The sequence below is a fragment of the Medicago sativa genome, chromosome 5, assembly GCF_051527215.1.
Source record: "Medicago sativa cultivar Bolivia chromosome 5, Bolivia_mono, whole genome shotgun sequence".
Classification (NCBI taxonomy): domain Eukaryota; kingdom Viridiplantae; phylum Streptophyta; class Magnoliopsida; order Fabales; family Fabaceae; genus Medicago; species Medicago sativa.
In genome coordinates, this window is record NC_140753.1 from 42336606 (window position 1) to 42397553 (window position 60948).

At 36.5% G+C, this 60948-nt stretch overlaps 4 protein-coding genes, 2 long non-coding RNA genes and 1 pseudogene across 7 annotated transcripts; 4 read left to right on the plus strand and 3 right to left on the minus strand.

Annotated features, from left to right (window-relative positions):
* The first annotated feature begins 1929 nt into the window (after positions 1-1929).
* On the plus strand, positions 1930-4941 carry LOC146922212 (protein FAR1-RELATED SEQUENCE 6-like). The gene is made up of 5 exons (XM_085711492.1): positions 1930-2161; positions 2272-4442; positions 4523-4672; positions 4765-4797; positions 4906-4941. Coding segments are annotated over exons 1-5 (2391 nt in total). The 5' UTR covers positions 1930-2160.
* Positions 4942-5685: 744 nt separating this feature from the next.
* LOC146922213 (uncharacterized) lies at positions 5686-6670 on the minus strand. Its single transcript, XR_015012401.1, has 2 exons — positions 6360-6670; positions 5686-6122 (listed from the first exon to the last, which is right to left on the minus strand). It is a non-coding gene; the product is annotated as an uncharacterized LOC146922213 (long non-coding RNA).
* A 381-nt stretch (positions 6671-7051) lies between these two features.
* On the plus strand, positions 7052-8459 carry LOC146922214 (uncharacterized). The gene is made up of 2 exons (XR_015010836.1): positions 7052-7136; positions 8279-8459. It is a non-coding gene; the product is annotated as an uncharacterized LOC146922214 (long non-coding RNA).
* A 218-nt stretch (positions 8460-8677) lies between these two features.
* Positions 8678-12178, plus strand: LOC146922215 (uncharacterized). The gene is made up of 6 exons (XM_085711493.1): positions 8678-9227; positions 9372-10309; positions 10499-10793; positions 11058-11329; positions 11399-11573; positions 11670-12178. Exons 1-6 carry the CDS (start codon positions 8678-8680, stop codon positions 12176-12178), a joined length of 2739 nt encoding a protein of 912 aa, XP_085567619.1.
* A 13455-nt stretch (positions 12179-25633) lies between these two features.
* LOC146922216 (uncharacterized) lies at positions 25634-36248 on the plus strand (annotated as a pseudogene). Its single transcript, XR_015012402.1, has 2 exons — positions 25634-26308; positions 35988-36248. The product of XR_015012402.1 is annotated as an uncharacterized LOC146922216 (transcript).
* Positions 36249-39901: 3653 nt separating this feature from the next.
* On the minus strand, positions 39902-42084 carry LOC146922217 (uncharacterized). Its single transcript, XM_085715256.1, has 2 exons — positions 41672-42084; positions 39902-41035 (listed from the first exon to the last, which is right to left on the minus strand). The coding sequence occupies exons 1-2, from the start codon at positions 41989-41991 to the stop codon at positions 40156-40158; spliced, it is 1200 nt and encodes a 399-aa protein (XP_085571382.1). The 5' UTR covers positions 41992-42084; the 3' UTR covers positions 39902-40155.
* Positions 42085-43687: 1603 nt separating this feature from the next.
* Positions 43688-45852, minus strand: LOC146922218 (micronuclear linker histone polyprotein-like protein). The gene has a single exon (XM_085715257.1). The coding sequence runs from the start codon at positions 44961-44963 to the stop codon at positions 43860-43862; it is 1104 nt and encodes a 367-aa protein (XP_085571383.1). The 5' UTR covers positions 44964-45852; the 3' UTR covers positions 43688-43859.
* Positions 45853-60948: the final 15096 nt, after the last annotated feature.

Below are 60948 nucleotides of genomic sequence, written 5' to 3' on the forward strand. Positions count from 1 at the left end.
AAGCTAGAGAGTTATCTAAATAGATTTTATGTAGGACATCTGACACAGAAGCTGACTGGCCTACTTGGATCTCAGGGGCACAGAATCCACGTAAGTTTTTGTCTTATTCTGTGAGTTGTCTCTATCATAATATCTGATATAGCAATTCATTTTTCTTCTTCTATCTACGTGTGCAACTAGATAAACGACCTCAAGAATAAAGAGAATGCAACTTATAATTCTTCTTTCATCAAAGGAAATTCAAAGGACTTTCCAACGAAATTATCCATATCAGGCAAAGAGCCATTGTTATTGATTGAAGCTTCTCAATGAATCTATTTGTGTTGGGACTCTTCTCCATCGTCTCTCAAATTACTGCCTATATAAGGAGTTGAAGACTTGAAGAAGTAACAAAACACTGCTATTTTTCTGTGCCAATACTCTGTCAAATCAAATAACGCAAAACACTTTGGATTTTAGCTTTAAAGTTTATATCTTAGAAATCCTAAAGAGTATGTTCATTTGTTCAGTTTACATTACCGTTGTTAAATCCAGTGTGAGAACAAATTAATTTGTTTACAGTTGTGTAAACATTTTAGAAAGTCTCTTGCATGCGTGCTTGAGCAGATAAGTCTCTTGGTGAAACCTTTTGCACATAGGAAATCTCATTCAGTTGTGATTGAGAAAGGGAAAGTCTTAAGCAGTTGTGCTTAAGCAAAGGGAAGTCTTTTGGAGTTGTCCTTGAACAAGAAGTCTTTAGGCAGTGTCCTAAAGCAGAAGTCTTAAGCATGTGTGCTTAAGCATAGAAATCTCTTGCAGTTGTGCTTGACCAAAGAGAAGTCTCTTGGTAGTGTCCTTGAGCCATCTGTAATCCAGAGTTATTATAGTGAAATTCCTTGAAAGTGCAAGGGGATTGGACTACTCCTATGTGGTGGTAGGAACCAGTATAAAATTGCTTTGTGTTTGCTCTCTCTCTCTCTCTCTCTCTCTCTCTCTCTCTCTCTCTCTGACTCTTTATGTCTGTGTTTTGTATTCCTCTGCATTCAGACTCTGAGTCAGAATCTGTAAAATCAGATTTTGACTAGGTTTTTATAAACACTTAGAAAAAGAAATCGTCAAAAAGGCCAACACAATTCAGCCTCCCTTCTTGTCTGTTTTTTATCACCTTCAAATTACTTCACATAAACCTTCCTTTTACTCATACACATCTATTCCCTTAATTCCTCGTGATCTTTTATTTTCTAATAACTTCACAAAAATATCATTCACTCCTAAATTGTCAAAAATACCTTTTACTCCTCAATTCTAATAAAAATCAACTAACCAATCAAATCAATCACATTAAATAAAAGCAGAAAATAAATAATTTATAAATAAAAATAATAATAAGAACGGGATGTTACAAAGATGATGGTGAAAAATATAGAACGAAAAATATCAATAAGTGTCGGTTTTTGTTGCGTGTTTGTTTTAAGAATTGTAAGGAAAAAGTAGCTCCTTTTATTCAAACATTTCTTTTTGATAAATTTAATCATTGTTTATTCCTCACCCTAGAGCATAGGATACTTAACATTTTTTTTTATCATAGGATGTTTTTTTTTCGTTGAAATAAAGTTTAGATGAGTAAGAATTTTGAATTTAAGATTTTTTGGATGAGTCAACTTTTTGTTAACTGATCCGACCTTTATCGCCAGTATACTTAACTATTTGTAGCATAGAAAAGTTATCTTTGATATTATGTCTGGTGATAAAAGTTTATAAATAGAATTCAGATCTTGGAAATGTTGAAACAGTTGTGCTATATGGTGCGACAAGCACCCCACGAATTGCACGAAAGAATAACTGTCCCCACCATCCAATTTCCTTTTTATATAATTTTTTAATATTAACATTAAAATAAATAAATAAATATATGGAAGAGACAATCACGGCACACATTTTGATTTTGGACAATCACGGTACAATCTTCCTTCTCCATAACCTTATATGTTCTGATTTTGTTCAACAACACAAACTCACAGTTACCAACATTCACCGTCGATTCCAAAACTGAATTTCGTCGCTTCCAGAGTTGTTAGTTTGATTGTCGTTGTTGCCTCTGTTTATCAGCATTGCTACTCTAACCTCAACCATCAATTGAAATTTGATTTCCCTATTTTAGCATCCAGTTCAAGAGACAATAGTAAGTCTAATTTATCTCTTTATTTATTGTTTTAGAATTAATCTTGTTGCCTTTACTTTTAATTCAGTTGATTAATTTAAGTTTCTTTTTTAAAAAATTTGTTGCATTAGTGGAGAAAACTTTTAGATCTTTTGAAGAAGAAGAAGAAGAAGAGAGTGATCACATAAACGAAAATTGTGAGGATAATTTAACAGAAAATGAAGATGATGAACCTAAGGTTGGCATGAAATTTAATTCTGCAGAGGAAGTTGACAAATATTACAAGAATTATGCAAGATGTATAGGTTTTGGAGTTAGCATAATCAGTACAAAAAAGGGAGATGATGGAAAAAAGTATTTTACTCTAGGGTGTAACCGTGCAAGAAGCTATGTGAGTAAGTCCAAAAATCTTTTAAAGCCAAATCTTAGCATGAAAACACACTGTAAGGCTAGAATAAATGTATGTGTGTCTTCAGATGGAACAACTACTATTTCTAAGGTTGCTCTTGAACATAATCATGACTTAATAAGTCCAAGCAAATCAAGATATTTTAGATGTAACAAGATTATTGACCCTAGTATAAAAAGGAGATTGGAGGTTAATGACCAAGCTGGGATTAATGTAAGTAGAAATTTTCGGTCTATGGTTGTTGAAGCAAGTGGATATGATAACCTTACATTCGGGGAAAAAGATGTTCGAAACTACATTGACAAAGTGAGGCGGCTTCGACTTGGGACAGGAGACGCTGAAGCCATTCAAAATTATTTTGTTAGAATGCAAAGACAAAATAATGAATTTTATTATGTAATGGATGTGGATGAAAAAAGTCGTTTACGAAATGTTTTTTGGGCAGATGCGAGATGTAGGGCTGCTTATGAGTATTTTGGCGAAGTAATAACCTTTGATACCACTTACTTAACAAATAAATATGACATGCCTTTTGCTCCTTTTGTTGAAGTAAATCATCATGGTCAATCAGTTCTGTTAGGTTGCGCCCTATTGTCGAAGGAGGATACTAAAACTTTTTCTTGGTTGTTCACTACTTGGTTAGAATGTATGCGTGGACGTGCTCCACAAGCCATAATTACTGACCAGGATGGAGCAATGAAGAATGCAGTTGAGGCCGTCTACCCGAAAGCTCGCCATCGGTGGTGCTTGTGGCATATAATGAAAAAGGTTCCAGAAAAATTGAGTAGACTCTCTAACTATGAGTCTATCAAAATACTTTTGCATGATGCGGTGTATGATTCTTTGAGCATAAGTGATTTCATGGAGAAGTGGGAAAAAATTATTGAATGTTATGAACTTCATGATAATGAATGGTTGAAAGGGTTGTTTGATGAGCGTCATCGTTGGGTTCCTGTGTATGTGAGAGACACATTTTGGGCTGGAATGTCAACTACACAACGAAGTGAAAGTATGAACGCATTTTTTGATGGATATGTGCACTCAAAGACATCATTGAAGCAATTTGTTGAACAATATGATAATGCATTGAAAGATAAAATTGAAAAGGAAAATATGGCTGATTTTAGTTCATCCAATAGAATTATTGCTTGTATAAGTCATTTTGGATTTGAATCTCAATTTCAAAAGGCATATACCAATGCAAAATTCAAAGAGTTTCAAGTAGAAGTGGCTTCTATGATGTACTGTCATGCTTTCTTTGAGAGAATGGAGGCTTTGAACTTAACATATTGTGTGACAGAAAGTAAAAAGGTATTTGATACAGTTAAAGACATAATGTTCAAGGTATTCTTCAATGAGAAAGACTTTGAAATACGATGTACATGTTGTTTATTTGAGTTTAAGGGTATTTTATGTAGACATATCCTTTGTGTTCTTAAGCTCACAGCTAAAACAGAGTCAGTGCCCTCTTGTTATATATTGCCAAGATGGGGGAAGGATATTAAGCGAAGATATACACTTATTAAAAGTGGTTTTGATCAATTAGCCGGAAATGAAGAGTTGCAGCGTGTAGCTAAAGCTTGTGATGCCTTTTACGAAGTTGCTTCTTCATGTATCCATACTGAAAATGATTTATCGAAAGTAATGGATAGAATAGAGAACTTAAAACTGGAGATGACATGTCATGAAAGTTTTTCAGAGATCACTGAAGGAGATAACTTAGTTCAAAATCAGATGACTAAAATTCTTGATCCTGTAGCGACTCGAAGTAAAGGGCGTCCTCCTTCAAAAAGGAAGGCTTCTAAAGTTGATCAAATTGTGAAAAGGAAGCTTGCTGGAAAGAAAGGACAAAAAGGCAACAAAAAAAGTAACACTTATCAAAGTCAAGAAGAGGTAATCTTGAAATTTTCAAGTTTATTTTATCTCCCTTACACGTAATAAAATGTATGTCTAATTTATTTATTTTTATGTAGGGGCCTAGTATATCTAAAGTTCAAGAAAATCAAGAGTTCTCTATATCTCAGACCATTGATCTTGATGTGATTGACACACAAGAGAGCATTCAAGTAAAACAAATGTTAGCTCCCTTCAATCCAAATCAAAAATATCTTGATGTTAATCAGGTGAATATAGTAGATTTCAACACTCTTCAATTTTATTTACACATATAAATATATATTATGAAAATAACTCATTCAAAATCTATTGGTTTTAGGTTCCATATTCTTCTCAAAGCATAGACCACAATGTTTCATATTTATAACTTTTACAGGTATTGATTTATGATTTGTTTTTGCAATATAGTCAAATTTCAACATAAGTCACTAATTATTTCATTCGTGTGTACTTTTTGCAGGCACAGCACCATATAAATGATCATTCATCATCATGATGGGGTGAAAATGGTTATTAAACTATTGGAGTAAAATTTGAGTTTATATTGTAAGGTGGAGTCTTATTGTTTCGACTGTGTAGTTTTCCTGCATATTTGCAGTAGTTTCTCTGTTGTGGGGTGTATGTAAGTTGCAGGGCAGTGCCATTTCTCAGTTTGGTCTAGTTTGGTTTCATTTTGGCTTTAACGTTACTTAGCCATCATTTATCATTTTAAACTTTTTGTAATTTTTCCATCATTGCACTCTTTCTGATTGGTTGAATGTTTTAATATATTTCAATTTCGGTCCTTTTTATGTAATTGATTTTGAAACAGAGATTATCAATCAAGTTGAAACTTGATTTGGGAAAGTATCAATCTTCAATATATTAAATATTCAAATATTACAACAATGTTATTCTAAAAAAAATATATTACATTTACGTAATTACATTAACAATATAAAGTGCGCCATATATTGGAGAAAAATTGAGTTTCTGTTAGCAGACATATGGAGTTTATGTTAGCAGGCATATGCAGAAAAATTGAGTTTCTGTTAGCAGCCATATGGAGTTTTTGTTAGCAGGCATATGGAGAAAAATTGAGTTTCTGTTAGCAGGAATATGGTAGCCTCATTTTTCTGCTATATCAGAGCCCTTTGTATTTTTCTTATTTGTGGCCACGAGTTTTTGTTGTGTTTCTTGCACACACTCAACGTGAATAAATTTAGCCGTTTCTAAAAAAAATAATCATGTTGAATATTGATTTGGGAAAGTATCATTCTTCAATATATTAAATATTCAAATATTACAACAAAGTTATTCTAAAGGGCGCCATATATAGGTGGATCACCCTGAAAATCACAAAGACAGACAAATGTTTCTGCTCCATAGGAATAATGCATCGATCAATCTCAAATAAAGCTGCCGAAGCTGACAAAAATACGAGCAGCAAAATGCCTACGCAGCAGCTGCTCAACAAGAAAAGCTGTGCAAAGCACAAACTTAATAAACCAAGCAAGCCGTCGGAAACCTCAAACAAAACAGCACCTGCAAACGCACCACAAGTACAAGATACCATTCCATATTAGGCCAGCAACACTATCTATTTTATCATTTCTCTTTAGCATCATTGTTTCTCTTGTGCTATTCAGCTCCTGCAAACAGCTTTGGCATAATTGATTCTCTTGTGCTATTCAGCTTCTGCAAATAGAAGAAATAAAGATAGTATCAATTGAATTTTTAGCAAAGCGTAGGTTTTAATAGTTCTATAATTATCAAGACAATATAGTTTGAGGAGTATCATAAAATAGAGAAACAAAAATACCAAACAGATGCACAATATAATGACAATTTATTCAAAAACTTTCAATGTACACAATATGTGCAACAAGCTCTTTCTCTATGTTATTCTTAACAAAATCTAAGTTGTCTCTCTACCTCTACAGCAGCTGCAAAACATGCTTAAAATGTAACCAAGGGATAACAATCCAACATGGACACGTCGACACGGGCACGTCCTTCCTTTCCATTCTTCTCCAGGTTTCAAAGTGACAGCCTTTTCAATATTAGCAGCCTCTACACAAAGCATATGCTTATACTCATCATCCCCAAAATCAGCCATAACCTTTGCTTTCTTATCCCAAGGATTCCACACCACTGGTGGAAAAAAAAAAAGACCAACATCCACTCAAATTTGATAACTTAGAAGTTACAACCTAATTGTAATAAAAGGTTTATGTAATAATAATCTATCGATTTTGTTGAAAGTGACTCAAAATTGAAGTCTGGAAGCTGTCAAAATCGGAGCCCGGTTTTTGGGACCAGTATTGACACTTTCCTCTCGTAAAAAATCGGAGCCCGATCTGAAAAAATCGGAGTCCGATTTTGTAGCACCCCAAAAATAATAGTATATTCTTATTAATTATTATTTACTAAATCACCTTAATTTAAAATAATAGTTTATGAGTGTGTTAGTGGGATAGAAGCGAATAAGGTTATTATGGAGAAGAAAATAAAGAGTAATGGCAAAGCTGTCATTTTACAATCATATGTCTCTATATTTAAGACCAAGTCAACAATTAGGGAAAAACTTCTAAAAACCTCCCCACTTTCTACTTCACGTTAAACAGAACCAAAAACCCTCTCCCTTGACTCCCAATAACAACAAGAACGGTTCCAACAATTCTTGGCATCATCACTGACCCTCTTAATCAGGTGAGTTCTGATTAAGTATCAATTTATGAGAATTAGAATTTGGAATCATACATATTTAATTGAATTAGTTAGTTATATGGCCTATGGGTAGAACTAGTTACCATCGAAAATTGTAACGGTGATTTTTAACTGATATCTGTACAGGGCTGATTTAAGTAATTCATATGTGAGATCAATTTGGTGATTTTCAAACCATAGACATATTCACACTTAATTAGGATGTGTGTGCTTTGATTGGGAATAACACTAGGATATGAATCTCTGCTTATACTTAGGTGTATCACGGCTTTGCATAACGGTTAGTGGTTAAGTTTCTAGTTCAATAATACTAATTCTGATGAAGTTTCAGGAACGGTGCTTCTTCCTATCACCAATATGTTTTGGTTCTTAGTTTTAATTTAACTTTTTAATATTATACAATCTATTAATTAATTCTGGAAATATAGTTATGGTTTTTTGTAGATTTACAACTAGTGAAGGATACGTGTTACGGCTATGCATATGGGTAGATCTATGTATATAATTTATGTTTCAGTTTGAATTATCACAATCTAGGGACATATATTTTTGGTGGCTATATATATATGAACTGTGTTGGATTCCAACCAATATAACTTACTGCCATATATACATATATTATTACTTGTAAACTATTAAAGGATACTAGCTGCTAGTTTAGGTAACTAAGCAAATTAAGGGTAATAATTAAAAGATACAAATTGTGAGGCAGAAGGGTACTCTCAAAACACATGGGATATCCTAAGTATGTTCGGTAAGGGCAGGTAAATGGGGCGCCATTTACGACTTATTAGTCTACCTTACCGGTTGGCAACCACCTAGGTACACTCACGCTCGGGTGGACTTTTGCAATACGCACAGATATGTAAATGATGAGAATACCTTACTGTAAAGGGTTGTGTTGATGATTCAAGTTCTCTAGCAGAGATAAACATTGTTATTCATACTCTTATGAATACATATGTATGATGATGAGATTGTAGTATCTAGATATAATGAAATAGTTAGTGAGAATCTTATATGCAAGAGCTTAATAATTATTGCCGATGAGGCGAGGTACATGTATGATTTATTTATGAACTCACTGAGATGTATTCTCATTCCAATTAGTTTGCATGTTACAGATAAGTGAACTGATAAAGCCAAGGCGAAGGAGACTTGAGGAGTTGTTCGACGTGGCAACCTTTCTTAGTTTCGTTTACTTTTATGCGTTAATAATTTGAAGTACGTGACTTGGTACTCCTTTGGATACTTCATGTAATAAGTACTATGTTTATTTGAGTTTTAAACCTTGAGTTTCAACCAGTTGCTAGTACCTTAGCAAACATTTCTATATTATTTTCTAGTTAATAATATGGAGTGTCGCATTTTGGTATCAGAGCAGGTCGATCTTGAAAGTACCTTGGGTAGTTATGAGTCAATAGGTTAACGTCACCTTAGTTTCATATATATTTTTCCAATTATCATTTCATCAAGTATTAAGTCTGATCAGCTTGATATTTGTGTGTGATATGCAGAACAATATGTCTGGAAGGGGGCGTGGTAGACGAGCTGCAAATGACGGAGATGATAACCGTTGGGCCCAGATGATGCAAATGATGCAACAACAACAGACCCTCTCGACGAACATTCTGAATCATCTCACCAACATAGCTGGGAATGCTCAACAAGCTCCATCTCCCCCGCCACCTCCACCACATGGAGGGCATGGAGCTTTCCAAGAGTTTTTCAAGATGAAACCTCCAAGTTTTGAGGGAAGTACTGTACCGCTAGAGGCTCATGGCTGGCTAAAGGAGATGGAAAAGATTTTTAGAGTAGTACCATGCACCGAAGGAGAAAAAGTAACATTCGTTGTGCATATGCTGAAAGGAGCTGCTGAAGCCTGGTGGGAGGGAGCTAGTGCCTACATGGTGGCCAACAACTTGTCGTTAGATTGGGAACACTTTCAGCCTATATTCCTTGACAAGTATTTTCCTAACAACGTCAGAATTCAAAAAGAACAGGAATTTCACCATCTGAAACAGGGGAGTATGTCTGTGAATGAGTATGTTGCAAAATTTGAAGAGTTGGCCCGTTTTTCCTCACAAGCCCTCTATGCACCAGATGACCAATGGAAGATGAATCAGTTCAAGTGGGGATAGAGGGCTGATATTCGTCATAGTGTGTCTGTCCAAGATGTCACTAATTATGCCACCTTGGTGCATAAATGTTATATAGCTGAAGAAAGCTTGAAGGGGGTCCAAGCTGAAAAAGAACAACAATGGCAACAAAGGAAGAAGGACTCCAACAAGTTTGCGCAGCAACTTAAGGTGCGGAATCCACAGAACAATGACAAGAAAGCTCAACCCTCCAGGTCTACAAAACCACCAGAGTGTGATAATTGTGGAAAGCAACATTCAGGTGAATGTATGGCAGGGAAGGGACTATGTTACTCATGCAAGCAGTCGGGACACATTATGAGAGATTGTCCTTCTTGGAAGAAGAAGAAGGGAGTAGTGGAGAGCAGTGCACCTGCAACTGGGAGAGTGTATGCATTTGACGCAAGGAAGACACAAGGAGACAATAACTTAATCGCGGGTACGTGTTACTTACGACAAGAACCTATTATGGTACTTTTTGATTGTGGAGCAACACACTCATTTATTTCTGATAAATGTGTTCAGAGACTTAATTTAGATTTGTCACCATTATCAAATACAATGGTGGTTACCACCGCGACTGAGGGTAGTGTGGAAACGACGCATGTTTGTGCAAATTGTCCTATCATAGTTTCTGAACGGACGTTCTTAGTAGACTTGATTTGTTTGCCGTTGAAAGCTATGGATGTGGTCTTAGGTATGGATTGGCTATCTGCTAATCAAGTGTATATTGGGTGTAAAGAGAAGGTAATTTTTGTTCCTCCTAAAACTATGACAGAAGGAGAAGTCTTCTCCACACTATTAGACAGTACACACCAATTGATTCAATGTTTGTTTGGTGGTGAGCAAAATTACATTCTTATGCTCTCAACAGATTTTAAGCCCCAATTAGATGTCAGTTCTATCCCAATAGTGAAAGAATTTGTTGATGTTTTCCTAGAGGACATTACATCCTTACCTCCAAACAGGGAAGTGGAATTCTCCATAGACTTAATTCAGGGTGCAGGACCAGTGTCAGTGTCCCCCTACCGGATGTCTCCATTGGAATTGAAGGAATTGAAGGCTCAGTTGGAAGACCTTATCAAGAAACATTTCATAAGGCCTAGTGTCTCTCCATGGGGTGCGCCAGTGTTATTGGTCAAAAAGAAGGATGGAGGAATGAGATTATGCATTGATTATCGACAACTGAATAAAGTGACCATAAAGAATAAATATCCTTTGCTGAGAATTGATGATTTGTTGGATCAACTCAAAGGAGCCATAATTTTCTCGAAGATTGACCTACGATCTGGTTACCACCAAATCCGCATTAAGACTTCAGATATACCGAAGACTGCATTCAGAACACGATATGGTCATTATGAATTATTAGTAATGCCTTTTGGGGTCACCAATGCTCCAGCTATATTCATGGATTATATGAACCGTATCTTTCATTCTTATCTTGACAAATTCGTGGTAATATTCATTGATGATATACTAATCTACTCTCGAAGTTTAGAAGAACATGAAGAACACTTGAGGATTGTGTTACAGATACTATGAGAGAAGAAATTATTCACTAAGTATAGTAAGTGTGAATTTTGGATGTCAGAGTTGAAATTTCTCGGTCATGTAATTTCAAAAGAAGGTGTGAGGGTTGACCCCTCTAAGGTAGAAGCCGTGCTCAATTGGAGTCATCCAAAGAACGTCACTGAGGTCAGGAGTTTCTTGGGACTAGCAGGTTATTATCGAAAGTTTATCAAGAATTTTTCCCAGATTGCATCACCTTTGACGCACCTTACTAGGAAGGGCAGTCCATTCACATGGAATCATGAATGTGAGCAGAGCTTCGAGGAAATGAAGACTAGATTAACTACCGCACCAGTCTTAACTATTCCAGATTCAACCCGAGAATATCAAGTGTTTTGTGATGCTTCCTTGAAAGGCCTGGGTTGCGTGCTAATGCAAGAAGGGAAAGTCGTAGCCTATGCCTCCTGCCAACTCAAACCACACGAAGAGAACTATCCTACCCACGATTTAGAGTTAGCTGCCATAGTTTTTGCTTTGAAGACATGGAGACACCACTTGTATGGAGTCCGTTTTGAGACGTTCAGTGATCATAAGAGCCTAGAATACTTGTTTGATCAAAAGGAGTTGAACATGAGACAAAGAAGATGGATAGACTACCTCAAGGATTATGATTTTGAGCTAAAATATCATCCAGGAAAAGCAAACGTGGTTGCAGATGCCTTAAGTAGGAGATCATTATATGCGGCCCAATCAATGATGCATAAGTTATGTTTGTATGAAGATTTTAGAAACCTCAATTTGAATGTCACCTGGCTAAACAGATGAGTTTTACTAAACCAACTTGAAATCTCTTGCGACTTACGAGCACAAATTGGTCAGGCTCAAACATGCGACGAAGAATTACAATCCAAATTGAGTAGGCCAGAATTTTCAATGGCAGTCGATGGTGTCATTCTTTTTGAAGGAAGGTTATGTGTGCCAAATGAAACAAATCTTAAAAAGCGGATCTTGGAGGAAGCCTACAAAAGCAGTTTTAGTATACATCCGGGTTCTACAAAAATGTATCATGATTTAAAGAGGGATTACTGGTGGCCAGGAATGAAGACCGACATCGCAGAATTCGTGGCGCAATGCCTAGTATGTCAACAGGTCAAAGCTGAACACCAGAGACCGGCTGGCATGCTTCAACCATTAGAGATACCAGTTTGGAAATGGGAGAGAATTTCCATGGATTTTGTAGTTGGACTACCTCGCACGCAGGCAGGATATGATTCAATCTGGGTAGTGGTCGATAGGTTGACTAAGTCAGCATATTTTCTACCGGTCAAGACTACTTACATGTCAGCTAAACTGGCTGAGGAGTTAATTGTATGACTACATGGAGTACCAGTCAGCATCATATCAGATAGGGATCCGAAGTTCACTTCGAGACTTTGGAAAGTTTTCCATGAGGCTTTGGGGACCCGTTTGAATCTCAGTACAGCTTATCATCCTCAAACAGACAGTCAAACAGAGAGGACCATCCAGACCCTTGAGGATATGCTTAGAGCTTGTGTGTTAGAGGATAGAGGCAGTTGGGATAAACACTTGCCCTTGATTGAATTTGCCTATAACAACAGTTATCACTCTAGTATAGGCATGGCCCCGTACGAAGCTTTGTATGGACGAAAGTGCAGGACCCCCTTATGTTGGACAGAAGTGGGGGATAAAGGAATCCTTGGACCAGAAATCATCCAAGAGACCACAGAAAAGATTAGATTGATCAAAGAGAAATTAAAGATTTCTCAAAGCCGACAAAAGAGTTATGCTGATAATCGTAGGAGGCCTCTAGAATTTGAAGAGGGTAATCATGTTTTCTTGAGAGTAACCCCTAAACAAGGGATAGGACGAGCGTTCCAGGCAAAGAAGCTTAATCCACGTTACATTGGACCATTTCAAATTATCAAACGCGTGGGTCCTGTTGCATACCAATTAGCCTTACCTCCTTCAATGTCAGGTTTACATGATGTCTTTCATGTATCTCAGCTTAAGAAGTATATTGCAGACCCATTTAAACCTCTAGCATTTGAAACGGTGGAATTGAGATCGGATCTAACCTTCCAACCACAGCCAATTCAAGTAGTTGACCGCAGCATCAAAACTTTGAGGAACAAGGAAATCCCTCTTGTGAAGGTCATATGGGAAGGATCACCTCCTGGAGAGGCAACTTGGGAATTAGAATCAAAGATGATGGAGACCTATCCTCATTTGTTTCAAGGTAAGCTTTAATTTCGAGGACGAAATTTCCTTAGGGGGGTAGAAATGTAGCACCCCAAAAATAATAGTATATTCTTATTAATTATTATTTACTAAATCACCTTAATTTAAAATAATAGTTTATGAGTGTGTTAGTGGGATAGAAGCGAATAAGGTTATTATGGAGAAGAAAATAAAGAGTAATGGCAAAGCTGTCATTTTACAATCATATGTCTCTATATTTAAGACCAAGTCAACAATTAGGGAAAAACTTCTCAAAACCTCCCCACTTTCTACTTCACGTTAAACAGAACCAAAAATCCTCACCCTTGACTCCCAATAACAACAAGAACGGTTCCAACAATTCTTGGCATCATCACTGACCCTCTTAATCAGGTGAGTTCTGATTAAGTATCAATTTATGAGAATTAGAATTTGGAATCATACATATTTAATTGAATTAGTTAGTTATATGGCCTATGGGTAGAACTAGTTACCATCGAAAATTGTAACGGTGATTTTTAACTGATATCTGTACAGGGCTGATTTAAGTAATTCATATGTGAGATCAATTTGGTGATTTTCAAACCATAGACATATTCACACTTAATTAGGATGTGTGTGCTTTGATTGGGAATAACACTAGGATATGAATCTCTGCTTATACTTAGGTGTATCACGGCTTTGCATAACGGTTAGTGGTTAAGTTTCTAGTTCAATAATACTAATTCTGATGAAGTTTCAGGAACGGTGCTTCTTCCTATCACCAATATGTTTTGGTTCTTAGTTTTAATTTAACTTCTTAATATTATACAATCTATTAATTAATTCTGGAAATATAGTTATGGTTTTTTGTAGATTTACAACTAGTGAAGGATACGTGTTACGGCTATGCATATGGGTAGATCTATGTATATAATTTATGTTTCAGTTTGAATTATCACAATCTAGGGACATATATTTTTGGTGGCTATATATATGAACTGTGTTGGATTCCAACCAATATAACTTACTGCCATATATACATATATTATTACTTGTAAACTATTAAAGGATACTAGCTGCTAGTTTAGGTAACTAAGCAAATTAAGGGTAATAATTAAAAGATACAAATTGTGAGGTAGAAGGGTACTCTCAAAACACATGGGATATCCTAAGTATGTTCGGTAAGGGCAGGTAAATGGGGTGCCATTTACGACTTATTAGTCTACCTTACCGGTTGGCAACCACCTAGGTACACTCACGCTCGTGTGGACTTTTGCAATACGCACAGATATGTAAATGATGAGAATACCTTACTGTAAAGGGTTGTGTTGATGATTCAAGTTCTCTAGCAGAGATAAACTTTGTTATTCATACTCTTATGAATACATATGTATGATGATGAGATTGTAGTATCTAGATATAATGAAATAGTTAGTGAGAATCTTATATGCAAGAGCTTAATAATTATTGCCGATGAGGCGAGGTACATGTATGATTTATTTATGAACTCACTGAGATGTATTCTCATTCCAATTAGTTTGCATGTTACATATAAGTGAACTGATAAAGCCAAGGCGAAGGAGACTTGAGGAGTTGTTGGACGTGGCAACCTTTCTTAGTTTTGTTTACTTTTATGCGTTAATAATTTGAAGTACGTGACTTGGTACTCCTTTGGATACTTCATGTAATAAGTACTATGTTTATTTGAGTTTTAAACCTTGAGTTTCAACCAGTTGCTAGTACCTTAGCAAACATTTCTATATTATTTTCTAGTTAATAATATGGAGTGTCACAGATTTTGCGCTGATGCAGAAAAACAGATCGTATTTTTGGGCCTGATTTTGTTCCAATTTATGAGGAATGCACTCCACTATAAATATAAACCTCGTATCAGATGATTACGTGTGTAGAAAACAGGGTTTAGAAGCCAACATACAAACTAGGGTTTATAGAGAATTTCTCTTGGCAACAACACTAGGGTTGGGATTGTTTTGATTCACCTTGAACAAAGCACTATTAGGATTAAGTCTCTTGGTCACGGGAAGAGGCTGGGACTGAGGGTAGAGTTAGGTTTGAAGACTAATTCTTGTAACCTTCAATATCTCTTTGTAAAGAAACTCATATCATTACAGTGGAACGGAGAGCTGCTCTCTCCCTCAGAGTAGGTCATCATTTGACCGAACTGGGTAAACAGATTCCTGTGTTCTCTTTCTCTCTTCTCTTGCTGTTTATTTTTTGTTTGAATTATTTTGTCATCCGCTTCATTTGATTGCTTGGTGTTAATTTGCTCCACACATCAAGTTTTTATTGGTGTGGTTTTCACAACGAATCCGCAACAATTGGCGCCCACCGTGGGGCAAAGGTCAAATCAATAACCAGGTATCATGGGTTCGAAGTGGGACATTGAAAAGTTTACCGGTAGTAACGACTTCGGGTTGTGGAAGGTAAAGATGAGGGCAATTCTAATTCAACAAAAGTGTGTTTAAGCACTGAAGGGAGAAGCACAGATGCCTGCGCATCTGACACCTGTTGAGAAGACGGAGATGAATGATAAAGCAGTCAGTGCTATCATTCTGTGTCTTGGGGATAAGGTGTTTAGAGAGGTAGCAAGGGAGACTACTGCTGTGTCTATGTGGAATAAACTTGATTCATTGTACATGACCAAGTCCTTGGCACATAGATAATGTCTGAAACAACAACTCTACTTTTACCGAATGGTGGAGTCAAAACCTATAATGGAGCAACTGACGGAGTTCAATAAGATTATTGATGATTTGGCGAACATAGATGTAAACCTGGATGATGAGGATAAAGCCTTACACCTACTGTGTGCTTTACCTAAGTCTTTTGAGAATTTCAAGGATACTATGCTTTATGGCAAAGAGGGCACTATCACTTTGGAGGAAGTTCAAGCAGCTTTGAGAACCAAAGAGTTAACCAAGTTCAAAGAGTTGAAGGTTGATGATAGTGGAGAAGGCTTGAATGTCTCAAGGGGGAGAAGTGAAAACAGAGGAAAGGGGAAAGGCAAGAATTCCAGGTCAAAGTCTAGGTCAAAGGGTGGTGATAATAAAACAAAGTACAAATGTTTTCTTTGTCACAACTATGGTCACTTCAAGAAGGATTGTCCGGAGAGAAAGGGCAATGGAAGTGGTAATCCATCCGTTCAGATTGCAAGTGAAGAGGAAGGTTATGAGAGTGCTGGAGCACTAACTGTGACAAGTTGGGAACCTGAAAAGGGCTGGGTCTTGGACTCTGGATGCTCTTATCACATCTGTCCGAGAAAGGAGTACTTTGAAACTTTGGAGCTGAAAGAAGGTGGAGTTGTTCGCCTTGGTAATAATAAGGCTTGCAAAATTCAAGGTATGGGTACTATCCGTCTCAAAATGTTTGATGACCGTGATTTCCTTTTGAAGGATGTGAGGTATATTCCTGAACTTAAGAGAAATTTAATATCTATAAGCATGTTTGATGGTCTAGGTTATTGTACTAGAATTGAACGTGGTATGATGAGAATTTCTCATGGTGCATTAGTTATAGCTAAAGGGTCTAAAATACATGGTTTATCTATTTTAGATGGTTCCACTGTTATAGGTCATGCATCGGTTGCTAGTGTAGACACTCTGGACATAACTAAACTGTGGCATTTGAGGTTAGGTCATGTCAGTGAGAGGGGTATAGTTGAGCTAGCTAAACAAGGTTTGCTAGGGAATGAAAAATTGAACAAACTAGATTTCTGTGATAATTACACATTAGGCAAACAACACAAGGTGAAGTTTGGGGTGGGTGTGCATAAATCTAGTAGGCCTTTTGAGCATGTTCATTCGGATCTTTGGGGTCCAACATCAGTTAAAACTCATGGGGGAGGTTCATATTTCATGTCTATTATTGATGATTATTCTAGAAAGGTATGGGTTTACATTCTGAAGAATAAAAGTGACGCTTTTGAAAAATTTAAAGAAAGGCATACACTTGTAGAAAATCAGATTGGAACTAAACTGAAAGTGTTGAGAACTGACAATGGCCTGGAGTTTGTTTCAGAGCAGTTTAATGAGTTTTGCAGGAAACGAGGTATAAAGAGGCATAGAACCGTGGCATACACACCTCAACAGAATGGTCTTGCTGAAAGAATGAACAGGACCTTGTTGGAGCGTGTGAGGTGTATGTTGTTGGGAGCTGGATTGTCCAAGAGTTTCTGGGGAGAAGCTGTTAGTACTGCAACATATTTGATTAACAGATGTCCATCAACAGGGATAGATCTCAAGACACCTATGGAGGTTTGGAGTGGGAGACCGGCAGACTACTCTAATTTGAAAGTTTTCGGAGCTTTAGCAATTGCTCATGTCAGACAGGACAAACTTGATGCTAGAGATGTGAAGTGTATTTTCATGGGTTATCATGAAGGTGTGAAAGGTTACAAACTGTGGAAGATGGAACCTGGAGGATCAAAATTTATTATAAGCAGGGATGTTACTTTTGATGAGACCCGCATGGGGATGAAGTGCAAAGACCTGGATACAAGTTCAGAAACGGGGGTAGAGAAAATTCAGTTTGAGGTGGAGCCTACCACTAATGAAAGGGAAGGGGAGGATCAGACTCCAGTACCTGATGAGAGTGAAGGCCAAGAAACAGTTGATCCTGACCATCAGCTAGCAAGAGATAGGCAAAGGAGACAAATTAATCCACCTGAAAGATACGGTTATGCTGACCTCATATCTTATGCTTTGAATGCAGCTGAAGAATTGGAAGACTCGGAACCAAAGAACTTCAGGGAAGCACTAGAAAGCAATGAAAGCAAGGACTGGCTGAAGGCAATGAATGAGGAAATACTTTCATTGGAAAAGAACCAGACTTGGAAACTTGTTTCATTACCTAAGAATCAAAGGGTAGTGGGAAGCAAGTGGGTGTTTAAGAAGAAAGAAGGTATACCAGGGGTCGAAGCACCAAGGTATAAGGCAAGACTTGTAGCAAAGGGTTTTACTCAGGTGGAAGGGGTTGACTACAATGAAATCTTTTCACCGGTGGTAAAACATTGTTCTATAAGGGTACTTATGGCGATTGTTAACATGTATGATCTTGAGTTAGAACAAATGGATGTGAAGACCGCATTTCTACATGGAGAGTTGGAAGAAACTATCTATATGCAACAACCAGAAGGTTTCGTAGAAGATGATTCAAAAGTATGTCTGTTGAAGAAATCTTTGTATGGGTTGAAGCAAAGTCCAAGGCAGTGGTATCGTCGGTTTGATGAGTTCCTAGTAAAGGCTGGTTTTGTGAGAAGCAACTATGATAGTTGTGTTTACATGATGAGGAGGAATGAGAAAGTCATTCTCTACCTTATCCTTTATGTAGATGATATTCTTATGGCAAGTTCTGACATGCAAGAGATTCAGAAGCTCAAGGAAAGATTGAATGATGAATTTGAGATGAAGGATCTTGGTAATGCAAAGAGGATACTTGGTATGGATATCATAAGGGACCGAAACAAAGGTGAGCTGTTCTTATCTCAGCAAGGTTACTTGAGGAAAGTGGTGGAGCAGTTCAGAATGAAAGATTCTAAGGTCGTTAGCACTCGTCTTGGTCATCACACAAAGTTGTCAATAAAGCAGTGTCCTCAATCCGATGAAGAGAAAAGCAAGATGGAGGGTACTCCCTATGCCAGTGGGGTTGGAAGCATCATGTATGGTATGGTTTGTAGTAGACCGGACTTATCCTATGCAATAAATGTGATAAGTCGGTTTATGGCAAATCCGGGTCAAGTGCACTGGCAAGCTTTGAAGTGGGTTCTGAGATATTTGAATGGGACTTTGAAAGGTGGTCTGAAGTATACAAGGTCACAACCAGGAAGGGATGCTTTGGAGGGATATGTGGATGCGAACTATGCAGGTAATGTAGACACTAGAAAATCTCTATCAGGTTTTGTGTTTACTTTGTTCGGTACATCTGTAACTTGGAAGGCAAATCAACAATCAGTTGTAGCTCTTTCAACAACTCAAGCAGAGTACATAGCCCTTGTTGAAGGGGTCAAGGAAGCCATATGGTTGAAAGGTATGATTGGAGAAATGGGGATTAGTCAAGGGTGTGTGAAGATATATTGTGATAGCCAAAGTGCCATTCATTTGGCAAATCATCACGTGTATCATGAAAGAACAAAGCACATTGACATTCGTTTGCACTTTGTTAGAGACATGATTGAGACAAAGGAGATCATGGTTGAGAAAGTGGCATCAGAAGAAAATCCAGCAGACATGTTCACCAAATCATTACCAAGATCAAGGTTCAAGCATTGCTTGGACTTGATTAACTTCATTGAAGAATAGATGAAGGTTGGAGAGAGCAGCAAGGTGATGATGGTTAAACTGACATCATCACAAATTTAGAGTCAAGGTGGAGAAATGTTGAAAGTGACTCAAAATTGAAGTCTGGAAGCTGTCAAAATCGGAGACCGATTTTTGGGACCACCGATTTTGCGCTGATGCAGAAAAACAGATCGTATTTTTGGGCCTGATTTTGTTCCAATTTATGAGGGATGCTTTCCACTATAAATATAAACCTTGTATCAGATGATTACGTGTGTAGAAAACAGGGTTTAGAAGCCAACATACAAACTAGGGTTTATAGAGAATTTCTCTTGGCAACAACACTAGGGTTGGGATTGTTTTGATTCACCTTGAACAACGCACTATTAGGATTGAGTCTCTTGGTCACGGGAAGAGGCTGGGACTGAGGGTAGAGTTAGGTTTGAAGACTAATTCTTGTAACCTTCAATATCTCTTTGTAAAGAAACTCATATCATTATAGTGGAACGGAGAGCTGCTTTCTCCCCCAGAGTAGGTCATCATTAGACCGAACTGGGTAAACAGATTCTTGTGTTCTCTTTCTCTCTTCTCTTGCTGTTTATTTTTTGTTTGAATTATTTTGTCATCCGCTTCATTTGATTGCTTGGTGTTAATTTGCTCCACACATCAAGTTTTTATTGGTGTGGTTTTCACAACGAATCCGCAACAGATTTCATACTTCTGAGTGTAAGTTTATGTAATAACAATCTATCAATTTCATATTTCTTATCTGAGTGTCCCGTAGGGACTACACTATATTACAACCCAAGCTTGAACATCCAAAGGTATTCAAGTGAGACTTGGAAAATGTCATTACTAGCTAAAAACAGAGTTACTGCAATAAAATTAAATAAAATAAAAATGGAATTGAGAATTGAAAAGCTAACAAATGGAAGAGATGAGGCATAAGGCTTGGGAACATCTCAACTTAGATTGAGAATTAGACAAAATCTAATCTTTAATGAAACTGAAGTGTAGAGATGTCATCGAGAGAGAATTCGAAATTGGGGATCGGAGATTGGGGATCCGCGTTCTGATTGGTTTCCGGTGATCAGAATGATTGGGGATCGGAGGTTGATTGGTTTCCGGTGATCATAGTTTCATTCTCGTTGAACGCCTTCATATTTCTGCGACCAGAAGCTGCAGTAGTTGGACAAAACAACTAAGGTTAATTTCGGTATTTTGCATGAAAAAGAGTGGGGACCTCAGTTGCCAGCGCATTCGCGGGATACGCACGATAGTTTCTGTCGCACAATTGAGCATTTTCCATGTTGAAAATACAAAAGTTACTCTATCAAAATTTCAGTAAATATTATTTTGAACTTTTGAAAATTGGTTATTTGTTGTTTGTCATGTTTGATCACTAGGCTTGATGAATTAAGAGGTATTAGTTCAAGTGCCGGTCACGACTAGAATTTCGGGTCTTGACAGAAATTAAAAAAATTACAATTGTTTTTTTTTTTTTGGTTTAAATGCACTTTTGATCCCCTTAATTTAACTTAGTCAGATTTTAATCCCCATATTTTCAATACCACTATTTTAGTCGCCTTATTTTACATTTTATTGGGGTTTTTATTCCCCGCCAATTTTAGTGATTTGTCATTGTTATTAATGACGTGGTTGTGCATGTTGGCTAATTAAGTTTCCATGTCATTAACAAAATAATTAATTACATATGAAATTAATGTAAAAACTAACTGATTAATAATTAAAAAAACAAATTGAACTAAATTATAATAAGAAAATGAATCAAGTTTGATAACTTGAACCCTAATTTCTAAAATCATTTTGATCGTTGAATGTGTGATGCACTATCACTAAAATATCTCAATGTATTGAAATTACAAGTACATCAACAATTATCTCTTTTATTAATCATTTTGGTTATCGACTACGTTTTTAGATAGTTAATTTAGTCATCAAATGTATTTTTCTTTTGTCAATTTAGACCATAAAATTTTAACAAGATTGACATTAAGAATATGTTTGCAATATCAATAGATTTTGAGATTATACTGTATTTTTCTTTTGTCAATTTAGACCATAAAATTTTAACAAGATTGATGTGTTTGCAATTTCAATAGATTTGGAGATTATACTCATACCTTCAAATATTAGGATGTTCAAATTTTTTTATTAAGAGGAGGGCCAATTGACCCAAATGTATTTCTTTTTGAAACGATAGATAATAGAATGCTACTTTTAACCAACCTATGGTTTTTAAAAGTGTTTAAGAAATTTTTATAATATTCTAAATATATTTAGAAAAAACATATTAAAAAATATATGTTGACTTAATATATAGTATGTACTAAAAAAATTTGAATAATAATTCTATAAGGAGTACAAATATATTTAACACTTTAAGTAGAACTAGTTACAAACCCGTGCTTCGCACGGGTTTAATAACGTATTTTGTAAAAAAAAAAAAAAAATTGTTTCAAAGGAAAAATTAGTAAATTAATGAATATGCACAAACATTATAAATCTTTATCAAAATATTTATGAAAAGCCTTACCAAGTCTTGAATAGAGATTAACATTTGTGAAATTGTCATGATTGATAAAAGAATTAAAAAGGGTAAAGGGTATAGAAATAAATTTATTAAAGAATTAAAAATTTGTTTAAACTTATTTTTGTTACAATTTAGGCCTGAAAAAAATATTGGACTTCATTGAGTTTCTCTCTAATTTTTTTATCAGGCTTGAAGCTATGACTCTGAGTTTGAAAACTGCAAAATTCACGAAAATTATTGAAAAAAAACACTATAAACAAATAAACGGCGTCGTCAAAAATGAAATCATATTTGGCTATAGTGATCAAGCAAACAAAAAAAGGAAGCATATTAAATACCTATAATCAATGGATTCTAATTGCATAGAGGCGACACTTATACTTTCTCTGTGTCTGGTCATCAACGAGAGTGATTGTTTTGCGCTTTCCTTTCAGAATTGTTCTTGACACCTCGTTTGGGAAATACTAAACAGTGAAATAACTGCAATATTAGTCTAATGCATATTAACATGGATAAGATGTATGCGAATATGGTTACATATAATTTATAAAATTATAAAATGAAGGTAGCATAATTGATTTTAAGCTAAAGAAAATGTACTATGACTTCTAATTTATCTTCCTATTATCTTCCTATAAAGTCTAGATAAATGCATGCATGTGCATTATATGTACCCTGTTGACCAATTAACATTGTTGAAACACATGGAAATTAAGCATCACTCCCGCATGTGCATCTATAGCTAGCACCATTTGACATTGATGTCTTCGAACATTTGGTGCAACTCTCATAATACCATCCAAACTGGTTAGGATTAAATTTAGTTGTTTTCCAAATAGTGATGCAGTATGTATCCTAACACAAATTATGCATATGAAATAAAGAATAATGCAATATGTATTTTTAACTTGTGCGTAGAAAAACTCAAAGCATGTTTGTGCATAAAAAAAACAGACCTTGACTAAGTTTATAAATTCAGCAATTGACCTAACTTGAGATAGATTGGAAAAATCGTTGTATGAAGTACGTTGAGAAGAAGCCGAACTCTAACTTAAGTTCTGACTGAAGTTTTGACTCTGAGCTTGAGAAGTATTAAGATCACGACAACAATTCAAGAAACATGGTCAAAAAACAATGAAATCAGATTGTAAAATAATAAGTTACTCTAACACTGTATTGTGAAATAATAATGCAAACTTACTAAGTCTTAAACGTCTCAACAACCGGATGATGTAGGTTGTTGAGCAGTTTCAAACCTGACCAATTGTTACATCTAATTGGGTTGCCATTGACTACAAAATGGAAGCAAAGAACTCAAGGTAAATAGATAGTAAATGATAAAGCTACGAAGTATTTTTCCCATAGTGTTACATCAACTATATTCCCACTGCATAAGGAAAGACATCTTTCAGGACATTATCAAACTTATACAAAATCCTATCATCTGATGCTGACAAATTAGAAAATAATACCTTTTATCTTTTAACACAATGTTCGTACACGGTTTCTTTCCAGTCCCAATTGGCGTTGTCTTGACAATCTCATGAAGAAGCCCGATGATTTCTTAAAAAAAAATTACAACTATAAGAACATTATAATCGGAGAAAACACATAAATAAATTAAAGCACATAACTATACCATATAAAACGTCAGTTTTGAAATTTCCATCTTGAATTTCCTTAAATGACTTAAAGCGAAATTCACGAGTAAGAACATTAGTTAACTTGTCATACTTTTGCACCTTTGTACCAGAACCAAAAACAACCTTTAAGGGATTAAATGCAATGTCATTATCAAACACATGACAATTATACAAAGTATAAGTCTTGTTTTCCTCGATCAAAGCCTTCCAATGCTCCAATTCTCAATATCGAGTTATTACATGAAGTCGATCACCCTAAATCAGAGAAAGAAATCAAAAAATATAAATAAATCAAAATGTACACTAATAAGTAACATTGATAAATCATAAAGGAAATTACAACAAATCTTTACTAACTCATCTAACCTTTGTATAACAAATAATGAGCTTCATATGTTGATTCTCATCACTACCAGTCACAATCCAAGAATCCAGCACTCCAATTTCCAAATCATTTTTGAGATCCTTAATGTAGTCACAATCCCTTGACATTGAAAGTCCTATATAGAAATACAATAATACATCATTTAATTTTATTCCCTTTGTTCATTCTGGGTCAAACGGTATCTTAATCTCCCACATCGGCAGTGTAGAAGCAACTGAATTTGGGAGAAAAAATTGGAAAATAGTTAAAAATAAAAAATTTGGAAAATAGTTAAAAGTTTTTAAAAATATAAAAATTGGAAAATAGTTAAAAAAAATCGGTGAGGTGGAACTCAACCAAGCAACACTAAAAAAAATTATATGCATTAGCGTAACAAAAAAACAGATAGACGGACATAAACTATTACTCTAAACGTTAATGTGTGTGTGTATAATTCGCGAGGTTGAAGAAAGAAAATAAAAATATTTGGTATCATTAAATGACAACGTGAATAAAAATATTTGTGAGGTTGTGATGATTAAACAATATTGAAATTAAATATATAAGTGATAAAAAGATAATAAATTTCCTTTGAAAAAAAGATAATAAAATTAAATGGAACCTCCTTAAAAAATTAAATGGAATGGTTCAAAAAAATAAAATAAAATAAAGTTAAATGGAAGAAAAAAATAATATTGAAATATAATATTAAAAAATAAAAGAAAATGTTCCCAGCGTGAGTTGAAAAGAGGTGCTTGTGAAATAAATTGTCAAGAAGTAGTTTTTTAAAGTAACATTCAAAAACTTTTGGCCAAAGCTCATTCCATTCAATTTTATGCATTCAAAAAAATTACTTTTTTTAGTAAGTACTTAATTGATATTGTGTTTGGCCTAACTTCTTCTTAAAAATGTAGAGAAGTTGGAAAAAAGCCGGATCAAACGATACATAATTTCAACGGCAATGTAGAAGCAACTGAATTTGGGACAAAAAATTGAAAAATTGTTAAAAACATAAAAATTGGAAAATAATTAAAAGTTATTAAAAATATAAAAATTAGAAAATAATTAAAAAAATTGGTGAGTGGCAAAATGGGAAATATGGCATAAAATTGGTGAGTTGGCTACAACCTAATTCCACCCAGTAGAAAATCACCTAAATACCCTTATGAAGATATAGAATATAGAATAGATATAGAATAGATATATCATATAATTATTGATCTACATCTCAACAAATGAAAATTGATATCACAATATGACCTAACCATGGTTGAAGATTTCTTAGTCGACCAACCAATTCATAATTTCAATCCAAGCCAGTAAGAACATTAACAATTTTCATTGACACTGATATCTTAACAAGCTTAACAAATAACAAATGCCAATGTCTATATATTTATCTTATTAACAAATAACAAATGCCAATGTCAATATATTTATCTTATAGGACGAGAGAAACGTATTACTTACAATGAATGTCATGGTTTCGTACATTGTTATTGTTAAATTATAAACCAACAAACCAAAGTCAATCAACTAAATTAACAAATGCCAATGTCTATATTTTTATCTAGTATAGGACAAGAGGGACCGTATTACGTACAAGTTACAACCGCGCATGTCCTGACTTCAATCCGTACATTGTTTTAATTCAATAAACCAACTAACCAAGTCAATCAATTATATCAAAATAAAAAACCAATCAATTCTAAATTACTATAATATAATGTAGGAAGAACAAGAGCCTATACGCTTATTTATTACCATCATCAGCAGGCAAATTTTTTATACCAAAGAGTTGCAGCTTCAAACATGAACCCAACCAATCTTCATAAACTGAAAGTTGCAGCTGAAGAGGGTAGGATAAACCTCCTCTATGAAGTAATTGAAGATGACCCATCCATTTTAGAAAACATAGATTCGATACAGTTTGTTGAAACCCCTTTACATATCGCTGCATCAAAAGGGCATCTCCCTTTTGCGATTGAGGTTATGAACTTGAAACCTTCGTTTGCTTGGAAGCTCAATCCGAAAGGATTCAGCCCAATCCACCTAGCTATGAAAAAAAACCATAAGAATATGGTGCTTTCTTTTGTGGACATGAACAAGGAACTTGTCAGAATCAAAGGGAGGGAAGGCTGGACTCCTCTTCATTCAGCAAATTATAGCGAAAAAGTGGACCTTTTATCTGAGTTCCTCATTGCTTGTCCGTCCGAATTCCATTGAAGACATGTCTGCGAGGGGTCAGACTGCTTTGCATGTTGCCGTGAAACATACAATTACAAGGCTCTTGATTTTCTTGTTTGCTTTCTTAAGAAAAATATCAAGAGAGGTGCTAGGGAGTTAGAATATAAATTGCTAAATCACCAGGATGAGGATGGCAACACCATTTTGCACATTTTAGCAAAAAATAATCACGACTCACAGGTAATCAATTGTCAAAACTTGGAAGTTACTTATAAATCGTAGGTATTCTACTCAATGATTTTACAACTTACAACAATCCTTTAGCAGTATTAAAAAAAAAAATTAATGGTTTGTTTAAAAAATTGGATTTTAGTGGACATTGTGGTAGTTTTTAGTGAGCATTTAACATTTAAATGTTTTTCTCCACGATAGTAACGGATCCAGAAATTTGAGTAGGTGGAGGCAAGAGTTATTACAATAATTTTTTTTTTTTGTAAAAAACACATCAATGTATAAGTAATAAAATAATAAGATAACTATTACAAAGTAAAAATTCAGACTAAGAAAATTATGCTATTTTATATCTAGAAAATTAAAAACGTCTAAATATTTATGAACTATAACTCTACGTGTATTTTTATTTTAAAATTATTATATGATTTTGTTTTTTTTTTTATTTTCAACACTACCTCATACAATTTTTGTATGTAAATGACCAAACAAGCATTAAACAATTTATCTGTTTTTTTTTTTTGTGGTGAAACAATTTATCTCTCATACCATTATGTATGTAACTATTGTAACATCCCGATTTTCGCTAGATTTATTTTATTATTTATTATGTGTGTTTATATATGTTCGTATGTGATTATTTGTCTTTGTGTATTTTAATTGGAATTAGTGAAATTTGGTGTTAGAAGGGTATTTTAGTCATTTCGGACTTGAGGGTATTTTAGTCTTTTGGAAAAAAGGGTAAATTAGTAATTTCACTGTGAGGATTATTTTTTTGGTGTTTTAAGTGGAAATGAATATTTTTGCTAAGTTACTAGTGAGTTATGGTAATTAATTATGAGCCGGTAACTATTCGTTATTTTTACTCGTAAGTGAGTAGAAACTTTGTGAATTAGTTAATGAGAACTTTGAGCCCATTAAGACATTTGAGGGTTGAGCCCATTTGTGTAGAGCCTATATAAACTCTAGTCTTTAGAGGAATTAGGGTTTTACACTCATTTCACAAACTTTTGAAAGAGGTTGAGAGAGAAAGAGCTAGAGAAGGAGAAAAAGGGTTTTGAGATAAGAAGAGCTTGGAGAGCAAGAAGAGGGTAGTGATTCAAAGAGCAAAAGTGAAGCTAAGGCTAGGTTTGTGCTCAATTGAGGTAAGGGGGATAATGTTCATTCATAATTTAAGCTAGAATCTCTTTTTCTACTAAATTTCATAAGTGCTTATTTTGTGAATTGAGATTTTATGAAATTAAATGATGAAATTCGTGTTCCTTTTTCATGTAGAGTTATGGGTGTGATAAACTTCATGAATTAGTGGTGTTATTATCCTAAACTTCATAGTTGTTGTTGTTGTTGAGTTGTCTTCATTATTTTTAACTATTTGAGTTAAATTCATGAATTGAAGTGTGATTGTTGTTGAAGCATGTTTGAATTCATTTATGTTTATTTATGCTTATGTGCTGATGGGTGTTGAATTGGTGTGGTTGGTTTGAAGTTGGAATGAGAAATGAGAAAAATGGCGGTTTTTGGTGAAAATGAACTAGATGATGATTTTGGGACGAATTGGTGTTTTAATTTGATGTTTGTTGTAACGCCCTATTTCTATTAAAGCGATAAAACACGCAAATAAAGCATATATTCAAGAAATAGACGCTATGTCTCAACAAAATCCAAAGCATCATGCATATATATAAATATCTCAACAGTCGCAGCAGATACAAATCATACGTCTCCAAAATATACATGCCATGATCAAATCACATCATCATATAAATACTCCAAATCCCGACAAGTGGGTCAATTCTCAAAATAAAACAAATCCAACAAAAGCATAAAGACACCGACAACCTAATCAGAGCCTAAACCTACGACTCCAACACGATAACGGAGATTAGCTCCCGCTATTCAAGCACTCACAAAAAGCGAACTACTCCTGCACAGTGTCTACCCATCCACACAGACGTAGGCGGTCAAACCACTGGAGGTTAGCTTTACATCAATCATAATCAACATATGAAACATAAGCATTCAAGGAATCATACATATCACATATACATAACCATCCCTCCTAGAATACTAGCAACACATGATTATTATCCCCCATTACTTGCACCTCAAGCTATCACATTATTATCATAGCATAACAGACATATTTGATCTTTAATCAAGTCATCGACAAGAGTTCATCATTTATCAACATCAATCAATGAAAATATTACTCACCTCATTACTCATCTAGCATACTTAACTCAACAAGTACAATTCATCATTTCAAGTTATAAGCAAGCAATTATCATTATCAAAGAAATCACCACATCATATGTATACACATATACAATTCTCACCTCATCATTATTATCAAATTAATTATCATCAAATAGGTTCACCAAGTGTATAAGCACAAACAATAAGACATGTAATTAGAGCATAATTCAATTATTCACAACCATCAACAAAATCCACCAATGTACATATACATCAATCCACGCAATCACAACATTCACCCAATTTCACCAATACACAAATTCATCAAGTCACATATTCAATTATGACACGACTCATCAATTACTCAAATGAATGTTCTAGACTCTTCTAGATGCATGCGGTACCGTCACCAACAACGTCTAGGCAGTCACCCCATGATTCCAACTGCACATTATATGTAAGAGTACACCTCCTCTTACAATTCAACTATGTAAAAGTACACCTCCTTTTACATGTCTCATATGACTCAATATGACTATGATGCATGGACATACAAGCAAAGACCCAATAATGCAAAAACTCCAACATATATATTCACCAACAACAATGTAAAAGTACACCTCCCTTTACATTAATCAACTTCCACAACAATTGCATTTCAAGTATTTACGTCCACACAATCAATCAAGTCATAATTCAATTAAGAGTCATCACCACATTATCATTAACATAATCATCATCATAATTTTCAACAATCATCAACATCATCATCATAATTATCGACAAACATCAACATCATCATCATCAATCAACATATATGCATTAATCAACATCAACTATATCATATAGTTCAACAACCCCACACCATTTCTCACAATTCATTTAATGGAGAAAATACAACACATTATGATAAACATCATATTCAACACCTAATAACCATTCACATATCCTCATTTAATCATATAAAACTATCCACAAAAGATTTATAAGGGAATCGGCTTTAAGGAACCATTTTCGATAAAGTTTGTATCAAGTTGTAAAAACGACTAACATTGACATTTTTCAAAGCAAAGTAACTTGTTCAAGTTTTGAAAGCTTACAATTCATTCTTCATCAATCATATAAGCATAAACATAGGCCTCTTAGAACTATCAAGCATTAGTTCAAAGTTCCACTAAGGTTCATTTGAGAAAATCCCAAGTTCGTCTCATAATTACTCAATTCAATGTAAAGCACCACAAGAACTCATTAGACCTTTTAAACAAAGTTATTTCTTTCATAAAAACACCCCTAGATGATTAGGATAAAGTTCCTACACTTAGGAATAAGTTTGGAAACAATTTGATTGAAGAAAAATGCATTTTAAAAGTTTCTGGTCAGGCAAAATCGTAGTATATTTTCATCCATCGTAGTACGATTTTTCCAGTGCGAAAACACTCCAAAAACTGGTCAAAATCATAGTACGATGCCAAAAATCGTAGTACGATGGCTGCCTGACTGACAACATCAGATTTTCCAATTTTCACGTTTTTGCGCGTAAAATCCAAACCGTTAACCCGTTTTCGATGCCGTTTTCGCCTACGCGCTCCTGACACTTAGCTCTATCATAATCTATAGAAAAATTCAAGTTTCAACCACCCCAAAATCAATTTCCAGAACCTCACATAATCACTTATTTGCAAAACGCTTAAACACCGACATTTCACACGAAAAACCCGTTTCTCCCAAACGACTCGACTAACACAATCACAACATGAAAACAGAAATTCTACCAAGTCTAAATCACCCAACAACACCAAAAACTCAGCCAACACCTTCATATATCAAAAGTTCATTTTGGTCCTTCACATGAACAACTCAACAAAATTCACCAATTCACCAAAACTCTCACAATTTTCAACAACAACAACAACAAATCTCATTATAATTCATCAATTCATGATACCCAATGCATCAATTCATCAACAACACATCTAACAACAACAACAACAACATCTAATCATGAAATCATCTACAATTTAACAATCACAACTTCATTCTTCATCAATTTCACACAAAAACATATCATATTCATATATACCCATTTTGACATACAAATTCAACAACAACAACACAATTATCATTCAATTCATGTACATAATCATATCATCACAATTAAGCACGAATTTCTACAACCAAATTCAAATCAACCACTTATTCAATTAAGCACATAAGCAAAAGATTAAGGAAGAAGCTACAACTAAAGATTATGATTGAATTCTAACCCCCTTACGTTAATTCTTCACAAACTCAAGCTAAGGCTTCCCTTTAGCACCAATCCTTGAATCATCTACCTTCCTCTAGCTCTTTCTAGCTTTCCTCTTCTAACCCTTTCTTCTCTCTTGCTCTTTCTCTCTCTACCTCTTCTCTCAAAATTGTGAAATGATTATGTAAACCTTATTTTCTCTAACAACTAGAGTTTATATATGCTCTACATAATTGGGCTCAACTCACAATGCCTTAATGGGCCTAATCCATTACTAATCTAATTCAAAATGTTTCTACCCACCTAACGGTAAAATGTAATAATAACGGTCATTTACCTGTTATGAAATAATTTACCACAACTCTCTAATGCTTAGTAAAATAATAATGGCTCTAACTAAGCACTAAAAATAATCCTCATCAATTTACTAAATTACCCCGACTCACAAAATGACCAAAATACCCCTGAGTCCAAAATGACTAAAATACCCTTCTAACACCGAATTCTACAATTCCCGACCAAAAGTACACACAGAGGCAATTAATCACATAAGAGCACATATAAACACATAAATAAATAATAAAACAAATCTAACGAAAAATCGGGCTGTTACATTTGTTATGTTTGTAATCAAGTGTATAAGTTTTGGGGTCGAATTTGGGGTCAATGGGATCGAAAATGGGGTTTTGGTGTGAAAAGAGATGGTTTTCCCGAGAGGAAAAACCAGAACTCAGAGTTGTTGTCTGGTGCAACTCGCGAGGCGAGCCTGTGGCGAGCTAGTGACGAGTTGCCCAGACAAGCACCCATGCTTTTTTGTCGTTGTGGGTCGATCTGGAACATTCCAAACTGATTCTTTTGATATGATTAAATGTAATTAAGCATTGTGTACGTAAAAGACGACATAGTTTTTTGGACAGAGAGGCAAATTTGGTTGTTGGTGGCGGAGAAGACTGTAGGCAGTAATGGTTATTGGTTCTTGGTTGAGACATTAAAAAACATGAGTGAATGAAAGGAATTGATCTAGGTTTTTTTTTAAGAAGGATCTAGGGGTGTTTGTGTAAAAGACACAAAAATGATGATTTGGATAACCTTTTTTATTGAGAGATCAAAGTGGAAAAAGTACAAAGTGAATTGAAAAAATGACCATTTTCTAAAAGACAAAAAACAGTTGTGCGTCACATTTTTGTTGGATCGAACAGCTGGTCGGACCATACCAATCGGACCGGAGTACGACCCAAGTCTATTTATAAAAGAAAAATTGTTTTATTGTCTTTGTTGTGTCATAGCCCATTTTTCCATTAAAAATATGAGTTTTACTTTTCCCACCCTGTGCCTTTCCTTGCGCACTCTATTTTTTCCAATTTTACCCCTGGTTCGGATTTCGTTTTCCGAAGTGTATTGTTAATGTTTTCCATATCTGTTCGGATTTTAAAATCCGCAATGGTATTTTTCCAGAACTTTTTCAATTTTAAGCTTTGAAATTCGTAAAATAAATGCAAATAAACATATAAACTAGAAATAAAAGGACAAAAAGATAAAAACAACTCATTTTATTGATATTTGAATAATACATTGCAATAATGTTGAAGCTTTTTAAGCTTATTACATAAGAACTTAAAACTCTTCATAATCTTATTACATAAGACCCTAAAACTATTTCTAGGGGGGAAGCTATATCAGTGGCTCCGGCTGATAGGACATATCAGTAGCTTCACTGTTGGTAGGGAGACAGAGGGGAAACAAGGGCCTCTGAGGAGCAAGAGACCATGATGGTCAAACTTACGCCCAGACAGACCAACCTCACACCCAGACTAACCCCTTCCCTATTGACCGATCATATGACCCCTGATGGATTTCCAAAGAGACCTCTTTCTATGAAAGGCCAACGATAGAAACACATCGTTGTAGAAATGGAGAAGAGGAGAAAGAAGAGGGTGTGAGAAATTGTGAGGAAATGAGCCTATTTATAGGGAGGGAGGGTAAAAAAAGGGTGTGAAGGCCATCAATGCAGTCAAAAAAACATGTAAAAATGCGTTTTTTGACTTGACCAACCTTTGAAAACGTTTTCTTTGTGGTGCAGACCACCGGCCAAAAGCTTCTGGTGCAGTCCGAAAAATATAATCCGGATTACATATAGATTCTGGATTTTATATTCTGGAAAAATACGATCATGGCGTGAAACAAAGGGAAACTTGGGACTTTGTGTATGGTGAAGGTTGGTTCGGATTTTAGAATCCGGATTGCTTCAGCATTGGATTATTTTATGTGACCTACATTGCACCGATAATTTTTGTGGTCCACAATGCCCAGATACCTCTATAAATAGGGGTCCCTGTTTTCGTTACAAGTAAACTACACCAGAAAAAAAATCATGTAACTCCCTGGCTTTGATCCGAACACCAAGATAGCGGCAGTCTACTACAACGGTGGAACACCACCCCATCTGTTTAAGATTCGCAATGATGTCACCCTCTCTGGGCTGAAGGATGAGCTGGATCAAATCAACCGTCAACTCAACCATAGAGACACGGGAGGGTGGTCAATGTTGAATATCGATGTCCATTGTCTGACTCAGCCGGATCTCTTCGCTTCAACCGGATGAAACTCACAAACGACGACGACGTGAGAACCATGTTCTCTGTCTTTGGTCAGCACAGTACTAAAGGACCGATCGAGTTGGACGATTCGTTGGTTAGATCTGGTGAACAAATTCTGAAAAGTTTGCACCGGCCCAAGAACTACGAAGAGATCAGGGCTCTGCTGGAGGGACCCGAGGAAGAAGTTAGTTTAGATGATCCGTGATAATGTGCTATGTTTTAATTAATCGTGTGTTTTATGTTGTTTTAATTGTGTGTTAGTTATGTGTTATTGAATTAAGTTGTTGCATTATGTTTTGAATAATATATATTATTTAAACTTTCATTATATTTTAATTTACGTCAAAGATGTTCATTTAATCGATAAAATAACCAACGATATGCATTCCGGATTATGAAATCCGGATTCACATAGGGCATAAGTGTATTCCAGATTATTAAATCTGGAACACCTCAGCATAGGATTCTTATGCATGGACCACATTACAGCATATGATTCTTTTGTACGGACCACATTGCACCAAGAGTTTATGTGGTCCACAACATCCAAGGACCTCTATAAATACACCCTCTCTGGTTTTCAGCTTCAATACCAGCAAAACACACAAAAACACCAAAGAAAACCAAGCAAATTTTTGTCATTAAGCTGGGGATCTTTCTCATGCGGTCGCAAATAGATAGCTCTCTATTTGACTGCGTGATGAAGATCTTCAGCATGATGTCAAAAATATAAAGATACTCCTTGCTGCCTCATTCATAGATAGATAACTCAAAAATATCAAGAGGTTGCTGTAATAACCCGCTTATTAGGAACCGACGTAAAATCTGAAAGGGATAAAAATGCGCACATTTAAGGCAAGGGGCATTCATGGTATTTCACGCGTTGAAGATATTTATGTGGTATAGAGCCAATATTCTTCATTATTCTCATCACTTTCTCTCACTAGGGTTTGAAGAAAAATTTTGCTCTCCATTCTCTCTAAAAATCGGTCCACTTCTTTCCTCTCTACATTCAATCTTCACTTAATCTTTCTTCTAGTTAGAATCAAGTAAGAGTTGGTTAGAACTAAGGGTGTTTGGCTAGGAAAGTTTTGAAGCAAACTTCTCTAACTTGGATTCTCTTGTTTAGAGCTTTTCTTGCTAAGGTTTTGGTGTGAAGTCTTGGAGGTTTTGAGCTTCCTTTCAGTTGTATAAGGTGAGTTCCTAGTTAGTTTTCCACCCATGGGAAATTATGATTAGGCTTGTGAGAGAGATATAATTTTCTAGGGTTTATGTATAAAGATATGATTTTCCTTTTTATATCAAGCCTACTATACTTGTAAATACTTGTGCCATGACTGTTTTATAGACTTTATATGATCACTAGAGTCACAACATGCCTTGGGACTCTTGGTTTAGAGGATTTTGGGTCAAAAACATCAATTATGCAGGTGCTGAACTGTCAACACTCGCAAGAGAAAGCAAGAAGCTCGCAATGCGAGCAGAAGAGCAAAACTGGGGGTTTGCTCGCCACTGTGGGTTGAGCTCGCCACTGCGAGTAAGCTCACTCGCGAGGCGAGTGAACAGTGCCCAGCGCATTGTTGCTCGTCTCACCTCAATTGTTGTCCTTTGGTTCGTTTTCTTCCGTGCAGTCTTTTATATTGGTAAACCCCTCATAACAAGACTCCAAGGCATAGGTTTTGAAATGATTTAATGAAAAGTGAAGCAAGTATCTGATTTGTATAGTAGAGCATGATATGCGAGAGGAATGCTAAGCTTTTATCGGGTAGCAAGTAATATCTACTAGAAGGAATGAACTAGAGCCTCGATATAGATTGTCGAGAATTAGAATGATAGTCTTGAATGCTTAAGTATGTTAAGATGCGAAGAATATTTTCTACGCTCATGAACAAGAATGAACATGTATGTAAGTTACCACCAAGGGATCGATCAAGGATTCCGAGGTTAAGGAAATAACTTGTATAGTTTAACCTTTCATGTATGCAATGAACAAACTATAATAAGATGTAGGTGTTCGTGTTTCTTGTTATCCACGCCAGGGGGGATACGAGAAGTTCTCCAAGGAGAACGGTTCAAGCCGCAAGGGACCCGCACGACACTGAGGGAGTCTGATGTACCCTAATTAGGTTTCATCGGTCATGTTCGGATTGTACTCGGGGTCACTCCACCCGGGGCTCTCCGTAAAATGAATCAAGATAATGTTTGTTTGATCAATGCTAACATAATAATTATGAATATAACTATGCATGATTATGATGTTAGTCATGTACAAGTACTGGAATAGAGCAAGGAAAGAATATTATGCCGAAGACGATCTTAGGTTACCCTGTTCGTCCGGTATAGTTTCATGTCATGATTGTTACATGTTTAGGCTTAGATGCGTTTAACGTATCTTAGCAATGAGGTTCTAGGATCCCTTGACCGTCATGACACGTATGATGTTATCAAAGCCTATAACAAGTTAAGAAGAATGTAAGACGGATCTAGTATGCACATCCGTCTAGACAAACATGACCACACACGTATAATCAACCGGCATGTTGTATTTTAAGCATGTGGTAACCATAGGTTTCCCCGAGGTTATCACTAGCCTAGGGCTAGAAAGAACTCACTGAGGCATTATGTCTCACCCAACTCCTTATTTGTTCAGGTTCACAGGTTTCTCGAGGAAAAGGTAAAGAAAAAGCCTTGGATTGATCGTGTTTTCATGGAATCAACTTAGTGTGGATTATAGATGCATATGTTATATTATGAGAGATGTTGTTACAAACTTTGTATTTATACTTCGTTTGGCAAACTATGGTGTAATAATGTAACATAGAAACTTTGGGATGTCGTTGTATCTAAACTCTCGACTTGATGTCATATTCTGTATTGTATAATTAATGTATCCAATATCAGTTTTAGCGCACATTTGAATATTCTAGACACTTTCAAATTGGGCGTTACAATTTGGTATCAGAGCAGGTCGTTTCATATCGTGCCTTGGGTCATTAAGATTACATTCCAAGTAGTTGTTCTTTTTGTGTTTAGGATATTTGTCCTCATTGTTATATTTGGTTGAAATTGATCACTTTGACTTAAATATGACAGTTAGAGCGAAAATGTCAGGAGCACGAAAAGGACGAGGCCGGCCAAGAGTTAATCAGAATGTGGAGGAGAATGTTAACCCTGATGCTCATATGTGGGCACAGATGATGCAACAAAATCAACAGATGATGCATATGATGCAACAACAGATTCAGCAGAACGCTCAGTCTCAACAGCAGTGGGCTGCAGCTATGCAGCAAGGTCCGGGAGTGCATCAGCCGCATCCACCGCCTCCAGTTGTGGGAAATCCAGCTTTCCGAGAATATAACCGGAATCTATATGTAATAGAAGTGAACTGGGAGAATTTTAAACAAGTGATGAAAGAGAAGTATCTTCCTTTGTCGTTCAAGGTCAGGAAAGAGCAAGAATTTCATCACTTGAAGCAGGGCCATATGTCGGTGATGGATTTCACCAAGAAATTTGAGGAATTGTCTCATTACTCTACTCATAATGAGTATGCGGGCAATGAGATGTGGAAAGTCAATCAGTATAGGAATGCTTTAAGAGGTGAAATCTACGCAGTGGTCAGTCAACAGAGGTTGACAAATTTTGATGAAATGGTGCATAACAGTTTGGAGGCTGAAAGAGTTTTTGATAAGGAAGCTAGAGAAGGTTCTGGGGCAAGCGGGAGGAATAAATGTAACTTTGTTGACAAGTATCATGAGAAGCTGAAACCTAAGGGTTCTCCACAGAGAGGGAAGCACACAGGTCCACCCAGGACTAATCCAACTTGCAAGAAGTGTGGAAAGGCTCATCAGGGAGAATGCAGGATAGGCACCGGTAACTGTTTCGCATGTGGTCAAGCAAGGCATTATGTGGCAGATTGTCCAACTAGAGGGAACAAGGGCAAAGGAGTAAGTACCACAATGAGTAAAGGTAGAGTGTATTCACTTGATGGGAAGAAGGCACAGGCTAACGAGGACTTAATCGGCGGTATGTGTTTCCTTGGCCAAAATCCTATTAGAGTTTTGTTTGATTGTGGTGCATCATTTTCTTTCATTTCCTTTCAATGTGTTGAAGCCCTTTAGTTATCTGTTTCATTATTAAATCCTCCTATGATGGTAACTACAACCACCGACGGAGGTATTGTAGCGAACTATGTTTGTGAGAACTGTCCCATCACCGTATCTAGCAAGACGTACTATATAGATTTAGTGTGTCTTCCTATGAAGCAACTTGATGTGATATTAGGCATGGACTGGTTGTCAGCAAATCATGTATATATAGGGTGTGCGGAGAAAAGTATTTACATGCCTACTAGTAATACGGTGGAAGGAGTAGCCTTGTCGGAACTACTTAAGCATACTTACCAGATGGTTCAATTTATTTGTGCTCGGAATAAGGGTTTTTATGTTATTCTCACTGTGACTTCAGAGTTAGATTTAAGCCTTAATGATATTCCAATTGTTAGTGAGTATCTGGATGTTTTTCCGGCCGATATCACAAATTTGCCACCAGAAAGAGAAATTGAGTTTTCGATTGATTTGATTCCGGGAGCCGGGCCAGTGTCAGTAGCACCTTACAGAATGTCTCCCTTGGAACTCAAAGAATTGAAATCCCAATTGGAAGATCTTATCCAGAAGCATTTCATCAGACCTAATGTATCTCTTTGGGGTGCACCGGTTTTGTTAGTCAAGAAGAAAGATGGCAGTGCGCATTGATTATCGTCAGCTGAATAAGGTGACCATCAAGAACAAGTACCCTTTGCCGAGAATTGATGACTTACTTGATCAACTTAAGGGGGCATCAGTGTTCTCGAAAATTGATCTCAGGTCAGGATACCATCAGATTCGTATCAAATCTTCAGATGTGTCCAAAACAGCTTTCAGAACGCGTTACGGATATTATGAATTTTTAGTTATGCCATTTGGTGTAACTAGTTCTCCAGCAGTTTTCATGGATTATATGAACCGGATTTTTCAGTCGTATCTAGATCAATTTGTCATTATTTTCATTGATGACATTTTGGTTTATTCTAAGAATCCGCAAGAGCATGCTCAGCATTTAAGGATAGTGTTGGATATTCTTCGGGAAAAGCAACTGTATGCAAAGTTCAACAAATGTGAGTTTTGGCTGACGGAAGTCAAGTTCCTGGGACATGTCATTTCTCAGGGAGGTGTGGCAGTTGATCAATCGAAAGTTGAAGCTGTTCAGAATTGGACAAGACCGAAGAATGTTTCGGAAGTTTGTAGCTTCTTGGGATTAGTCGGTTACTACTGATGGTTCATCATGAAGTTTTCCCATATCGCTTTACCTTTAACCCGACTCACAAGAAATGATGTACCATTCGTGTGGGGAGAAGAATGTGAGAAAAGTTTCAGGACTTTGAAGAAGAAGCTAACTCAAGCCCCAGTCTTAACCATACCAGACCCGGAGAAGAAATACGTTGTGTTTTGTGATGCGTCATCAAAAGTACTTGGTGGTGTACTTATGCAAGAAAACAATGTGATAGCTTATGCATCTAGACAACTCAAGACGCATGAAGAAAACTATCCCACTCATGACTTAGAATTGGCAGCCATAGTTTTTGTTTTGAAGATATGGAGGCATCATTTGTATGGAACGCAATTTGAACTATTCAGTGATCACAAGATTCTGAAATACTTAGAATACTTATTTGATCAAAGGAATTTGAATATGAGGCAAAGGCGTTGGATGGAGTATTTAAAGGACTTCAACTTTGAATTGAAATATCATCCAGGAAAGGCTAATGTTGTAGCAGATGCTTTGAGTCGTAAGGCTTTAGCTCAAGCAGAAGTTATGATGCACGTTTGTAAGATGTACGAGAAGGTCCGGGACCTTAGCCTTGAAGTCACAGAGCATGACGATGGTATTTGGTTACAGAAACTAGAAGTCTCATGCGATTTGCGGTCAAGGATCGTACAAGCCCAAAGTGTTGACTCAGAACTTCAGAAAAGAAGTGGTTACCCAGAATTTTCCATGGCTTCGGATGGAGCAATTTTGTTTGAAGGAAGGATATGTGTTCCAAGAGACCAAGAGCTTAGAAGATTGATTTTGGAAGAAGCTCATAAGAGTAGTTTCTCAATTCATCCTGGTGCTACCAAGATGTATCAAGATTTAAAGAAGGAGTATTGGTGGCCTGGCATGAAAACCGATATTGCTGAGTTTGTAGCAAGGTGCATAGTCTGTCAACAAGTCAAGATAGAACATCAGAGACCAGCGGGTTTGCTCCAACCGTTAGAAATTCCTCAGTGGAAGTGGGAACACATTACTATGGACTTTGTAGAAGAATTACCCCGTACTCAGAAAGGCCATGATTCAATTTGGGTAATTGTGGATAGATTAACCAAGTCAGCTCATTTCTTACCGGTTAAGTCTATCTACAGGGCATCGCGTCCAGATTTTATTTTCCGTAAACACTAACAATCTGGTTCGGAAAACGAAATTCGGACTAGGGATATTTTTGGAATTTTTGCAGGGTGCGCGAGAAGGCAGCAGGGTGGGAAAAGTAAATCTCTAAAAATATATTTATTTGATAATAAAAGTAGAAGTTTTGGTTTGCATGGGCTGATGATAAAACAAAAGAAACTGTGAGAGAGAAAGATCTCAATTGTTTATCTTTACAATCTCTGCAATATCAAAATGGTTGCACTGCAAATCTGTAAAAATGAATGTATAAACAAATTTCTTCTTAATTAAAGATCACACAAAATTGAATATGAGTACTACAAGCCTATCCATTTTTTTCATTCTCATGGACCAGACATTCATTCCCATTTGCTCCTTAACTGATGATGGTGTTTGAAAGCATAGGTCAATACTATGCTTCCATCCAATCTCTTTATAACAAAAGTCTCAACCAACACATAACATCCAAATTTTTTCCATCCCTTATTAGTCCCTTCAAATTCTTCCACTTTCTTAACTTGAAATTCCTTTTCTTTCCCACCAAGCCATCCAACCCTCTCCTGCTCCCACTTCATTCTCTCAACTATTGCCATACTCAAACCCACACTGTTCTTTTCTCCTACATTATTGATACTATTAAACCACAAAAAACTTTCAGCTACATCCATCTTATTATCCATCATAGCTTCCCACCCAGCAATTACAACCACTTCTTTTTGAACAACAGCATCAACATTCACAGTGTTTCCCTTTTTACCATCATCATTATCACATGAAAACACTTGTTCCCATTTCTGCTCTAGTGTAATCTCATAAAACATTGATTTTCTCATTTCTTCTTTCAATGTTCTGTGAGTTCCTTCTTTGATAAACATGAAGGGACAATACCATTTTCCCACAACAACACTTTCTGAACATCTGTTTGCTATGGTGAAATCGAATTCTGGTTTCCCGGCACGGAGGGAATCATCTACACCTGATGCTTCTCCAAGACTTGAATCACTTGATGGCGAAGCACTCAATTTCCACCTTCTACTTAAAAACCTTGGAGGGTATCCATCTTCAGCAACAGATTTAACTGAGAAACCACTCCTTAATGTAACTTTGCTTCTACGAGGATAGATCTCGAACTCTTGATATTTGTCACTGATATCTAAAGGATGAATTGGTACTTCAGAGACAGAATTGTAGAAACAGAATGTGTCCACATCTTCCTCCTTTGAGTTATTGTATGCTTCCCTACAGAAGAAAAACCAAATTACATCAGTATAATACTTGAACATGTCAAGAAGGTTAATCATTCATGTCAAAAATTTAAAATTGGTTCAACACGGCTATCTCTATAACCCTGAACGTGGCAGCGACTGCTAGAAATGTTGGATTTGAATCAAAAACCAACTTGCATTCAAATCTAACAGCTCTGAAGTCCGCTGCATCGTGCAACAGAGTTAGAGGATTCAAACTCATGCACATATACTCATGGCGAAATTTTAGTGACTTTGATTTGTTCACATACTTGAATTGAATCACCCTTATGCTACAATACTAGCAAAAGTTGAAATAATGATGAAAATCTAGAAAATGTAAAATGAGAAAACCTTAAGTGACACCTGCTTTGATGATCGAGTTTAAATTTTTCGTCTGTTATTTGGATTCCACTTCAGTGACTTTGAGTTTCGGTGACTTGTGACTTTGTCCTTATCAAAATACATTGATGTCACCAAAGTCATCGAAATTCAAAGTCACCTATATTCCCCGTTATTTCAACCTTACGCCGTAGTACTATATAACTGACATTTGGTTGAACTAGTGCAAAATAAGTGATCTACACAACGAAGTTAAGAAATTATTATTTTTCACAAAATTAAGACTTACCCTCTTTTCTTGCCATGAAGATGTATCACATAGTATTGATTGGAGGACAATGGCTGATTAAGAACTGGAATGAAGGCAACATTGTGTTTATGAGTAGTTCTGTTAAGAGAAATGCCTGATCTATAAAACAACTCAAGGTTCATGTTTTGAGGGAAAGGCAAACCCTTAACTTCATGGTACTCTCCCAACCCAAAACAAGAGGTTGGTTTCAAATCATTATCTTGAATTACCAAAACACCAGAATTAGGGCCTTCTGGTGGAGGTAATGAGAGAGCCTCTTCAGACTTCTTGTACAAAGAAAGAGGCCTAGTCACATACATATTCTATATTCTAATTTTGCTTCTCTTCACTCACAATTACTCTTGAGTATTTTTTTTTCTAGCTTTATATTCAAGAATAACTTGTTTGAGGTTGATCTAAATGTATGAACTTGAACTTAAATATATATGAGGTTTTATTTTGACGTGGTCAATGAATGATAATTTAACCAAACATGTATAAAATGCCCATGTTTGACTGAAGTTAGTGAAGAAAAATATATTTTTCCAATAAGAATTAGAGTAATTATTTTGGGATTTTCAAATTTGGTCCCCACATCACAATGGAAGAGTCCAATTTGGTAAGCTTTGTTGGCTTTGTCTATTTGGACAGTTTCAACCAAAAACGAGATAGAAGATAATTTGGGGATTAGAGTAGGATGCTGAGTTGTCAAGTTGAAGAGATTGGACCAGGCATGCAAAATAAAAAAAACAAAAAAATTTGAGGATGTTTCGTAGGTGGGGTTCATGTAGTTCAAGCATTTCAACTTTAACAATTCATTACACCCTCCGGTCACTATTATAAGCAAAAAACAACATTTTGGATTCATTTATTTAATGATGCATGTGGTCTATGATAAAGACCAAATACATCATTAAATGAATGAATCTAAAATATTGTTTTTTGCTTATAATAGTGACCGGAGGGTGTATATGGTTGTTGTCGAAATATAGTCCACTTTTCAAATGATTAATAAAATTAGGCCCTATCTAGGTAGGTTCTATTTTGAATTATGGCTGCTTGTAGAGTCCATCATGAAAGCATTTTGGTTTGGTTTTGTTTATGTTTTCTAATTATTTAGTTTTAACTTTTAAGTATCCTATTTGAAATTCTCGCGCATGATGCTAGTTGTGGACAACTCTACACAAATCATTGTAATTAAACATGTGTTGTACCTCCATAAATAAATTATAATAATCTTATTCTTAAATTCCCTTTTGTTAAATTTTTACTCAATATTAAGTTGATAAATAAATATAAAAGTAGTGTGCATTAAAATGTTGAGGAATGTTATTTGAACAACCAATTTGGTTGACAACTTATTTGACAAGTATAATTTACAAAGAAAATGTAGGTATTGGCACGGAAACCATATCAATAGAGAGATAGAGTAAAAAATAATGTGAGTATGAGAGAGAAAGTTGTCACAAAAGTTGTCACCAAATGAATGTTCAAATATCATTTCTCAAAAATGTTATGTCACATGGTGTTTTTTAAGTCCCCTTATTGTTGGTTGCTTTGACAATATTAGCGACACCGAATAAACAAGTTTCAAGGTTCGAATCTGTGTGACCAATTGATAGTATACATGATGTTTATTTATCATTTCGACTAAACTCACCAAAAATCCATGATGTTTTCTAACTACCAAAGTTAAGAAATGACTATTTTGATTTACATTTTACAATATTAGGGATGAAATTGCTAATTCATAAAAGTCAATACAAATTTGGCCAACAATGGTTTAAGGACAAAATTGCCTAATCAAACATGGGACGAGTCAAAATAGCATCCCCTTCTCAGTTTCCTGGCATTTTCTTTCAATAAGACACCAATGTATAAAGTTGTTGGCATAGTACTATTGTGGCAACCACATCACACAGTTATCTACATTGAAAATTCTATATTATGATTAATTGGCACTTTCCTTCCATTTTCCTGGCATTCAATAGAAAGAAGAAAAAATTGACAAGGGACTTACCAAGAAATGTGAAATTCTGTGTATTAAGGATTACTGAAGAAAGAAAATGTGACATTAATTAGTAGGTAAGAAAAGATAAAATGTCTGTCTAATGAGCAACTACAACAATTTAAACCACAGACTAAGACTAATGAAGTTACATAGGAAGATGTATTTGGTAACATTTTCTTAGGTTTTGAACATAAGGTCTTGATCTCTTTTCCTTGAACTTGAATGATATTTGAAAATCCATCTCCAACCCTTAATACTTTTTCTTCTTTCCCTCTTAATTCCTCTTTCATTCATAGTGAACCTACATGAACCTCCATCACCTCCACCACCACCACCACCACCACCAGCATCATGTGTCATGAAATTTCCACCTCTTATGCTTCCAAAAGCTGAGAGTGTATCTGCCATTTTTGATTCAGATGAATAATCAAGCTTCAAATCAATAAAACTAGACTCATCCATGCCTTTAAAATCACTCTCTCTTAGTGAAAACACACGCCTATTGTAGCTGCTTCCATCAATTTCCATTACACCAGTACTCTTTCTACCATTTTCATATTCATAGAAGAAATCACTTCTTCTTGGTTCAGCTTCACTGTAACCACTTCTCCTACCAGATTCTAACATCAAACCACCATTCACACCTGAACTTCTAGCTGCAGAAATAGAGCTTCTAGCACCTGATAAAACTGAATCACCACCATCTTCAGATCCAAATATAGCTCCACCTCTGAAACTGCAGAGAGATCTTGACCTTGAAACACCTCCATGATGATCAACCATCCACATCTCATTCTTCTCATCAAACCCACCAACACTTCTACCACAATCCTTGTTCTTCTTATTCTTCCTAAATAGTTTCCCAATTCTCCAAAAACCATGTCTTTTTATATCAACACAACTGCTACTACTTCTCTTAAGCACCACAACCTCTTCTTCTTCTTTCTCTTGCATCTTGGCCTTAGAATTCAAATGCTGAAATGGGTTTGTCTCATTCTTTTCATTCTCAATAAGAAATGAGACTCTTCCAACACTTCCTACCTCAACAGAGCATGAATTTCGATTGGAAGTGATCTCATCAGAGCATGAACAAGAAGAAAGCCTTTGTTCTCCACAATCTGAACACACAAGCTTGACCAAACGTTCTTTAAGACAGTAAGCACATATTCCTCCAGAAGAAGAAGAAGAAGGATGCTTCTTACATGGAAGAAAATCAGAAGTAGAATAGTAGCAATCCATGTCATTGCTATAAGCTTCAACACCTTTGTTTTTCTCCTTCATTGCTTTACTCTAAACTAGATTTAGTTTCAAAAGTAAAGTGAAAAATGGTAGAGAGAGGTGTGAAAAAAGGAAAAAAGAAAATACTTAGCTTGAAGAAGCAGACTCTATGAGTAATAAAAAGTAGAGAATTTTGAATATGATTTTGAGAGTGTGAGTGAGGGTGCATAGAAGCGTTTCCTTTACGTTTTCTTTGCAGAAAAAACAAAGAGTGATAGAGAAAAAGATATGTGCAAGAAAAGAAATAAAGCACTACCTCCTGCAGGCATTATTGTGTAGGGAAGAGACTAAAACATAAATAAAAAAAAAAAAAAAAATTGAGTGAACAAAACTCTTTTGTGACTCCATTACTTGTTCCTATCTACACTTGCATCGCATGCATGTTTTGATGATAAGTATAAACTATGTGCACATCACCTACCAACTGGTCTAGAAAAAACATCAATCTTTCATTTTATGAACTGTCAACAACATTTGATGATAAGGATTTTTTTTCCTCTCTTCTCTTGATTTTTGCAATGCTTTTTGACAATAAATACACCCCTCCAATAACCACTTTCCCGGTGTCCCCTAATTCCCTTTGAATTAGTAGGTTGAGAAAGCAACACTTCATAGACATAGTAACATGAGTGTGGCACGCATACTCATTTGTCCATTCTCTTTTTAGCACCCTATACCATCATTCCTTCAAGCCATGTCATAGTAGTCTGTTAAACTGTGTCTCATAACCACGTGTCTCGCCGACACATCTTTCTTGCGGATCTCTCTCACTTGAATGAATATATAACATCAGCAACAGTATTCTGTCTCATCATTCCTTCTTCTTCTCCTTTTTTATTTTAACCAAAATGTCTTTTTATATTAATCATAAATATCTTTTTTATTAATCATTTTGGTTCTCAAATATATTTTTTAAATAATTTATTTTGTCTTTGAATGTGTTTTTCATCAATCAAATTATTCATAAAATGACTAATAAAAAAGAGGTTAATGACATGTTTGTAATTTGTAATACATTTAAAGATTATTGTGATAGTGTTCCATACATTCAATGAACAAAATCATTATTTCTTTATTTATTTAACATGTTATTGGTTTGAACTATTTACTACTTTTATCTTGGACTAGTTTTCATCAAAAAAATTAGCCGGCCACTTTTAACGAAGTCACACATTTTAACTACTTTTTTTTTATCTATTAAAGATGAACCGTTGTAATGTATGAAATTACATCTTGTCGTATATTTCATTAATTTGCTTAATTGAATGAGGCTCCAATGGCGTCCTTCAGGTGGACACTTTCATTCGTATGATGGTCGTGACTTCTACATAAGCGATAACATATGCTATGTCCACCATGTCTTTCAGTTGCTGTGGGAATTCCATTATCTCTTCATTGAAGTACGTGTTTGCGCAATCACGTAGTATGCTTTCTCGATAAGCATACATGGGCATGTATTTGGTGAATTCCATCGGCATTTGTCAGTGCCCTCAAAGCTTATTTGGTTCAGGCTTGTAGTTCGACCTTCTTGTTTTTCCTCGACAACTTTTACTTTATCTATATACTTGATGTAATTTCTGTCTAGGGTGAGGAGCTTATTACATGATAGATTGTACTTCAGTGTGACCTTCTGGTGGAACTTGGATCCCTTCCAAAGTCCATGTTCGAGCAAAAATGCTTTCATCCGTTTGTATGCCCCCCGGAACAACATGACTTCTTTGATGAACCGATCAATATAGTTCATGAGTGATTCGCATTTCCCTTATATGATAGTTGTTAGGGAGTTGGTCGACTTTGGTTTCTTGCAGGACACCGTGAAATGTGTTGTGAACTGTCTTTTAAGATTTGATCATGAATCGAAGGAGTGGCGTGGAGTCGTTTGAACCTTGCCATGACTCTTTTTATTTTCAAATCAAGCACAAATAATTGGCACTTTACTGGTCCAGAAATATCCCCTCCAAATCTCATAACAATGTCTTTGTTCTACCAATGGTCGTCAGAGTCAATTGACCCTTTGTATGTCTCCATTGTAGGCGGTTTCCTGAATGATTCGGGTATGGGTTATCTTGTGATTCTTTTAGTGAATGGTCTGTTATGGAATAGATTTTCTTCACGGTCAAAAAATACAGAAGCCTATCGGCGTTTATTTCCTAAGGAGGAATGACAATTTGTTATGCTTCCAAAATCGCTAGGTAGGGAGTTACTTCTTTCTACCCCTGTCACCATGGCGAGGGGGTGGATTATCATTTTATCCTCCTTCCTTTGTGCCGTTTGGAGTGATGACAGATTGAACGCCTACATTTTTGTCCGGTAACAAATCTTTTTGTTTTTGTTTCTTAAATTCCTTTTTCTTTAATTTTAGTTTTTGAAAGGGTGATCGTCGTGCTTGGAGGCACTACGATATTTTTGGTACTTAGAGGTGTTGTCGTCATGGACAGACTTCTCATTGCTTCAGGTGGAGCACATTCATGTTATATGCATTATGAAGGCACATTGGATGTGATCGTAATCGGGAAGATCTGGAGCTATTCTATCCAAAAGCGGTATCTAAATCTTTAGCAGCACCAGAACACAAAGCGCTTTTAAAGCGCTATCTAAGCCCTTTTTGGCACAATGCGTTGAATCATTGGACTCATACGTTCCCAGCGATCTTTGTTGCGGTCTTACATAGAGTCTACTCGTTGACGTATTGATCTTCGTATGGATTGGTCGCCCCAATAGGTGATTGTGAAGTGGAAATAATAATCACAAGAAAAGGGGGTTTGAATTGTGACCCTTTTTAAATTTAACCTGCACTGGTGGTAAATGATTCTCAAAATGATATTTGAAAGAAACAAGAATATGGTTAAGTTCATAACGTTCTGAAGTACGTTCAGAAGTGTTAGTGTAATAAATAATGAACAAAGTGATAATGGTGTGTAAAGTGAATTCAGAAATTAATACTGAAAATAAAGGTATCAAAATAAAGACTCAAGACTGAAACTTCTACATCAGAGCTTAACTAGATTCTAAGCGGAAAATAAATGAGGAAGCATCCATGCTAGCCCTCAAGCATCCAAGAAAAGCAATCACCTCAATCCTGCAAGTCACCTACACCATTCAAAGAAATGACGCGGTGGTCAACTGATCAACCACTAGGGGTTAAATATTAATCCACATAATAAACATAATCAAATAAAGCATCAAAGTTCCAAATAAATATACATGTGCATATCCACATTCTTAAAATATTAGTTCCACATAATTATCATCACATCATCAATATAGTATATCAATCAAACATATACAAGACCACAGATTCACATCATCACAACATTTACTAAATTTCGTCAATGCACATATTCACCAAGTCACATATTCAATTATGACACATCTCACCAAATTCAAATACATGCAATGTTCTTAGACACCTCTACATGCATGTGGTACCAACTGGATTCCAGAGATAATTTTACCGTATTGAATCCACTACATAATCCCTCCAACTACGTACTAACATAACTCCCTCCGGTTATGTTCCCACCAAAGACTCGACATTACTGCATGGACATGTAAGTAAAGACCCAACAATGCGACAATTACAACATAGGATTAAAGGGATGATTCATCCTAGAAGCCACCTAAATAAGTAATTATTTTAAAATATCTTAAGTAATTATATAACTCCTCCATCATATAATATCCCCACCAAGAACCCACTATAGCATCATCAAATATTTACATCCATGATCCATACAATTGAACAAGAGCCATCAACATTCATTCACCATAAGTAATACACAATCATCTCACAAACCATAATTTCACATAAAAGACGACATAGAACTCCATCATGATAATCAACATATCAAACATCCAACAATCATCATTTCATTCTCATTTCATCCTATTATCATGTTACTAAAGCCATTTACAAGATATCCAATCAAGAAAACTCATTTTGACGAAGTTCGTCTATTTTCACAAAAACCATCTTTTTCCAAGTAATTCACCGAAAACAAGGCATTCATGTTTAAACATATCAATAAAGCATATCCACACCATAGCTTGATTCCATTTAATTCCAAAAAAATCACTAAGTTCGTCTCATTTTCTCATTTTTCAAAAGTAATGCATTTTCAAAGTAAGACAAAGTTTAAAGCTCGCACACACCTTTCATAATCATTTTAAAATCATTGTTAGAGAAAACAAACTTTAAACCTATCATTTCATTTGAGAAAAATAAGTTTCGGAAAATTCTTCGTTCTTGAACATTTTCAAATAAGTTTCAAATGGATTCATCAAAATCATGTTAACCCAATTCAATTGATGTTCCAGTAGGTTTAGAAGTGAAAACAGTAATCAAACACATCAAAAGAAGCATTTAGGAAAGTCCAGAACGACCACTAACTGTCCAGAACACCCAAAATCATGGGTGTTGTACTGAGCAACTCGCCATGGCAAACTCCAGCTCGCCAGGCGAGCTGCACAGTAAGGCAACCTAGATTTTTGGATTTCCCTCTTGGAATCCCTCAATTTTCCCTCCAAATTCCGATTTTGATCCCCTCTGACCCAAAGTTGTTTCCCAAACTTTGTTTTAAGTTAACATACATAAAAAGGCATTCAAAACACTTACAAACATGAACTCATTTCATCACAAAATCATCATCAAACTCATTTTTTACCAAAAACTCATATTTTCACATTTTCATCCAAACATCACAAACAACAACAAGAATTCAAACCCCAATAACATACAAACATATAAAATCATTTATTAAGTGATTAGGAACAGGTTTGAACAATATTCATTCACAAGTTCATGGTTTACACTTAATTGAGCAAAAATCACCAAAACAACTTATTTCAAACATCAACTATGAACTTGAACACATAAACACATAAATTCCATGAAATTTAACATACTAATAATTACTCATCAATTTGGAGCACGAAATTCAACATCAAAAATCACAAAAGTCATAATTCACACAAAAGCACTTATGACCCATAAGCAAATAGATGAGATTATAGCTTACTAGATGAAAAAGTTCTATCCCCCTTACCTCAAAGCTTCACAATCACCGGCTATGACTTCACTCTCCTCTCTAGCTTCCCTCTTCTCCAAGTTCTTCCTCTTCTCTTCTTCTCTCTATTCTTCCCACTTTTTCTCTCTATCCTCCCTTTGTTATGATATGAAATGTTCTAACCCTAATTTTCCTTTGATGACATCTTGTCATTACGTAATTTTATATGTATTTTAGCACAAAAATGGAGTTCACAAGGAGACTTATGCAGCAAAAGAGCAGAAAAACTGAAGAAAATACAAAGAAAGAAAACGTGTCACGATTTATCAGAAACGTGACACGATTTAAGAGCTTCAGAAAGGTTTGGTTCGACATTATGAAATCGTGTCACGATTGGTAAAACGTGACACGATTTGGTGAAGCCCTAATTCAGTTTCTTGCTCCAGAAGGTAAAAACGTGTCACGATTCACTTAAAACGTGACACGATTTGGGCGATTTTCTGTGCCTATTTATGCTGAAGTCTATTCCAAAAACAAGGGTTACGAATTTTAGAGAGCCAAGTGCGATTTTGCAACTGCAAGGAAGACCAGGAGGACGATTTCTTCATCTTCCAACCACTTTGTGTATGTTTTATTACCTCTAATGATTATGTTATTTGTAAACACTATTATGAGTAGCTAAATCCATTAGAGGTTAGGTCTGAGATGATTCGTTGTAACCCTAATTGAGATATTATGTTGTGAAACTCTATTTATTGTGAATGATATTCTAGTCTTTATTCAATTCAATTGTTCTTAATGCTTTTTATATCCTGATCAAATATAAATATGATTTTGTGAGAATGAATGACTACTGACCATAGCTTTCTACTTAGACCTATTGAATTGTTCTAATAAACATGGTTAGTCTAGGAATGGATAATCGTTTATTAGTGATATTAGGTTAACGTGCTTTAAACCTTCAAAGATTATTAGACCACCTAAGGGATTAGGGGCTGTAGTTTAAGAAGAGGGTCCTAACTCAAGGGATTGATTAGGACTATTTTGTTAACTATCGTGGGATTAGAAGATCATTCATACGAATAGGTGCAACATAACAATTAGGGGAACATAGATGATTCGAAAGACCTAAACTCATCTCTCTCTTATTCTTGAAAACCAATTTATTTTTAGCAATTACTTTTATGCAATCAAACCAATCTACTGCCTAGTGGCAAATCAAAATAACCTTTATACATCCTAAAATACAACGTAGTTGAATTATTGAGATTAAAAACAGTCCTCGTGGGATCGATATTTTTACTACTTCGATAGTATTTGGTGCACTTGCCAGAGATCTATCAAGTTTTTGGCGCCGTTGCCGGGGACTGTTGAATTATTTCAACAAGGCAATTACGTTATAATTTAGGGTTTTTGCAATTTAATTTTTCTGTTTTTAATTTTTTTATTTTTCTGTTTTCATATTCACTTGATTACTTTGCGTTGTGCAGTGCTACTAAGGTATTTTGCTGTTTATGCGAGGTAAACAGAGCTCGGACGACTTAGAGTACGATCCGGAAATTGAAAGAACTGCTAGAGCACTTCGTAAAGCTGTCCGATCGCAAAGGTTAGCTCAATCCGTTCCACCGGGTGTTCGAGAACAAGTACCGGAGCAATTCTCAAGTGAATCTGAAACAATCTCTTCTCCTAAATCTGCAACTATGGAAGGGGAAGGAGTTGTACCACCAAGACCTAAGCTTGGAGACTACGGGTTAGCCACTCATCGCGGTCAACTGACCCACACTTTTCAACCAGCTAACCCCGTAGCTTTCGACATCAAGACAACTGTCCTCAACGGTTTGAGGGACAAGCAATTCGATGGGACTGAAGCTATGAGTCCTCATGAACATTTGAGCCGCTTTGCTGAAACCTGCGAGTTTTGTGTGCAACCAGCCACCGTAACTGAAGCACAAAAGAAGCTAAGGCTGTTTCCCTTCACCTTGACGGGAAGAGCAAAAGATTGGTTGCTAACAATTCCAAACGGGACTGTCCAAACATGGGAAGAGTTAGAGCTGAAGTTCTTGGAGAAGTATTTCCCTATGTCTAAGTATTGGGAAAAGAAGATGGAGATCTCTAACTTCAAGCAAGGAGAAGGTGAATCATTGTATGATGCTTGGGAGCGATTCAACTTGCTTCTTAAGAGATGCCCTAATCATGAGTTCACCGAGAAGCAATACCTCCAAATCTTCACTGAGGGGGTAACACCAAACACTAGAATGTTCTTAGATGCTTCCGCGGGAGGTAGTCTCAAGAGCAAAACTGATCATGAAGTCCAAGCTTTGATAGAAAACATGGCTGGAAATGAGTATCGTGCTGAAGCTAAGAAGAAGGAAAGAGGAGTGTTTGGTGTGAGTGAACAAACTGCTATCCTTGCTAACTAAGCAGCTATGAACAAACAAATTGAAGCTCTAACTAAGGAGTTTCAAGGGTTCACTTTGGCTCATAAACAACAACAAGTAGCTGCAATCAAGTGCGACTTATGTGGTGAAGAACATCCCAACGGTGAATGCGTTCCGGAAGGATCAAGTGAAGAAGCTAACTTCATGGGAGGTTATCAAAGGCAAAATCAATACTACAATTCAGGCATTAATAAGCATCCAAATCTAAGCTACTCAAATAACAATGCTTTGAATTCTCAGATGCTTACTCCTCCTCAACAACAACAAAGGAAGCCATCAGCTCTTGAAGAAACTATGATGAACTTCATGAAGATGACTCAAGGCAACTTTGAAGAGATGAAGAAGAGTCAAGAAGCTGAAAGAAAGAACAATGAAGCTTCTAGGAAGATGCTTGAAACTCAACTGGGGCAATTGGCTAAGCAGTTGGCTGAACAAAACAAAGGCGGATTCTCAGGTAACACTAAAGATAACCCTAAGAATGAGTCTTGTAATGCTATTGAATTGAGGAGCAAAAAGGTTTTGACACCTTTAGTTCCAAAAGCTCCAAAGAAGGTTGATGAAGTAGTTGAGGTGGAGGAGAACGATGTAGTTGAAAAAAATGATGAGGGTGTAGTTGAAAATAAAAATGATCATGGAGTAGTTGAAAATGAAAAGAAGAAAAAAATAGAGGGAGATAAAAGTGAGAAATTGATAGATGAAGACTCAATCTTGAGGAAGTCAAAGAGTCAAATCTTGAAAGATGGAGACAAGCCACAAATTATTCCATCATATGTGAAGCTTCCTTACCCTCATCTAGAGAAGAAGAAAAAGAAGGAGGAAGGACAATTCAAGAAGTTCATGCAACTTATCTCACAACTTCAAGTGAATATTCCTTTCAGTGAAGCTCTCGATCAAATGCCTTTGTATGCCAAGTTCATGAAAGATTTGCTAACGGGAAGAAGAAAGCCTAAAGATGATGAAAATATTTCTCTTTCCGAGAATTGTAGCGCCATTCTTCAAAAGAAGCTACCACCTAAGCTGAAAGATCCTGGTGCTTTTACTATCCCTTGTTCCATTGGACCGGTAGACATTGGAAGAGCTTTATGTGATCTAGGAGCAAGTATCAACTTGATGCCTCTTTCAATGATGAAGAAGCTCAAGTGTGGGGAGCCAAAACCAACAAGAATGACCATTACTTTAGCTGATCGGTCAATCTCTTATCCTGTTGGCATACTTGAAGATGTGCTAGTCAAAGTTAATGATCTTGTGTTTCCAGCAGACTTTGTGATCTTAGACATGGCTGAAGATGAAGATATGCCACTCATTTTAGGAAGACCTTTCCTTGCAACTGGTCGTGCTTTGATTGATGTTGAGATGGGAGAGCTAATGTTGAGGTTCCATAATGAGCAAGTGGTGTTCAATATCTTCGAAGCAATGAAACACCGAGAGGAAAATCCCAAGTGTTACCGGATTGATGTTGTTGAAGAAATAGTAGAAGACAACTCTCGTGAACCTCAACCACCACAACCTCTTGAAAGAGCAATTGTAAATTCTATAGAGAGTTGTGAGCATGATGAAGATCTTGAAGTAAGTGATTGTGTGAAGCAACTAGCAGCAAGCAAGCAAGAGTTGGGTCCGGTAAAAATAGAAGAATTAATGGGTAAGCACTCTATGGATGCTCCTATTTTGAGTGGAGAAGGAGAGAAAAATCCAGAATTAAAAGAACTCCCTTCTCACTTGAAATATGTTTTTCTCACTAAGGATGCCTCTAAACCAGTAATCATCAGCAATACCTTGACACCTTTGGAAGAAGAAAAATTAATGAGGGTGTTAAGAGACAATCAAGGAGCTTTGGGGTGGAACATTTCTGATTTGAAGGGTATTAGTCCAGCTTATTGCATGCATAAAATACACATGGAGGCTGAATACAAACCGGTGGTTCAACCTCAAAGGAGACTTAACCCAACAATGAAGGAAGTGGTAAAGAAAGAGGTGCTGAAGTTACTAGATGCAGGTATGATCTACCCTATCTCTGATAGCTCATGGGTAAGTCCGGTCCACGTGGTACCAAAGAAAGGTGGAATGACGGTGGTGGCTAATGAAAAAAATGAATTAATACCCACCCGTACTGTTACTGGTTGGAGGATGTGTATAGACTACCGGAGGTTGAACACCGCAACAAGGAAGGATCATTTCCCTTTACCATTCATGGACCAAATGATTGAGAGGTTGGCTGGCCAAGCCTTTTATTGCTTTTTGGATGGGTATTCGGGGTACAATCAGATTGCGGTAGCTCCAGAAGATCAAGAGAAGACAGCCTTCACTTGTCCATTTGGTATATTTGCTTATAGGAGGATGCCCTTTGGGCTGTGTAATGCGCCGGCGACCTTTCAAAGGTGTATGCTCTCCATCTTCTCTGACATGATAGAGAAGAATATTGAGGTATTTATGGACGACTTTTCTGTGTTTGGTAAGTCTTTTGATCAATGCTTATTTCACCTAGATGCTGTCCTTAAACGATGCACCGAAACTAACCTTGTTTTAAACTGGGAAAAATGTCACTTTATGGTGACCGAAGGTATAGTTTTGGGGCATAAAATAAGTGCGAAGGGCATAGAGGTGGACCAAGCTAAAATAGAGGTTATAGAGAAGCTCCCTCCACCTGTTAATGTTAAGGGAATAAGAAGTTTCTTGGGGCATGCTGGTTTCTATCGGCGTTTTATAAAAGATTTTTCAAAAATTTCCAAGCCCCTTTGTAACCTCTTGGTCAAAGAAACTGAATTTAATTTTGATGATGAATGTTTGAATGCTTTTTCTTTGATTAAAAACAAGTTGGTAACTGCACCAATAATCATTGCACCCGATTGGGATGTACCATTTGAACTTATGTGTGATGCAAGTGATTATGCTGTTGGTGCAGTTCTAGGCCAACGCAAGAACAAGTTTTTCCATGCAATTTACTATGCAAGCAAAGTTTTAAATGAGAATCAAATTAACTATTCCACAACTGAAAAAGAGTTGCTTGCTGTAATTTTTGCATTGGAAAAGTTTCGTTCTTATCTAATAGGCTCCAAAGTCATTGTTTTTACAGATCATGCAGCTCTTAAATATCTCTTGACCAAAGGGGATTCAAAGCCTCGGCTGTTGAGGTGGATCCTTTTGCTACAAGAATTCGATCTTGAGATTCGTGACAAGAAAGGAGTAGAGAACGTAGTAGCTGATCATCTATCAAGGCTGGAAAAAGATGAGGTGACAAACAAAGAGAAGGCCATCAAGGCCGAATTTCCTGATGAACAACTGTTTGCTATTGGAGAAAGGCCTTGGTTTGCTGACATTGCGAACTTTAAGGCCGGTAACATAGTTCCTGATGATATGACCTATCCTCAGAGAAAAAAATTCTTCAAGGATGCAAACCACTACTTGTGGGATGACCCGTATCTGTTTAAGATAGGAACTGACGGTTTGATAAGACGTTGTGTTGCAGGTAAGGAAGCTCATAGTATCATGTGGCACTGCCATAGCTCAGCTTATGGGGGCCACCATAGTGGAGAAAGAACCGCAGCAAAAATTTTGCAAAGTGGATTCTGGTGGCCCACCCTTTTCAAAGATTGCCACGACTTTGTTGCACAGTGTGACAAATGCCAAAGGACAGGTAACATCTCTAAGAGGAATGAGATGCCCCTATCAGGAATCATCGAAGTTGAACCATTTGATTGTTGGGGCATCGACTTTATGGGACCTTTCCCTTCCTCTTACTCTTTTCTTCATATTCTTGTCTGTGTTGATTATGTCACTAAATGGGTTGAAGCGATACCTTGTGTTGCTAATGATGCTAAGACAGTTGTTAACTTCCTGCATAAAAACATTTTCACTAGGTTTGGAACACCTAGAGTCTTGATCAGTGATGGGGGGAAGCACTTTTGCAATAATTTTCTTGAAAATTTGCTCAAAAAGTATAACATAAGGCACAAAGTTGCAACTCCCTACCACCCACAAACAAGTGGTCAAGCAGAGGTTTCAAACCGTCAGCTGAAACAAATCTTAGAGAAAACAGTTGCGTCAAATAGGAAGGACTGGTCTAAAAAATTAGATGACGCACTATGGGCATATAGGACTGCCTTTAAGACTCACCTCGGGCTCTCACCATATCAGTTAGTCTATGGAAAGGCATGTCATCTACCAGTTGAGCTAGAACATAAGGCGTACTGGGCCATTAAGACCTTAAACTTTGATCAAGAAGCCGCTGGTAAGAAAAGACTCTTGAAACTTAATGAACTGGAGGAGATGAGGCTTAGAGCATATGAAAATGCGCTCATTTATAAAGCCAGGACTAAAAGGTATCATGACAAAAACTTAGTGTCTAGGGATATTAACTGTGGGCAACTAGTTTTGTTGTATAATTCCAGGTTGAAACTGTTTCCTGGAAAGCTCAAGTCAAAGTGGTCTGGACCGTTCTTGGTGAAAAGTGTGTCACCTCATGGAGCTGTCGAGTTGATGACACGTGAAGGTGACCGAAGTTTCAAGGTAAATGGGCAAAGAGTTAAGCCATATCTGGGTGGCGACCTACCGAAGGCAAGGGTAGGACTTATTTTGAATGATCCTTAGGGGTCGTCATGAGTCAAGCTAGTGACGGTAAAGAAGCGCTTGGTGGGAGGCAACCCACATTTAGATTTCAGGTAGTATTTCTTATTTCCTTTTTATTGCTTTCAAATATTCAAAAATACAAAAAGATTTTTGCTGAAACGAACAGAGGAAGAAAATTTTTTGTTTTCCAATACTGTGCAAATCGTGACACGTTTTGGGCCAAACGTGACACGATTTGCCCCCCCTCTGATGCTCCTCTCAGAAATTTTTCTAAGTAAAAAAAAGGTGCCATTCGACATTTCCAGAAACGTGTCACGATACTGAAATCGTGACACGAATTTTGGCACCTAAATATTTTTCTAAGTCTCAAACTGGTGCAATTCGACAATTGGAAATCGTGACACGTTGGCCAAAACGTGACACGATTTCTGGGCAAGAAAATTTTCAAAAATGAACAATCGTGACACGTTTAGCCCAAACGTGACACGATTTTAGCAGTTTCAAAAATTTAACCGTTACAAAACAAAATCGTGACACGTTTTTGGCCAAACGTGGCACGATTTTCCCAGCCTATAAATATATCCAACACGATTTTCATTCCATTCACTTCGAAAAGTAGCCAAACTCTGCCAAAATTTTCCCAGAACCCTAACCTACGATTTTCTAACCCTTTTCTACCAAAAATCTTCATCTTTTCATCTTCTAATCACCAAACCATTACCATACACCTTCATCATCACCAACAAACAACCAAACCCATTATCTCCATCTTAACCCTAACCCTAATATCCAGTTTTTTTCTCCAAATCCTAACCCTAACCATGGTTGAGACCCGCAACAAAGGCAAGTCACAAGCCACATCTCAACCAGCCAAAAAGGCCAAAATAGCACCCAAACGCAAACAACCTATCAAACCTAGCCCTAACACCGCACCCCCACCGTCCATCAACCACCGGTTTTATAATACTGCTACCCGTGACCGTTTCAAGGACATCCGAGGCTATAGGGTGATCCCGGAGAGAGGTTTTGATTTCACCAAACTCATCTCCAACCCTGAATTCCATCAAGTGATCACTGAGAGAGGGTGGGAGTCCCTTGTTAGTATGATTTTCGAGCAGGCCAACAAAACTATTGGGATAGAATTCTATTCCAATGCTAGGTATATGGGGAGGAAGTATGTGTCCTATGTGAGGGGGAAGGAGATAGACTATAGCCCGGAAAGGATTAATCAGTTGCTGGAGATTGTGCCACCGGAGATTTGTGATGTGAAGAGGAGGATGGAGGAGTGCAAGAATTGGGATGATGAAAGGTGGGAGGAGTTGCTAATGCAGATTTGTGTTGAAGGTGCTAAGTGGCATGGAGGGTCACATATGCTGTTGAGGGCTGACTTCAAGCCCCATGCAAAGGCGTGTGCATCTTTTGTGGTGCAAACTATTGAGGGCACCTCTTGTACTTCAGAGATTCCGCTGCCCCGCTTGTTGACGCTGTCTGCTATTCTTGATGGTGCACCCATCAATGTTGGTGAGTTAATTGCCGACAATATCTATATGTTTGCTTCAGGTACCAAGAAGGCACTCCCTCATTTGAGCCTTATCAATTGGCTTTGTGAGGAGGAGGAGTGCGATTTGTTTGCTAATGATTTGAGTGCAGCAATGATGAAGCCTATCACCGACACTTACATGGATGGCTTTGTCAAGGATTATCATGACCGCATGCAGACTATCATGGGTGCCGAGGCAGCAGCAGCAGGACAGCCACAGCCGCCGCCACCACAACAGCCACAGCCACCACCTCAGAGTCAGACTTTTGCTGGAGAGGGGAGCAGCCAGCAGGGTGCCTATGCACCTATTCATCCTATGATGCTGGACTACATGTTCGGCCATGCCAACTGGATGAATGAGGTGTCAGATCAGGAGTATTGGAACCGTCCGAGGTTTGGTCAGGAGTTCACTGAGGCGGTCTGCCTCAACAGGAGGAAGATGACTAGGTCTTTCGAGCGCTTTGATGGGTCCGAGGAGGCTATGGACCACTACTTTGATGTCACCAGAGGTCGAGCTCAGGATAGAGAGCAGGAGATCCGAGCTGACTTTGCTGCTGGTGGAGCTCAGTCTAGGCAGCACTTTGGGGAGGATACCTATGCAGAGGAGGACCCCAACACTTGGATTCCGGAGGACCAGATGCAGGATTGAGTGGGCTACTGATGGCCCACCTATTTTTATTTTTCAGTTTTTGTTTCAGCACTTTGGTTATGTAACTTTAATTTTATGTTCGAACAATTTTAATTGCTTTTAATTAAGTTTAACTCGGTTTTATTCCCCCCGTTTATGTAATTATTCCTGCACTTGTTTATTATTGATGAATTTGTTTGTTTAGTTGACTTTTTACAGTTTGATAACAAATAGTTGTTCAAGTGGTATTCCAAAAGTTCAAAAGGAGGAGTGACTTGGTTTTCAAAGGCGAAGTGTACGGCGTTGCTAGGTAGTCACATATTCCCAGAAATCTCAGCCATAAGGTTCATTGCCATATTTTGTTTTTCAATTTACTTATATTTAGCTTAGTTTTCCATGTAACTACATTTCTAGAACTTGCATTGTTTCTCTATTATTGATTGGTCTTTGTTAATTACACACTGAGGCAAAAGTGCTTGGTCCTGTGAGCCTTTTGAAGCCTACCCTGACTATAATTGTTAAACTTTATCCTTTTCTTAGCCCCTTTGAGCCGGTAGGATTAGAACTTTTTGTTCGGTGATAAACTACATTACAAACTTAGAGACTTTTAGGACTTGTCCCTTATTGTTTTTCTGAGTTAGGCATTGTAGAATGTTGCTTAAAATTAAGTTTGGGGTTGCTATTGGAATTTGCAACCAATTAAGTTTGGGGTGGGGGTACTAGAGAATAAGAGAACAAAAAGAAAAAGAATTGTCATGCAAAATGCAAAAATACATTCAAAAATTGATGTATGAAAAAAAAAAAAAAAGAGATGAAATGAATGATGAAAAAGGGACCAAACTTTGAAACATGCGAGTAACTTCAAACTCGATTGTCCCTAAAAGTTATAAATATTCTCTAGTACCTTTGCATTGATTGTTATTCCACAAGGTGAATGATCGTAGGATTGAATTTATTCTTTAACTTCCGTAGGAATGCCTAACTCTAATTTTGTGTAGCCTACTTATCCAAATATGTCCCACCTTTCACCTAAGCCCCGTTATAACCCTAAAGACCTCAAAAGTGTGTAATGATATTGACTTTGATTGATGTTTAGAAACTTTTCAAGCGTATGGTAATATGTAGATCTGCATGTCGACTGGTAGAACCCTATTTCAAATATTTGCGTGGAGTTGTGAATTGGTGGATGCATACAAGTCAAACTAGCTCATCATTAGCTAGTAAGGTGTTGAACTTTTGGGTACTACTGCTTGAATAGGTAATTGTTATTTCACTGTCAATTGTCAGCTTTGCAAGTAAATTCCTTGAGGACAAGGAATGGTTTAAGTTTGGGGTTGTGATGACATCTTGTCATTACGTAATTTTATATGTATTTCACAAAAATGGAGTTCACAAGGAGACTTATGCAGCAAAAGAGCAGAAAAACTGAAGAAAATACAAAGAAAGAAAACGTGTCACGATTTATCAGAAACGTGACACGATTTAAGAGCTTCAGAAAGGTTTGGTTCGACATTATGAAATCGTGTCACGATTGGTAAAACGTGACACGATTTGGTGAAGCCCTAATTCAGTTTCTTGCTCCAGAAGGTAAAAACGTGTCACGATTCACTTAAAACGTGACACGATTTGGGCGATTTTCTGTGCCTATTTATGCTGAAGTCTATTCCAAAAACAAGGGTTACGAATTTTAGAGAGCCAAGTGCGATTTTGCAACTGCAAGGAAGACCAGGAGGACGATTTCTTCATCTTCCAACCACTTTGTGTATGTTTTATTACCTCTAATGATTATGTTATTTGTAAACACTATTATGAG

Excerpts from the sequence above, each read along its gene's own strand:
- LOC146922215 (XM_085711493.1), top strand. The coding sequence starts at position 8,678 with ATGTCTGGAAGGGGGCGTGGTAGACGAGCTGCAAATGACGGAGATGAT. Across the intron at positions 10,310-10,498 it reads AGGGTGCAGGACCAGTGTCA|AATAAATATCCTTTGCTGAG; the intron begins GTGTCCCCCTAC and ends GTGACCATAAAG. Across the intron at positions 10,794-11,057 it reads AATCTACTCTCGAAGTTTAG|CACCTTTGACGCACCTTACT; the intron begins AAGAACATGAAG and ends CCCAGATTGCAT.
- LOC146922217 (XM_085715256.1), bottom strand. The coding sequence starts at position 41,991 with ATGTATGTGACTAGGCCTCTTTCTTTGTACAAGAAGTCTGAAGAGGCT. Across the intron at positions 41,036-41,671 it reads CTTCATGGCAAGAAAAGAGG|GGAAGCATACAATAACTCAA; the intron begins GTAAGTCTTAAT and ends TTTCTTCTGTAG.
- LOC146922212 (XM_085711492.1), top strand. Across the intron at positions 4,673-4,764 it reads AATATCTTGATGTTAATCAG|GTTCCATATTCTTCTCAAAG; the intron begins GTGAATATAGTA and ends TATTGGTTTTAG. Across the intron at positions 4,798-4,905 it reads CTCAAAGCATAGACCACAAT|GCACAGCACCATATAAATGA; the intron begins GTTTCATATTTA and ends TACTTTTTGCAG.
- LOC146922218 (XM_085715257.1), bottom strand. The coding sequence starts at position 44,963 with ATGAAGGAGAAAAACAAAGGTGTTGAAGCTTATAGCAATGACATGGAT.